General features: G+C 39.5%; 4 protein-coding genes and 1 long non-coding RNA gene across 5 annotated transcripts; 2 read left to right on the forward strand and 3 right to left on the reverse strand.

The window, feature by feature from the left end:
* Positions 1-9,592: 9,592 nt before the first annotated feature.
* b3glctb (beta 3-glucosyltransferase b) lies at positions 9,593-27,864 on the reverse strand. Its single transcript, XM_079566886.1, has 15 exons — positions 27,648-27,864; positions 25,331-25,368; positions 25,008-25,038; positions 24,424-24,533; positions 22,239-22,315; positions 22,032-22,140; positions 21,208-21,344; positions 20,424-20,487; positions 18,923-19,039; positions 16,187-16,256; positions 15,420-15,533; positions 13,806-13,905; positions 13,548-13,667; positions 12,630-12,774; positions 9,593-10,100 (listed from the first exon to the last, which is right to left on the reverse strand). The coding sequence occupies exons 1-15, from the start codon at positions 27,694-27,696 to the stop codon at positions 9,966-9,968; spliced, it is 1,416 nt and encodes a 471-aa protein (XP_079423012.1). The 5' UTR covers positions 27,697-27,864; the 3' UTR covers positions 9,593-9,965.
* Positions 27,865-28,259: 395 nt separating this feature from the next.
* On the forward strand, positions 28,260-29,458 carry LOC306970489. The gene is made up of 3 exons (XR_013793400.1): positions 28,260-28,314; positions 29,162-29,325; positions 29,421-29,458. It is a non-coding gene; the product is annotated as an uncharacterized lncRNA (long non-coding RNA).
* alox5ap (arachidonate 5-lipoxygenase-activating protein) lies at positions 29,057-32,711 on the reverse strand. Its single transcript, XM_079566472.1, has 5 exons — positions 32,552-32,711; positions 32,409-32,490; positions 31,317-31,387; positions 29,412-29,493; positions 29,057-29,338 (listed from the first exon to the last, which is right to left on the reverse strand). The coding sequence occupies exons 1-5, from the start codon at positions 32,622-32,624 to the stop codon at positions 29,176-29,178; spliced, it is 471 nt and encodes a 156-aa protein (XP_079422598.1). The 5' UTR covers positions 32,625-32,711; the 3' UTR covers positions 29,057-29,175.
* A 1,859-nt stretch (positions 32,712-34,570) lies between these two features.
* uspl1 (ubiquitin specific peptidase like 1) lies at positions 34,571-50,010 on the reverse strand. Its single transcript, XM_079566645.1, has 10 exons — positions 49,034-50,010; positions 45,258-45,541; positions 44,170-44,320; positions 43,644-43,766; positions 42,704-43,568; positions 40,879-40,989; positions 40,609-40,738; positions 40,324-40,449; positions 38,409-38,569; positions 34,571-36,800 (listed from the first exon to the last, which is right to left on the reverse strand). The coding sequence occupies exons 3-10, from the start codon at positions 44,293-44,295 to the stop codon at positions 35,152-35,154; spliced, it is 3,291 nt and encodes a 1,096-aa protein (XP_079422771.1). The 5' UTR covers positions 44,296-44,320; positions 45,258-45,541; positions 49,034-50,010; the 3' UTR covers positions 34,571-35,151.
* Positions 48,485-53,422, forward strand: hmgb1a (high mobility group box 1a). Its single transcript, XM_079566643.1, has 5 exons — positions 48,485-48,644; positions 50,776-50,939; positions 51,871-52,016; positions 52,130-52,304; positions 52,749-53,422. The coding sequence occupies exons 2-5, from the start codon at positions 50,790-50,792 to the stop codon at positions 52,890-52,892; spliced, it is 615 nt and encodes a 204-aa protein (XP_079422769.1). The 5' UTR covers positions 48,485-48,644; positions 50,776-50,789; the 3' UTR covers positions 52,893-53,422.
* Positions 53,423-60,948: the final 7,526 nt, after the last annotated feature.

Below are 60,948 nucleotides of genomic sequence, written 5' to 3' on the forward strand. Positions count from 1 at the left end.
GTTTGGGCATCTCTGCTGAGACTGCTGCCCCCGCGACCCGGTCCCGGATAAAACGGAAGAAAATGGATGGATGGATGTCTATTTACTTAATACAACAACTGTTTTTATTTATTTATTGGTTTAGCAAGGGCCGTAAGTTATTTTTCTCTTCCCAGTAACACTGCATCCCCGTTTCTAACAGAATTCTTTTAAAACATCAAGTTTTAACTCTCAATATCTTTCAATATCTGTGTCACACTCGGTCATGTTAACAGTTTGGGATCCCCAAATTTCCTAAGAGACTGACAACATGTGAATGCAAAATTAAGTATTTCATTATTAACCTCTTAACCCCTTAAAAAAGACGTGCATGAATGTAGCAAAGACATTACAGAAAAGCAACAAAAACATGACAAAAAAATGAGGAAAAGCGACAATGCATGGAAGCACAACTAGGAAAAATCTTTGATAATTTATTTAACGCTTTCAAATGCAGCCACAAGAAGCTTTTAGATTACCAGCTACTCAGTGTCCGAACTGTCCTCTCAGTGATTGTCCTTTTGCCTCAGGTGGTTGAAAATGACTGAGGGGTCGTCTGCTCTGCTCCATCATTATCATCCTTATCAGCTGCCAATACTATGAGCCAAACCTCACCAGCGCATGAAATCAAACCTCTCCATCTGTGTGGCCCTTTCAGAAACCACAATTAAAGTAAACAGTTTGTGCATAAAAAGGTTTAATCTGTCTGGCAGGAAAGATTAAAAATTCACAAACACGTGAATATAGATAAGAAAACCCTTTCAGCTTCCTGTCAGCAGCACTCACACACTGCATTAATCAGGAACATCACTACGTCGTGTCCCACATTTACCTCATTTATCGTATCACAGCCAATGCAGCGCTGAAAACGTCATTTTATATAAGAGGTTTTAATGTGGTGGCATTCAGAGGGCAGATTTTTGTGTGATATAGTGTGAAAACTTTGAGAACCATTATAAGCAATAAATATCCTTGAAGCTCGACTATGTATTTGATATTGACTTTGATATTGTGTGATATTGATAGTGAAGTGAGTCAATTTGCATGTACACAATGGCCCAGTCCTTGCAGCCATTGGCTACAGGGCGTCTCACTGAGCCTCCTCACTGAGTGCACTGAGTTGCCTTGTGTACGAAATGCGCGGTATAAATAAAGTTGCCTTGCCTTGCCTCATCTCTTCCTCCCTTGTCAGACTTTACATCACAAAACAGCCTCATGCACTTCATTCAGCATTTAGGCTGCATCCTTTGATTCACAACTACAAACTTTATTTGCCCCACTGTGAATTAAACACTGTCCTGAGAGAAAAGAGCACTGCACATTAGATTTAGTGCATTAACAGGGTGGCACAGTGGCGCAGCAGTTAGTGCAAATGCCTCAAAGCAAGAAGGTCCCTCTGTGTGTGAAGTTGGCATGTTCTCCCTGGGACAACATGGGTTTCCTTCGGGGGCTCCGGTTTCCTATAACACTGAAAATATGTACAATAAGATCCTCTCTGGGCCCAGGACTCCTCTGGAAATGAATTTTTTTTATCTCTTTCCTCGTTAAATAAATAGATAAATAAAATTACAATAGAGGAACTGTGCAATGAAAGGTCTTTGCCTCTGAATTAAAGTTCCTGTTCTGTCTGTCTTTGCCTTAAGTCTGTCCTGGTTCAATCAGTAACTACAGACTGCTGTTGTTATAGTCACTAATGTGTTTGCCCTTGCAGGTAAACACACCGGTGGATTCAGTCCAAATATTAGTTTAAAGACCTTAAAGGGTTATTTCAGGATTTTTGACATTTATCCAGAGTGTTGTTGATTTCTGGAGATATTTTTTTTTGTAATTCATGCAGTCCTTATATTTGAAGACTTCGTGGCGCTAGGCTATTGCAAGGCTAGCGCATTTCTACGGTATCAGCTAGCCTGTATTAAAAACAGTCTGATCCGCTCCACAGAGCACCTGAGGCAAATCACTTATGAGTGATTGACCAGGGAGCTTAAAAGGGGACCTTGAGCGATGAGCGGCTGGAGCGGGGATGAGCAGCAGTGGTGATTGGATGATTGGAGTGCGCTGCCGGTGATGAGGCGATGAATGAATGCAGCTGGTAGGTCTTCCAGTTTGAATTTGCGCAGAAGCTTCATGTGACAAAACCACTCAAGCGCACTAGTTTGTAAAATAAACACATACTTGTTTTGTACGGCCCCAAAACTAATCGTTGTTGGCAGCGGATACTTTAGAGTTTTCCTGATCCAACATGAAGGCGGAGGAAATGAACAGTTACAGCAGTACATCATCATCATCAACATCATTACATGTTCAGTGCGGCAATTTGCATCAAAATTACATTCATAAAAATGAATCACAGTATTTTTTTGAATATTGACTTCAGTAAGTTGACTTTATAGACTATAACTAAGGTGGTCACAACTACTGATTTTCCCATTTATGAAGCTGTAATGTAATAGTCATATTGTTTTTGTTCTTTATAAACGCTGCTCTTTGCTCGTCCTCTGATCATCTTAATAATTGTGAAATAAAATCTGACTATACCGAACGCGACATGGTTGTTTTCTCCCCCACACTGCAGCACAAGGTGAACATGAGAGGGCATCTGCTTCTCCAATTAACATTATTCTCTCTTGTCTTTAGATTCGTTAACTTTAATTTCCGCGTTCGTGTTTTGATTTAGAAACTATTTTGGGAGGGAAAACGACACATTCTGTGCTACATTTATAAAAACTTACTTGTCTTGGTTTGTAGTCCATGTCCTGCCAGTAATTATCTAAATGAATCGATGATTCGGTTAACGGAAAGCTAATTGAGGATTGACATTTGAGGCTTAATGTTCAAAGTCATTTTGTAAAATAATTTGCCAAGTGCTTAAATTAGTGGGGTCTGTGTATCTTATTAATCATATTTTCAAAATGAGCCAAATGACGTAGTGAGGTTTAGACTGACCCTTTAAGTTACATCAAGGTCACAGAGGCTACATCACCAGACTTCCCTCTTCCCAGACACTTCCCACAGCTCCTGCAGACTAGATACAATTATATCAACAACCTTGCAGTAGTCAAACTTTGAAATACAGTGCTATGAATTTTAACTATGTGGGTCCAGATTTCTTTTAATAAGATTTAATTATGTGAAGTTCGTGTCTAAAATTTAAAATGAGAATTTCTCTAATGGCCATAAAACGCCTGCAACGGCCTTAATGTTTTAAAGTTCACACAGTACATTTCACTTCTACTTAAATTATAATAAATTGAAGTATCAGTGATACTGATAAGTAAATGAGTTACTCTCTGTGAGTAAATCTGTTAGTGGCTTCATGTTGATGACGTCTGTACTTGGTCTTGAATGGTTATTAGATTATTATTAGAATGATTATTTATCTGGATATTTCCTTGAAATGTTTCTATTTCTGATATTCTATATTTTCGCTAAGTACTTACTTTGTTTTATATTCTTACTTTTTACTCTTATTCTTGATTAATGTGACAAAAATGGTAGTAAGTAATTACTTAATATTTTGTCTACTGACTCCACTCCCTCTGTCAAATTACATGATGAAGTCAGTTATCAAATCGCATTCAATAAATGTCTATAACCAAAAGCAAAAAAGTTAAACAATCGGATTTAAAAACACATCATTCATCTTTGCACTTCACATTTTATTTTCTCTGTTTGTGCCTCTAAACAAGGCTTTGGACGGTTTGTTCATCTTGGGAGTTACTGTGTTTGTCGGTCAGGAAGTACAAAGCTGTTTGTGACATTGTGCTTTCACAGGAGGAAAATGGCAGAGTTTTATTTGTGCCACAAATGGAGTTTGTTGTGTTGGACAAAATGAAACAGATCCAGGCACACCACAGGAGATGTTTTTCTCCTTTTTATTGCCCTTCGCCATGACAAACTAATGGAATGATAAAACGAGGACTGTCCAAATTTGACTTTCATCATTGGTATAATCCATTTGGAATCATCAAAATGCCCCAAACTGATCTCATATTTAGGAATCTGCTTCATCAAATCCCTTGTTGCTTGTTAACTTGCACCTGTGGAAAGCTAATAACATGGATTAAAAGCAGGTTTTTCATGGATTTAATAAATACTTTCAACCAAAATTGACAAGAAAATTAAATCGTTAAAGCAAATGTTTCAAATGTTTGGGAAAATCAGTTCAAAGGCCCTGGACTAAATGTTTTACTGACGGTATTACATTGGTTTATTCTTCTTCATGTTGTAAAAGGAAACAAACCACTGAGCATAACTACAAAGTTATTTTGATTGATTGTGAACGAGCAGGCTACACTTCCTGTTCAGTCTCCACTATTGCCTCTCAATTGAAACGGGCCAGTGAAATAAATATTTAATGATCCCTTTTCTCTTCCAAATCACACAAATTTGATTATTTATGAAGTAGCGACCGTTTGTTCAAGTAAAGGTGACTTTACTTCATAACAGACTTGTTTGACATTGTTTAACCTACAGAGTCAGTGGGTGATGTTTGTCCACACAGGGAGTTAAGAAAAGTCAAATGCAGATCTCTTTCTTCATCCATGCCGTGGTTTTCCAGGGACTGGATTTACAACTTGAAACTTTAACTTTATATTTGTACCATGGAAGTTGAATGCTTTGCTTCTTGACTGAGAAACAAACAGGTGTTCTCAATACAAACAGAACCAGCATCTGGCCTGTATCTAATAGTAAAACTCAGCTTTACTTTGACCTCCTACACACACACTGCCTTAGACAGAAGCCCTTTTAAATCACTATTATTGCTATTTGTGAAAACTGCTGTGTTTTATGGGCTCTCTTTATGGGCTCTACAGATTTATCTTTCACAGATACGCCACATTCCAAATTATGATGCAAATTATATTTATGTCATAAAAAAAAAATTGTATTTGGATTAAACTCATATGGTGTGATCAATCTCAGACGCCTGGGATGATTAGTTGACGTCAGTTGAGCCCAGTTAAGGGAAAAACTACTGAAAAAGGACGTTGCACATTATTAATCAGACCACCAATTTCAAGCAATAAGGGCAGGAAAAAGGATCTCTCTGCTGATGAAAAGCGTGAAATAGTTGAATACTAGGTATGAAAACCTTCGATATTTCATCAAAGATTGAGCGTAATCATCGTACTGTTAGGAGATTTGTGGCTGATTCAGAGCACACAGATGAAGAGAACAGCTGCTACAAAGCAGCAAACAGGTATTTGAAGCTGTTGGTGCCTCTGGAGTCTCCCGAACATCAAGGTGTAGGACCCTCCAGAGGCTGCAGTTGTGCATAAACCTTCTATCCGGGCCTCCCCTAAACTGTTCATTGAATGCTCATGAACAGAAACGGCTACATGAAGACTCCTTTTCAAACAGTCTTGTCCACTGATGAGTGCTGTGTAACCCTGGATGGTCAGATGGATGGAGTAGTGGATGGTTGGTGAATGGTCACCATGTCCCAACAGGGCTGTGACGTCAACAAAGAGGTGGTGGAGTCATGTTTGGCCTGGAAATATGGGGAGAGAGCTGGTCGGCCCCTTTAGGGTCCCTGAAGGTGTAAAAATGACCTCTAAAATATGTGGAGTTTCTGCCTGACCACTTTCTTCTATGGTCCAAAGAGAAGAGCCCCAGCAAAATCATCTTCATACAATGCACCATGTCCTGCTGTAAAATATACCTCTGCATCATTGGCTGCTATGGGCATAAAAGGAGAGAAACTCATGTGGACCCAATCCTCCCCTGACCTCAACCCTATTGAGAATCTTTGGAGCCTCAAGCAAAACATCTGTGGGTGGGAGGTAGTTTTCATCCAAACAGAAGCTCTGGGAGTCTATTCTATTGAATCTCTGCTGTGCATAATAATTTGATACAGTACGTCTTTAAATTTATTATTGAAAAAAAATACTGTTATCTTTGTTTTTTGTTTTTCATAATATGAATGTTTTATCAAATTCATATTATCCAGTAACATTACACTTAAAGACTTGAAAATGATGCTGACTGTCATTTGCGCTGACAAAAAAAAAAAAACATATAAAAAAAAAATATATATATAATTTGCATAGTAATTTGCAGTGCGGTGTAGAATCAGAATTCAGCCACTGTGGTTGAGCCCAGAGCCGAGTTTCTGTCCATAGACAAAAAGACAGCAGGTACAGTGTGATCCATTCACTCAGCTGCCTGTCCTTGTATTGCATGTAAACAACTTTATTTTCCTTTTAAGTTCCCCTCCTGCTCTGTTAAACCAAGTACTGTTCACTCAGCCTCTAATCGTCAAAGTCTGTCATCAAATGTCCTCACTCTGTTGGATAAAATCTCAAACTGGTCCTCACAATGTCGTAAGTACAAGAACACACACACACGCACATGCACACACACAATCTGATCACAGTCATTTACAAACTTCCATGCAACATCTTTTTCTCTATAAGAGATCAACGATAAATCAAGCTATGATTTCTCTGCTTTGGACTCAATGATCTGAAGATTCACAATCCACACAAGTCACAATACACACTAATCTATTTCTGTTGGATTGGAATCATTGTTGCCTAAAAGAATGATTCATACAATTTGAACTTTTAACTCCTATAAAGATGTTTCAAGCTAATTTTGAAAACTTTCTCTCTTTAACCCTGTAGAAAGTCTGTAGTAACGACTTTCATGAATATGTGAACATGAAAGAGATATATAAAGGCAGGAAAGCGCCCCATGAGGATAGCAGGCATTTAGATGCTAAATCAGGGAGAGGGACAAGCAGCAGACAAAAGCTGCTGTCTTCAATGATGTTCTGAATCAGCTTATCCAGTAATTGCCTGTCATTTCCCCAAAGCAGATTCAGGTACCCACAAAAATGTACCAGACGGATTGATTATTTTTCGCACCAATTTTCTATTATGTAGGCTATGGCTTAAATCTCCACCTCGCTTTTGTATCTGCTGCCCTTTTGTTTGCTATTTTATTTTTTTGATGAACACCCTTTAACCAGAAAAATACCACTGAGACTAAATAATGGCGGTCACGCTCTTAAATTAAAGTAATTCTCGTGTGTGTGGTTGTAAAATCTGTCTCAGACGAATGCCATTTTCATGATTTCTGTATTGTAGACTCCCATATTATCCGCCAGAATAATGCAACAGGACAAAAGGCAGAGAGAAATTACCACAAGGAAATGGTCCCAATGGAGATTGAAGTGTTTACGTTGCTGTGGAGACGAGCAGGTCGCCGTGACAGTGAGACCGAGTCACTTCCTGTGAGAAGGGGATGCACCAAGAGCCCAGAAACTTTATCAAACTAAACAATGTCACATTATTCATCGAGCCGTGGCGAGGCAGTAAATCAAAGAATAAACAAAGTCGTAAAACACATCTGATTAAAACTTAAAATTGTTATCAGAGGAATACAATTTTAATATATTTAATGAAATCTTCCCTCCATTGGCACTATAATGTATCTCTCTCACAGGGAATATTAGACAAAGTACCGTACAAGAAAGAATAGGCCTTGGTTTAAAGATTATAATCAACTGCTATATTATGACAGAAAATAGAAATAACTTTGTAGTGAGTTATTACACAATTAAAACATGTACCTACTTTACCAGCTAAAAAAAAGAAGAAGCACATTATAGACATGTTCCCAATAATTGCAAATACTTTTGTCAACCTGATTTTCAAGCTAAAAATGTTTGTATAGTTTTAGCGATTATAGTTGAATCTTCCGCAGCAGTAGAGATCCGACCGGCGGTGCAACGCCACCTCATTATAAAGGAACAGGCCACCGTCTTTACATACCGAGATATGTTCTTACCCGAGTTTAGACGAGTTGATGCGTACCTGTCTGGTCTTTGTGCGTGCCTGTGGAAGAGCGTGGTAGCTCTCAACTTCACCCCCGTTTGGAGCCATAGGAATATATTGGGAGAGGCCAAATGCTAGCAACATCTTTGGTTGTTTTGCGTGACTGAGGGCACGCACAATGACCAGACAGGTACACATCAACTCGTCTAAGCTCAGGAAAGAACATAACTCAGTATGGAAAAACGGTGGCCTGTTCCTTTAAGATTTGGTCACAGTGTACTTCGATTACGAGGATCTCTGTCAGTCATTTACTGGCATGAAAAAACACGACATCACAAACGTTTCCTTTTTTCCCCATTTATTACAAAATACTTTCCATTTCTTTAAATACCAAGTGGAGACTGCTTCAATATACCCATTTATGAAGGGAAAAACGTAAACTTTACAATAATTGCTTTGAAGGTCATAATGTAAACAGAAGAGAGCTGTAATTCTCACATAAACACTGTTTTAAAGTGCGAAGTCGGAGGAGGCGGCAACACAAACTGATGTTGGAAATAGATGTCATATAATTGTTTTGCATACATTTTTCACCGTTAAGTACAAGTTCTCTCACTTTATATATATCATTTTTCCTTTTCTGTTTTTTTTTATAATGTAAGTGTGTAAAATAAAGGGTAAGGCCCCAGGATTAACTGCACGATATACACATTTGTCACCCTAATAATTTGACTACATCATTATGTACATGTCATTTTATCACACATTTAATTCATCTCAAACTACTATGTTCTTTGATCAGAGCCATCTATTAATGCTCAAACAGAAAACTACAAAAGTAAGTGATTAGTGATTAGTTTCTGCAAAGCGATATTATTTTCACCTGGCATGACTTGCTTTTAGTCCAATCAACGGCTTTAAGGAGGATAACTAGAGCGGGCTACGGACACTAAAGTCTGTTATGATAAGGTTTTATACTTTTGCTAGGTATATACAAAAAATCTAGCACACCAATAGTCAAAAAGAAAGAATGAAAGGTCTCCCCTATTGTACCGTAACTCAATGAATAACCTTTTTTAAAGGAATAGGCCACCGTTTTTATATACTAAGATATGTTCTTACCTCACTTTAGTCGAGTTAATATATCCCCGTCTGGTCATTGTCCGCGCGCTCTGTCACGCAAACGGAGCACATACGCAGCCTCTCCCATATGTGACATAGCTCCGAAAAAGCTCACGATAGAAGCTACCAAGCTCTTCCACGTGTTCCCTATTTAAATAAAGTTACGTGAAGTGTTTTCATGCGAAGTATATTTACACAGAAATGTAACGTGTCGATTTTATAAGCAAATAAAAAGGGGGACTATATTGTGAGGCGTAATTATACGAGGAGCACAGCGTCCGCGTAGTAACTCCTAAAGACTTCCCCCGCTCACTTCCGTCAATAACCTTTAGGAGTTACTGCGCGGACGTTTTACTCCTCGTATCATTACGCCTCACAATATAGTCCCCCTTTTTATTTGCTTATAAAATCGACACGTTACATTTCTGTGTAAATATACTTCGCATGAAAACACTTCACGTAACTTTATTTAAATAGGGAACACGTGGAAGAGCTTGGTAGCTTCTATCGTGAGCTTTTTCGGAGCTATGTCACATATGGGAGAGGCTGCGTATGTGCTCCGTTTGCGTGACAGAGCGCGCGGACAATGACCAGACGGGGATATATTAACTCGACTAAAGTGAGGTAAGAACATATCTTAGTATATAAAAACGGTGGCCTATTCCTTTAAAGCCCTGTTGTGATAATAAGCTCTACAACAAATGAATCAAACTGAATTACATTTTGCAGTTGTTTTCACCCCCATGAGCAAAAGCTTCTCACTCCAGCCACAAGATGTAATGAAAGGCACAAAAGATAAGTTTAAGTAGGTTCTTTACAATTCAGGGATATAATGTGTTATTTTCTTTAATGTAATATGGCATTTACCCACTAAACTAAAAATAAAAAAACCCTAGTTCAAATACTGGTCTTGGTCTTGTTGTATGTGTATGGTAAGTGTGCTTATAAAATATGGTAAACTATAGCTTTTGGTCCGACACTTCTAAAACTATTTTCATGGCTTGTTTATAAATGTAACAATAAGGTGCACGTACAGTGGCGTCTCTACAGCTCGTCCCGCTGCTTGGCGTCCCGTAGCCAGTAGTTGTACACAGCTATGGGGTCGATGTTCCAGTGCTTGTGAAAAGAAATGGCCTCTTTAGAAGACAGTAGTGCCTCCGCGTAGTCGTCTGGCCGCGCCTGAAATGTCAAAGGACAAACAAATGGTACGATTATGCTGAGGACTTCTGTGGGGACCAAGCCTTAAAGGTGCATTATGGAACTTTTATAACTTTATGTGATGTGAAGTTCATATTTGTGCGTATTTGACGGCATGGCGCCACTACTTTCAAGCACAGCGGTCTCGACAACGCTCCAGGGTCAATTGTTTTGTAGGTTTTCTGGTAAGAGGGTCTGTGAGTAGTGAAAACCTTCCAAACAATTGATCCTGGAGCGTTCAAGAGACCACTGTGATCAAAAGGCGCCATTTTGACCACACATACAGCCGCTGGGTCACTACACAAATACGCACCAATATCAACTTTTTTTTTTTTCACATAAAAAGTTGCATAATGCACCTTTAAAAAGCACCTTTTTATGCAAGAATGTTACAGAAATGAAATTTGCTCATGAGAGTAACTGAACTCTCACTGCTCCTCATGATCAGCACCAACAATACTACTTTGCATTTGGGTAATAAAAATAAAGCACTTGGGAAGGACTTCATGAATTTAAACCAAGTTTGAGAAGAGACGAGCCCACATTTATTGGGTGATACGCAGTATTGCTTTAAGTATGTTTTAAGTTATTATCTATCCGCATGAAAAAGGGCTGGTTGATGTCCACAACCAAAGCAACTTCAAGGAATGCTTTGATGAACTTAAGGCTGAATATGCAAATGTTACATGGTTTTGCAGCAAACTTTGAAGCCTTACTCTATTGAAGAGCACAATCACAATTTTGCCAAACACCATCCAATCTGTTACAATAGACCTGATCATATTCTGTGCTAAACTGCGAAATAAGTGGGAGAGTTCTAATTTCTCTCATTTTAGACAATTGTATAAAGGAAGGAAAATCAATCAAGTTCCAAATTGTGGTCGCTCCTTCGATGTTATGTATTTCTGTGGTGAGCTGAAGCAAAGCTGAAATAGGGAAAATGAAATGTGAACTGAGCTGGGACACGTAAAATCAATATGAGACAACGTTATAAGAAAAGTGGCTTTAGGGGTTGAAGTTGGTATAAACTTTAATATCTCGTCTTTGAATATGTAAAACCCAATAAAATGCAGAGCTATAATGGATAATGGAACATTTAGTGTACTTTTTAGTGTTGTTATCTTGAATAATTTCTTGAATATTTTTACTGTTTTATTGTTTGATTCTCTAATAGTTTATCCGTTTGATCAATTAAACACTGTTCGTGAGGTCTCATGAGGCAGCTCCTGTTGTTCTGGGCTTCACAAACATAAAATGATTCGAATAATACTTTTTTTTAATGTCTTGCAATGCACCATCACAAATTCAATCTTGACAACGAGAGCAGCGATGACTAATGACATCACTGAAGGGGTCCAGGATATGGTTTGTCTCCAGGCCAACGCCGGGGCCCCCTCGAGCTCCAGTTGTCTTGTTTTAACTCCACAAGATTTATTCCACTTGGGCTATTGTTTTGCACGGAGGAGAGTTTTGGAGCACAGCTGTGTATTAGTATGATATTTCCAACGTTCAGCACAACACAGCCCGGCCCGTCTTATTGACCAAAAGATCCCGAGGGGCCCCCCAAGAATAAGGATTCACTGTTTTCAAAGAATATGCAATGTTTTTTGACATTCACTTCTCATATTAGAAAACAAATCACAAACAATTAACTATAGGCTAAAAAAGAAAATACACTCATTTCATTTCAGTCATTACTCATTACTCAGTACTTCGTGATCTGTTACTCTGTCCAATTAGAGCATTGTATTCTGAATACTTGAAATACTTTCATATTTATTATTATAGTTATCTATAAATCAGGCGTTTGATTAAAGGCAGCGCTTGTAGCACCGCCTGAGGAGAGACAGACCGTTTATTATAAAAAGTGAAGCACTGCAGCTTAAGCCAGTTCTTGCACTGAAAGATGTGTTTGTGAGAGTCGACAATCTGGTCCCTGTACCCTCACCAGCTCCCTTCAGCTCGCTACGAACAACAAGCTGTCAATTCTGAACAACAGAAAACACTGCAAACAGGTATGATAAGAATACAAAACGCATTTTCACCAATTTATTTTTCGCCTGTTCCTCTTGACACGCCAATAAGCTCGTCCATAGATATACAAGTTAAAGCTGTATAAGGTTGGGGGAAAACCACTGTACATCTGGTTTTATTATAGACCGAATCAGCGCAGCCTCGTGCAGCTGAATGTGTTATGTGCAGCTCCAACGTCTTTCTGTCACCGGCACCGCAGACCGCCTGCTCTCTCCCTTTCGCCTTCTCCCTCAGCTTGTGCCAATTTATCCAAAACTCCATCGCGCTGCAGCCTCGGAAACTTTTATTTGCATCTACCTTTCACGGCCAGAGAGCTGAATTCATCCCACTGTGAACCGAGCAGTCCTGAGAGAAGAGAGACTGAGCCGTGGTCCCGCTGTAGCGCTCTGCTATCAAAGGGCTGCGCTCCATGCTTTAAAAAAACGTGACACATACTCTGATACGCGCGTGTTCCTAAGCGCCCTGTGTGGTAGTTACCTGGTGGAAGAGCGGACTGTGAATGACGGGGATGTTGAGATTTTTGAGGCACATTCCCAGCTCCATGTCGTCAGGAGCGTCCAGAGAGTAGCATCTGCAGCCACTGGAGATGATCTCAGACACAGCCACACGACTCAGCACCATCCTGCAAAACAAAAACACACTCTGAAATACAGGGTCACCACAATACTGACCATGGAGGAGACATTTGAGGGGTTTATTAGTTTAGAATGGAGCGAGTTTTACTTGTCCTGGTTTGATCCTGGTGCAGTCGAGTATTAGACCTCATTCAGTCTTCATTTGAAGTTAAATAGAATAATTTAAAAGTTTGAGCTCTGGTTTGGTTGGACATGAATTTTAAACTCTGCAAATTAATTCCCAGTTTTTGTGGTGCAATTTTGACCCAGTTAAGCCCTGGTGTAGCTCAGTTTTACACTTCATTCAGTCTTGGCCTGGGTTTGGTTCTAATTTAGTCGTACCTTCCTCCTGGTTTAACCCTGGTCAGATCAGTCGTGGTGTAAAAGGTTTTAAAAATTCATGTCGCCCTTTTGTCTGAATGCACTAAAAGGATTTTTTTTTTTAGATCTTATTTATAATTATGTGGCTTAAAAAGGTCCACAAAAGCCCCAAGTTGTCATTTCATTGCACAAAACACTACGTCTTCACTGGAGTTTCGAAGGACATTTGCTCATTTAGTCCTGGAAAAAGTACAGTTAATTTGAGAACAGTTTTTCACTCCAGACAGATCTCTGCAACACTTGCTTGTTTTTAAACATAAACAGATGAGCTCAACAATATAAACTTCGGACAATTTATTACAGCAACTCTGACGTCTCATTTTTCATTTCTTGACAGGAACTACAGAGCAACATATGCTTAGTATTAATTGTATTTCTGTGATGTAATGTTAAGACGTACCCTGCTCCTCCAGTGGGGTAACTGTATCCACTTTGGACCAGGCCGTAGCCGTATCTCTCCCCGAGGCTCACTGCGTCTTTAGGGTCGTAGCAGCTCAGCAGACGACGCAGCCGGGGCAAACTACACCGGATCATATAGGAAAAATCATACATGAAAACAACATTACAAGTTCAATGGCATCTTAAATTAGCAAATTATTGACCATTGAGCAAGTTTAAAAGACTTTGACAAGCAACATCACGTGTTTCTTGTGATTACCTTATGAGAGTGTCGTCATCTACGATCAGTAACCAGTCCGTCTTTGGCACAGCATCACTCAAGAAATGCTTCATGATGGCAAATGTCTTTCCACAGTGTCCTATTGAACAGCACAATATTGGTAACATTGAACAAACTTGATCTACAACTATAGGAAATGAACCTACACCAACAGCTGTGGGTCTCAGGCAGGCAACACACTGTCCACACAAAATTAATGTCCTATAGAATTCGCTTTCAGACAAAAGTGACAGAATATAGTATTTTGTTGGCATTTGATGCCACACTTAAGTGAGAGGAGGTGGTGGGAGCTGACCAGTGCAGGACACCACGCTCTGAAACAGGGACAAACCCAGGAGTTGGTGCACCGTTTCAGATGAGCACTGAAGGCAACCAGCCGGGGTCCTCTGGTTTCCCCGACCTCCAAAAGCATGCTGGTCAGGTTGGCTCACAATGGTGGCCGGCAGAGTCGCAGCAGATCAGGACTAATCCAAAATAAAGCATTTACTTACTTATATAGGTTAAAAAACAAACTGAGCCATGTCTTTATAAGGGGTCATGAATAGTTGAAGAACAGAACTGTATCAAGCATAGTGTTTGTTTCAATACAAACAAATACATGTAATTATTTAAGGGGTGCCCGAAACCCATTCCAAAGACAGTGGATTTCACAAACATAATGTAAATTTAATTCAGACGAAGGATTTAGGATTTAGACGAACATTTCTGAAATCATGGTCAGGGCAGTGCGGTGTGTAATGTGACCATCAGCTTGAGTGAGTGAGTGGAGAGCACAGCCTTGTGCTGTGAGAAAGGATGTGAACAGATGACATCCCCGGGTGCAAAATTACAGAGAAATCTCCTGTTCTTTGTGACTCTGCCATTACCAGCAGCACTATTGTGTCTCCAGCACACACTTTCAGCCTGCCAGACGTGATGACATCAGTGCTTGCATTTAAAGCAACAGTATTTTTAATTAATTATTAATCATTCCGGTTTGTTTAATCAGGTTTTTCTAGTACCTCTTAAATTGTTTTGGTGAAAGATTGACATAACCACTAAAAGAAGTCTTTCAAACCCATTTTCCAAATATCAGTATCTGCTTCTCGTGATTCTCTCTAATGATTCGACTTTAAAAGTTGCTCTGGGGATGGCTTTATACTGAATTAAGTGCCTATAGATGTTTCCTCAAGTGCCTTAAGAGCCTTCAGATTAACTGTTACTGGCAAAAAGTCCTCAATTAGCTCTGGGATCAAACCATTAGGGAAGGACATTAAAAGACAGTGGCACCAGCCGTTACCACTTGATGGAAAACTCAATAAAAGTGCACTAATCTGCTATGGAGAAGAAGCCTTATAAGGTCTGCCAATGAGAGAAATTAATGTTTATCCCTTATCTTAACAAAGGCCAAGCTTTTCTTGTACTTTTATAATAAACAGGAGATTGCTTACTTTTCCCTTCTATACTGTGCATATACACTCTCTTGCGATGGGTCTAAATCACAGCAGTACATCAGTTTTCAAGACTTTTGTGCTATAACATCTCTGAAAATACCATGCAATTGATGTAGGAATGCCAGAGTGACATCAAGGGAACTTTTTCAAAGCCTCTGACCTCTGTCGGTGTTGGGCACTCCCAGACTGATGGCGGGGATGGACTCATCGCTGACATCACTGTAATACTCCAACAGCACCGCGTCTCTCTCCCATGTCTTCTTCACTACAGGCACTGCACAAACAAACCAAGAGGCAAGAAATAAGAGCCCTCAGAAAAGACCTACTCAGAGAGAGAACTCCACAAAGAAAGATACCATGGAGACAGAATACTTTATAGTTTGCACTGCCTGGATCTACCATAATGTCGTGATAGTATCATAAAATGGCTAAAACCTCAAAAATCCCATGTAGTTGTCCCCTTTAACTGGGTGCAACGCTCTTTAATCCTGTCAGGAGGCCTTGGCTGAATCGGACTTGTTCCTATTTAAAGAGAAATGCCAAACGTCTGCCGTTAGAACTTCAACTTTGAGACTTCATACTCCGATGCTCTTTAAAGTTCAGTCTGGTACACCATGCTAATATCTGCTTTTTCATTTAGGAGAATCGACCAATCATAAATGTGAAATGGCTTAACAATTTCCACAGTAATTAGCGATGCACACCAGTTGCTCATATCTTATTCAGGGCATTTGAGGTTATGCCAAAACAGTGTCTAGGTGACGGCCAGGCTAGGATTTGCCTGAAGACGGCCTCGTTGCTGACACGTTGCACCTGCAAATGAATCTTACGTTTTTTGCAAGATAGACAGTGTGCGGGTTATTTTTTTCTTTTTGTACTATATAAAAGCAGGCCAAACATTAAATTGTTTACAAACCAGTCACGCACCTCGCTGTGAATGAAATTTCTTGCACGTCTTCACCGCAACAAATAGGTCCGTCTTTGACACAGGAGGTCCCTAGAAAGCAGGAAACAAAATGGAGCCACAGAGAAATAAATTTGAGCTTCAGGTCATATCATATTTGCAACGTTGCACCTCCCACTTTTTGCAAGATAGATAGATATTTTCAGTAGATGCTTTACAGCTTTACTGAGGTTGGCCTTGTGTTCTCATTTTATACGTTCCTCTTCCGTCCTATTATAAAAATACAATACGTCTTATAAATCTTATAAATCTATGAAGCGCTTCTCTGTATTTCTCTACTGCTCAAGAAAGACAGACCGATGAACAAATTGTAGACTAGGTAGATTTAAATGTCCGTGAACAGACTTGCATTGAAGTAGGTATTATTATAGCTGTGTTGTCTGATGGCTGAGTGACACAATGTTGGTCCCTCTGCTTTTAACATCATCTAGCTCTGGACAAAAACCCGTCTGAAACGTTTCTTCTATTGACTTCCGTCTCTGCCAGGGAACGGCAGACAAAACTGCCAATGTATTTGATTAGTTTACGAAGCTCTTCTGATGATTGTGATCCCTTTCTCCCACTTTGACTGGAAGAAATATGCTAACAGCCCAGGCGGTTTTTATTACTTGTGGAAATGCTTCGACAGGCTTCTCAATTCCACGTTATTATCGCACATTTGTAAGTCCAGCTCTCAATCTCAGTGTCTGAGCAGCAGGGCAGTCACCAAAAGCAGCACAGGTGTGGAGTAGTAAATAGGCATGTTTGGATGTACAACAGACCAACGTTTAGCATTCATATTTCAGTACATTCATCTCATGGCACGTACATTATGCTTTAGGCTTTGCATATCACAGCGAAATGTATCTTTTATACATTAAAGAATCACAAGCAGCAGGTTAATTTCTGCCTTATTTTGCAATTTAAGTCTCTGGAGCAATTTTCTCTGGAGATGTTCTTGCTGAGTGTGATAGTTCTATTATTTCATGCATTATTCCGGATTTTTAGAATTAATCTTGACTGGACTTTTTCAACGTGGCCCTTTTTCATTAAATGTGATCTTATCTGTAATCATGTTTAAAAATAGGTTTGGGTGCTTAACATTGAAAAGCTATTCCATCATCATTTCCTAGTTCATTGTTCATTTGTTTTCTGATGTCAGACACTTTTGTATACTAAGACAATAATGTTCAATGGTAATAAACTACTCGACCTGGCAAAGCGAACACATTTAAATAAACTGACACTGTAAGAAACATCCCTTTCTAAAAATCAAAAATGTACCTCCATGTGACAGCAGAAGTCTGACAGGTGTGGAGGAGTATGCTGTCCCTGTCTCAACCCATTGCTGCTATAAAAACTTCACCACAACATCCAAAAAAATTAATCTCCTCCGTTTTGTCCTGCTTTTAACTTCTGCAGCTCTGAGCTCGTGCATATATCTCTTTTATGAGACTGAAATCTCCTCATCGCTGATTCCACGACTCCTAAATCTCCCCACAGGCAGCTCCTCGTTTGGTATAATTCACAAAGAAGACTAGAATTGTGGATGAAAAAGTAAGATCAGTGGACTCTGCATGACGACTGCTGAGTGACTCGGGGTTCCTCAAAGTGCAGGGTGCAGCTTTGTATACAAAAGACAGAACATTATGGCAGCTTTAATGTTGGCTTTTCTACAATATAACTTTTTAATTCCATTTGTCGAAAGGCTACCTGGTCCGCTCCCTGGTCTTTCAATGTATTAAATCTAAAATGTATTAATTATTACCTTTACCTCTTATCGTTCTACGTTTGTCAGATCCATGCCTTTATCTGTTAATCTTGATATTTGATGTTATCACAATAAGTAATTCAGTGGCGCTGCAGCCTCAAGGTATAATCCTAATCAGAGCATCAATATGGACTCCCTTCATTCCATATCAAACAAGCATGTCAATAACCTGTCCAAGTAATGATTTTTTCTTTATGTGCAGGCAATGTCAGTTATTGCCCTGTTTTGTTTTTTCTGCCTTAAGGTTTTGTTTTCATGCTCGTTATGCTAAACTCCAGCACTCCAGCGGTGTATTTTTGTCTGAAAAATGTTCTGTACCTCCACGGTTGGTGGTTTGCCTCCGGATCTTCTGTCACTCTGAGCAAATCCTTCATAATTGACATTTTTGCAAGTTTTTGGTTTATGCTGAATGTGGAAAACTTCAGCTGTCGACAGGACAATGTGCAAATCCTTTTATCACTTGCAGAACAACGGCAATTATATGACAATACGAGTCGAAAATCTGAAAACTATATCGATGCCATCGCATTATGCTTTTTGTCAAAGTTTGCTACCGTGTGTTACTTGTTTTAGTGACTCATCCCCGTCTATCTCACTGTCCCAAAGGAGGGCGTGGATTGCCAGGCAGCACAGTGCGCTAAGGCTGTGTCAAACTGCTTAATGCTTCTGCTCAACGTCCAATATAACAGGGCCTGACGGCTTTGAAATGCAGCTTGAAGTGATGCATTATGGGATTGGACAGGTTGATTGTATGCACTTTATTATGACACAATAAAACACAATCCATTAAACGAGTCAGTCAAGCTATTAGTGCTCAACGGAATGTGCTGAGCAAGTTTACAGTGGCTATATTTCTGGCTTGTTTTTATTATAAGCGTGTGTAATTGGCTGTAAAGTATCTATCTACATAATCTGAAGTGTTGTCTGTGCAAATCCGTCTTGTACTTACACAGCTGGGTAGATATGAGGTGAATGTTGTTACACAGTGGGCCGCGGGAGTTCTGCAAAACTCTGGCACTGGAGTCAGTTTTGGTCCATTTCCTTCGTTCCAGATAAACAAAGCGATCTGAAACAATTATGAGTCATTGAAAATAAACTTAACTGAGGGACAGGACAGCACATTTACTGAACCAAGGTTGTCACCGATTTGATAGATTTCTACGCCTGATGCCCTTCCTCATGTAACCAGTGACACACATTGTATTAGGAGGAAGGAAATGTGGATTAAGTGACTTGTCCAGGACCACAAGAACAGGATGCTCGGTGGAGGAACAATCTTCAGAGGAACAATTACATGCCTCTCAAGAAAAACATCATTCTTCATGAATGGACTTTCTTTACTACATGGTTTAGGGGTGAACAATATTGAAGTAACTCGTGATATGCAATACGGCTGTGCAATATTGCGATAGCGATATTTCACCAAACCATTTCAACACGATATGTTCCATTCTAATTAGACACAAATCGCAAGTAACTAGGTTTTCAGCAAATTAAAACAAGACTTATAAAAAGACATCAGGACCAAAACAAACTAAAACTGAACTAAAGTAAAGTAAATGTTTAACTAAAACTGAACTTTTACACATTTATCAGTTCAGTCAGATAAAGACTTAAGTGATGCTGCGATATATATTGTGGCCTTTTGTGATACAGATATTGCATCGCCTAATATCGCAATACGATATTTTTTTGCGATATATTGTGCAGCCCGAACATGGTTGTTACATTTGGCAGTTCTGCCCAGAAACCAAGCAGGTATAGCTTTTCAGTGCAGATGCTCTGTTGAGACTAATCTCCTGCACGTCAGATCAGGGGACAAACTTTATCTCAGAGAGTCAGCATTAACTAAAATACAATATTACTACAAAATCAAAAGGAAATCTGCAATTTACACTCACTCTTGCGTCATTCAGTGTAAACCAAACCAATGGGATTAACTGCTGAATGTGTTTTTACACCGGAAAATACAACAACCAATACAGACTGGCCCCGATGGTGCAATATATGTACAGGATTGAGCGTTTTTGCATCGCACACTCAAGTAACCGATGTCAAAAGGTATATTTAGTAAAAAATTTTAACGAAGAAATATATCGGACATCAACATCTGCACCTGGCATTTAATTTTTGGTGTGAGTTCCATCTCTTTCTAATCAAATACAAAACCCCTTTTTTTTTTAGGTTCTGTGTGGCCTGCCCTAGTTTTAAGTTTGGAAAATGGTCTATTAGTTGCAATGGGTGACAGGCTGGCACACAAACATGAAACACTTTAATCATTTAATCAGTAATTTCCTTGCAAAACATAAAACATACAGCATGTCTGTGCGACCGTAGACATGTCTGATTTTAGAGACACAAAATACACAGCTTTACTTGTTCATCTATTTCCTCAGAACTGGAGCACAACGAGCAGCAGTACACAGTATAATGTTGTACAAATGTGGTACCTCGTGCTTCAGATCGATGGTAAAATCTGATTTCAGGTGTTCATGGTGAATCCTTTCTACAAGTCTGAAAAACAAGAGAAAAGAGAGAAACGGACATAAGACGCAACATTTGCTGGGATTAAATTCAGTCTGGTATTTTTCAAAAGCTTTAAAAAGTGTGTGTGGCATTAAATTACAACATTAATACTCAGCATGGTATTAGTGTGTTTGTAAGTGTCACTTGGCTCTTAAATTATCTCTACTTTGCATTAGACCAGTGAAAATTAGTCCTTTGCATCTGGTCCATCCTTTAATTATTGCTGACTGAATTCCAAATAAGTTCATTTCAGCTGATTTTTTACTGAGAGTCCGTATACTAGCCATGAAAGAAACAGCTAGCTCATGAGCTAAGGACATTTAGACCTACAAATTTCTTCTTCTGAAACACTGAAGAGGCACCAAGAGCCCCCCGCACCTGCAGCACAGCGGAGGCGTCACAAGAGGCGCTACAGGAAACAAGGAAGGGACAAAGGAGGAGGTATCCGGGCTAGACTTGCAGCTAAGCCACACACGCTTTCTATCCCTACTATTGCGCTTAACTAACAAAGACACCTGAGAGTAACATCATGTGACAAACTCTGAAGAAAATGTATGCTTATATGACCTTTTTGTCTTATTTCCTCTAACACAATATTTAGCCAGCCCATTCAGCTTTTTGTGGATGACTGTTCCTAATTACACTCTGAATGATGTCTATTATGTGTAACTAAGTGCATGCCGTCCCCCACTTGTGCTCCGGCCTCACCTGTGGAGCAGAGCAGAGCTGAGGGCCCATCCTGCCGCGGGGTCGGGGTAACCGAAGGCACTAGGATCCTCAGCGAAGGCGTAGTGATGAATAATGGAGGCCTCGCTGTCATGGAGACGCTTCCCTAGAAACCACTCCTGAGAAAAGCAGAAAAACAACATAGAACGGCTTCAGTCACTTAAATTGTCCCTGTTATGGACGCCATTTTGAGGACTTGTCATTATTAAGTAAGAGAATATTCTGTTTTAAATATTTAATTGACAGTCCTTATTTTACATCACTGTGAAACCCATCTATAGGTTGTAGATGCCGCATGTTCCTACACTAAACATGCAGTGACTGGCATACTGAGTTAGCCAAATTCCTGGGATGAGCATAAATCTTCTTCTTACTCCTGATTGAATTTTATTCTTTGTGCCGCTTATTTGTACAGCTCCAATTTTCATCTTCTGCAAAATTGTTGAGGAAATTAAAATGAAAATGAAAATATGCTGAGCCACAAAAGGCATTTTAGAGCCTCCTGTAACACCCTCCTACACACTACTCTTTTTGTAAAACAAATTTCTATTCATTCACCAAACTAGGAAGTGAAGTCAAATACTAAAGCCTTTTAACGGGGATGATGACAGACAAGAGTGAGTGACATAACATAAAATCACATGCACTTTCTCTCACTTTAGGTAATTTAACATCATCATGAGTCACACAGGTATGACTTCAAATGGCAAGAGGAAGTCTGACACAGTGCGATGGTGAGGAGCGAGGACATGACATTTTCATAACTCTCCTCAATTTCAAAAAAAGGCATGAAATTTTCTTCGCACCTCTGAGGCTGGATATCTCTCGAGCACAGTGAGCAGTGCACTCAGGGACACTTGCGTCTCTTCCTCTATGAACAAAATCCAGGAATCCGTGGTGACCGAGGCGGAGAAGCTGCACATTGAACATTAAGTTGATTAGAGTCCTGCGCGTCCGGCACTGACCCACGGCATCATGAAAGCACTAAAGTGTGATTTTGATGTAACCCTTACAGAGGAAGAGCAGGCAGGATACTCCAGACGCCTTCGTAGTCGGGAAACTCATGGAGTAGGATGATGTGAGGAGGTGACTGCAATACAAATGAATAGAAATAGAAAATACGAAATGATTGGTTTGCATTTATCCACTAGCTAGTACAATAACAGCATTAGTTTTGTTTATTTGTTGCTAAATCTAAATCGAACAGTACAAACAACAACCTCATCAGTGGTCCTCTATATTTTAAGGCCTGTCCACTTAATCTTAAACTGTCCAATTATTTATTTACAAATTGGGTTGACTTTTTTCCACTCTCTCATTTATTTTTATTTCATATCTCGCCAATAGATTAACATAATAACAAACACAATAACACAATAACAAACACACACACAATTCAGAGTGCACATTTTAAACGTGGCCAGCAGATGACATTTGAGAGAAGACCGAAACATGAACTGCTAGACTAATTATTTTAGAAACATTCAAACAAAATTCAACATGTTTGTGTTCAAAGACGCTGCCACACAGACGGTTAGAGAATAGACCAACAACATGCCCAGTTTTTTGTCATCTCCAAAATCTTTGTCCAAATGTAAATGTCAATGAGGCCTTTTTGCATTTGGAGAAAGCACTACCCAGATCAGCCAACAGGAGCAGGAGCTGTTAAATGACAAGGCTGTGCAATGAGGCTGGTGTTGAGATGGGCCCAAATGACAAAAACTGGCAATGCCATCTCTGATAAAAGAGATCAGTGCCAACAGTTATTAAGACATGCGAGTAATGGCTCTTAATCCATGGATTCACATGTAAACAGCGCATTATCGTAAAAAAGGTACTATACATTTATTGCATTATGATATAAAAGATCAAAAATGGTTATTAGTCAGATTGATTTACAGTAATAAAAATGAGGATGAACTGCAACAAATGCTACTTGAGAATTAAACGTTTGAATAAACTATAATGGTAGCAACTGTGTACTTAACTATTTTAGTCATAGTGAGTGTTCCCATTGTAACAAATAGCTTGTAGTTGTTTGAATAGCTAACCAAGTCTGCAGTTGATCTTTAAATAGTTTGTTATTTGACTCCAAATCCCATATTATCAAATCAGGTAACAAAAGCTTAAATCTTGGGAGTGGGACCCCCAACTCAGTGACCCTCCAGAAGGTCCCAGCGCCCACTTTGAAACTCCTGGTCTTTATAGATCTAGTGTTTGTGTAACCTTTACTTTGCTCTTATCGTCTTAGGCCGGTCCTCATTGAGAACAACTGTAGTAGCAGGATATTCCATTTGGATATTGTGGTTCATGGAAAGTCAAATATTTTCCTCTGTGTTACTTGGTGTGAAAGGTTTGACAACCACTGGCATGGAGGTTTTGTCATTAAATTAAAATTCTATTCTACTTCATTTGCCAAGCCATTGCTCACCATTTCTCATAGCAGAGCAGTTATCTTTGGCTCCTAAATCTGAATATTGTTATTGTACCTTTCGGACTATTCAGTTTAAAATATGTTGAGTTCAAATGCACAGATTATTTTATATTAAAAATGTCTGCATGCACTTTTAATCCTATTCATCATGACAGTATTAAAAATCACACATCGCAAATCTAATCTAAGGCTGCATCTATAAAGTGGCAACATAGCTCCTTTCTCCTTTTCCTTAACCTCTGAGGGGACGTCATGAGATCAAGCTTGAGCTTCAGTGGCTCCTTCTGCCTGTTAGGACAATGTGCATATGCAAGTGAGCCGTTTGGCTTAGGTTTTGTTCTTGTAAAATGTAAACAAAAGTGCGCACCATAAGTTCAGAGATTTCCTAATAAAACTTTCAGATGCTGCTGTGGCTCTAACGCTGCATGACCTGCTTTATACTTTCATATATCAAGGACAAGGCTCATATCTTCATTAAATCAGTGAAGTGTAATGAAGCAAAACTGCCAGTCATTTGATAAGGAGGTCCCTAAGATTCTTTACACTTTCTAGATGCAGCCTATCTTCACTGCCTCTAAGTTGAGGGAGACACCTGTTGGTCACTGGACAAAACAGCAAAGAGCTCTCTCTTCCCTTGCAGTAAACCTGTAACTATTTAATTCATTTAATTTTATGATCAGAATGGTTTGCAAATTCACGCAATATTTCACCGAGACCAGAATTTATGTTACATGCATACATAAGAGATCAATGACTGCGGTTACCTGTCCCAGTTGAGCTGCCTGCTTCAATAGTTCCTTCTCCCTGACTTGTCCTCGTTGAATATGGAACGGGCTTGGCTGATTCTGGATCACAATAGCCAGATGCTCTAAACCTGGAAGCGTCAACGGACAAAAGAAAGAAGTTTTGTTTTGACTGTGAGGAGAGCAGTCTCTTCTTAGCTCACTGGGCAGTTGCTTGGCAGTATTAGGATGCAATTAATATACGTGGAAACAAACCAATTTTACCAGGGACACCATCTATGTATTTATGACAAACTCACTGCAGGTGTCGTTGCCAGAAAGTGCTTTTTTCTCTCTTCTCACAACATTCTCTCTGAATATTTACCAGGGTTGCCAATATTTCTTGAGGGCACAATAATTGAGGGCTACAAACCAAAGAAAAAATAGACATATTGTTCTGGTACCACTACTGTAAACAGTCAGAGTAAATTTAAAAATAAATAAATCATTGCCTTGAGTTGTTACAGTTTAGAGCAACAGTGCATCTCTCTGCCCAGGACACATTTCCTCTCTGGGGCAATAAGACTGATTTATGTTCAAGTCAAGTCCAACATGTTGTGACTTACCGAGAGCTGTGTGCTGCTGCGCCTCTGCTGCCTGAATACAAACAGATACACCGGCCTTTAGTATCTAATCATTCATTCAACAAAATAAAAAATATTGAATTTACGGTAAGTGTGCGATCTAGAATTACTATAATATGAATTGCACAATCAAGAATGAGAAGTAAGGGCTATGTAACTAATCGTTTTTTAATCATGTCTATGGACCGTTTTATCTATAATCTGGTTCAGTTAATCACTGTCTGTGAGCTTTATGTCTCTGTGCATTGTCCTCTAAATAAAGACTAAACAAAACAAATGTCAGCCATAACAAGGACATGTCTTACCTGAGTCTGGCCTCTGTCTTTGTCTGCAGCAGTGGAGCCTATAAAGTGAGATATGGTGGTTATATTATATTTTCTAGGCCCAGACAATGGAATACTAAACTAACGGTATGTTAACATTACATTAAAATAGATTGTGGACCACTGTTTTCTGGAAATAACATCAAGAGTGTACTATATCTCATATACAGAAGTGGGTAGAGAAACTAAAATACATACTCAAGTAAGACTTTACTTTTGAATAATTTTACTCATGAAGAAGTGACCAAAATAAGAACTCAAGTAAGAGTAAAAATGTACTTGGGGAAAATGCTCCTTGAGTACTCTGAGTACTGAGTAACGGTCTGATTTACAATTCAGTAGTGACATAAATTACAAGACACGAAACATGAAATGCTGCTGAAATCTTAGTATTCCCAAAGGAAATGTCAGAAAAATATATTTAAAAAAAATTCTGAAGAAGTACATGAAACACAAACTACACCTATTTTATGTGTCAACACAAAGCTTTTGCTTCTTAAAGATTTACTCACTGTGGGAAGAGTAACTTAGAGAACAGGCAACACTGTCTCGAGTAATATCGTAAAGTAATATTTCTTTGTCATATCTTAAAGGCACTATACCTATTGTTAACCCATGTAGTTAGAGTTAGGTTAAATAGGTATTGTAAATGTTGCGGCCGTGCTTCAGGGTCAAAATGTGACAAAATAAGTAAACTGCTTTTTGTCACATTATTTGGGTTGACCATACACACATACACATACACATACACATACACATACACATACACATACACATACACATACACATACACATACACATACACATATTTTTGATGAAAAACAACTTTGTTTGTAAAGTTAGGGTCTGTAGTGTTTTGTACATTGTAAATTTCATTAATATCGGTCTGTGTCTCATCCAATTAGAATCAGAATTAGCACTAAGAGCTTCTTACGAACATTTACTTTAAGTTTACTCAATCAAAAAAGCTCAAGCAGCATCACTTTAGCTTTTTGTGGTAAAAAAGTTTGAAAAATAACATTTTCATACACCTTTCATAGCCAAGCGATTAATCAATTAATCGAAAAAATAAATCGGTAGATTAATCGATTACCAAAATAATGGTTTGTTGCAGCCCTAGTACACATACACATACACATACACATACACATACACATACACATACAAATATACATACAAATACACATACACATACACATACACATACACATACAAATACACATACAAATACACATACACATACACATACACATACACATACACATACACATACACATACAAATACACATACAAATATACATACAAATACACATACACATACACATACACATACACATACAAATACACATACAAATACACATACACATACACATACACATACAAATACACATAATCAACAAATCATAATACAATGCAAACATGAGGCTTATGTTTTCACAAATGACAAATTACTCTACAAAAGGAAAAACTGATTGAATCATGAAGTGTTTCCTCTCACCCGTGTGCAGATTACATTAAAAACTGGATGTACACAAGAAGCATCTCCATGTCTAATCTCCACTGTGACAGAGCCACAGCAGAAAGTCTGTGATCTCAGCCAGACTCCTCAGCCATCTGGCTCAAGACATCAAGCCACTAACTGTTCAAGCATCTGAAGCAGGCAACTTCTGTCAGCTCAACAAGAAGCCCCGTGGATGACGAATTTACAGTTCATAAATTGTGTGTTTGCATGAACTACACAGATTTCCAAATGATGCCGAGTTAGAAACATTTACTACACTGTTATGTTGAATACGTCACCAGGTTTTCTTAATAAAGATACCCCAAATAAACACATTTTCTTATGCAAAGATTTGTGCATATATTATAATGTAAATTATGAAATACTGCATTCTAAATATGTACAAATGCCGAAGTGTGTGTTTTGTTAAGATGAGGAAAAAATACATTAAATATGAAATTCCTGTCAAAACAACGCACAAAAACATTAACTTCCTAGAGTTACATTACAAAATAGTTGTCAATAAGCAGTAAAAAATATTTTGCCCGCAAATGTTGAATTAAAAATAAATATCAAAAGAAGCTTAAACTATTAAGATAGCATTTACTTAATCAAATAAGTCAGGCGTTTGCCCCAAACTTGATATCTCTGGTTGATTTCTCCAGGCTCAGGGTTTTATTTTGAAAGTTTGCTGATATCCACTTCCGTTCTATCGGGAAGAAGTGATCGAGCTTGACGATAATGATTAGCCTTTAGCTGTTGATGTAGCGGTTAAATATTGCTTTAGATTAAACTTACCGAGTACAAGAAGGCCCTGCAGCAGGACTACGCATCCATAAAAATCCATTATAGGTTGTCATCTCTCCGCAAACAGCGGTGTTTGTCCATTTTTCATGGTGAACTGTCGAAAAATTTAGCAAACATTCCCGAACCACCGCTGTGTCTGGACTGAAGACAGGGCTGTAGCGACCTCCTGTGGAAGATACTTTGACTGATGTTTTTATAATGAGGGGTCTGACTTGGCTAATGATGAGACAAAACCTTTACCCGTCATTTTCTCTGCTCTGTGACGGTTTTCCTACGTTCACTGTGGGACATCGGCTGAGGGGACGGAGTCAGAACAAAGTGAGCAGAAGTTCCCTCACAACTGAATCAGTGTCAGAGGTTTTCAGATGAGAGTGGCAACTGTAATTCAATGGAAAGAGCAAAGAAAGAGTAGACAAGCCTTAAAAAAAGAAAGAAAAAAATCTATTGTTTTCATTTTCATCTCAGATGAAAAATAATAATATTATTTCTCCTTTAGACAATGATTTTTTACTAATCTGACAAATATTAAGTTCTTATGATTTATTATTTATTTAGCCAGTGATGCATGAACTGAGTAAAGGACGTTACTTTTTGTCCCACACAGACATGAGGACATGAGATGTCCCGTAAGCTGAGGACAGTTCAAGTTCAACAGAAGGTAAGGAAACTTATAATGTAGTACTTCTTTTCCTGATTTTCATTGGTGCACTGAAGATCTAAGAGCACAGAATACTAACATTTTGAAGTAATTGCCAGTCGGGCTGAAAGACCTAATCGATTAATCGACAACTAATCGATTATTGAAATAGTAGACAACCATTATAGTAATCGATTCATCGTTTTCTGCACAAACACAGAAAACGAGCAAAATTACTTAACAATTTTGTATTTTTGTTTTGAAACTTAAGTACTAAGTGTTTTGTACGTTGTAAATTTCTGTGGCTCGTCCAATCAGAAATCCGACTCACTTGAGGTTTACTACATCAAAGAGAGCTCAAGTGGCGTCACTTAAGCTTTTTCTGGTAAAACCTTTCATAGCCAAGCGATTAATCGATCAATCATAAAAATAATCGATAGAATAATCGATTAGCAAAATAATCGTTAGTTGCAGCCTTAATTGTCAGTTATATTTATTATCAGTCTTATACTGTATGGAGTTGGCACATAAGCACATACTGAAGTACAAGTCCTTACCTGTTCTTGGTGTGAGGCACATTGCCTTGCCCTCTTGCTGTTTCTGCACATCTTTTGAGGATATATAAAACTTCTCTTTTTAAGATCTTTTGCTCTTGCTTTCTGCCAGATGTTTGGCCTAATTTGAAATAGAGGGGATTCTGACTTCAAACTTGTTTATGATGCTCTCTGGACTTGGAAACTTGAGAAAAAAAACGTTCTTAATACAAAGGCTGTCAATCATCAGCTGATTTTAATACCAAATACTACAATAAATGGCACTGCACATAGTAATGTTTACAAACATCATGTGGTTTTGTGTAATTCTGTAGATGCATGCTGCGCCCTATGGGAAGAGGAGCAATGTGGAGGCAGCGCTGGTGAAGGTCTCCACTGACTCTTTGTAGTCGGTCCCAAGGAAGCGCGTGAGCAGGTAGTTAACAACACCGACCAGGCACATCAGCCCCAGAAAGAGCAGGATGCGCTTTCCAAACAGGTAGCCAGGGGTGCTGAGATACACAGGGGTTGGGCAGTTAAGTAAAGCAATGCAAAAGCAGTTTTAATCACAATTATTTCTGTTACCTTTGGGAGGTTTGTCCCATGTAGCCAATAAAGTACTTGTGCCGCACCACAAGATACAGCAGACCAGCAAAGGCAGCTGGAGCTTTGGACAAAGTAACGGAAATACAAAATTAGGGAAATCATGCTCTGTTGTACATCCCAAATCTTGTCCATAGTAAAAGTTTATAAAAACATGTAAAAACACTTCCTTTTTCATCTGAACTGACAGAATTATTGTTGATAATTAAGTAAAATGTGCTGTATTGACATTATTAATTGACATGCTCTGGAATCTGATCAACATACAGTGAACCAACACAACGACACGTACATTGAGTGATGACATTACTTTTAACAAGTCTATAACATGCATTAGAGCAGGGGTCCTCAAACTACGGAGATGATTTAACCCGGGTGACTTGTAGAGCACAAATCCCTGAGTATGTAAAAAAAAAAAAGTAAGTCTCTAGCCCATTCCTGCGCGGAGTTATAATTTTTTCTTAAAGGGGGGGTATTATGCAAAATCGACTTTTTCAAGCTTTACATCATGTTATTATGTCATTCCCTCAAAACATGCCTGAAGTGTTGCCTTGGCACATTCACGTATTTTTGAGTAATCTGTAAAAACTCTGATGGCAGCCATTTTAGGGATAGGTTTGCCTGAGTCCTCCTAGGAACGCCCCCACCTCCTGGAGACGCCTCCGAGCTTTCGTCACCAGCCGAGTAACCAACCACTGCTCCTCAGCAGAGCCCCCTCCCCACTGATGCCACAGACAGGTGTGGAGGGGGTGTGTCGGAAAGGGACAGAGGTTCTTAAAGAGACAGAGGCCTATTTCAAGACATTCGCTACAGCCATTTTGAGAGTGCAATTTTATACAAGGCAGTTATTCTAATTTGCTGCATTTAAAGACCAACAGAAGGTTGCGTCATCATTGTAGTGTGATATAGACTGGTGCCATGTGATTGAAAAAAGCATAATACCCCCTCTTTAAAGCAGTACTAAGTAACTCTTCCCCCTAGAGGCCATAAGCGCAACTGCAGGTGTATTAGCAAGTTACGATTTTTTAACTTATTAATTGTCTTGGAGAGTAAATACTACGCTGACAGGAAAGGCGAAGGGAGAGAGGGTTACTGTGCATCCAATTATACAATTGAAATATTTTTTTTCACGCAAACCTGGCTGTAAATACTGTTTAAAGTGACGTTAGCCCGCAGTTAGCTTTGCCCGTTAGCATGTTAGCTTCTTCTTCGTGATTCCATTATTGTGTATTGCTTTCTCCGCACCGGTGGCAGTCAAGTTGCAAACATGGTTTTCTGGCCAGAGACACCAGGGAGAGATGAAAGACCTCCAATCATCCCATAAACACTTATATTACCCGCACAGGGACTACGAAAAGGATTTATTAAGGTAAACACGTTACTTAGTACTGCTTTAAGTAAATAACCAGCATACTCATTCCAGCCACTAGGGGGCAACATAAATAACTGAAAAAGAATTCCACATATGTCCAGCAGGGCCACTGACATAAGAGATCAGGATATAAACAACACATTGTAGCCACGTGGTAAATGAAGCTTACCACCACAGAGTGTGGAGTGAATGAATAATGACTACAGTGGACTTTGAGAACTTGTGACACGGGCTCGTAAAGCACAATACAAGTGTAAGCAGTTATTACTTGGGTCACATTACGCAATGATGTTTTATTTGAAAATAGTAGTAGTGGGGATGACTGTGCCAGGATAGTAAACTCTACTTCACAATGAGGCCTGCTGAATTTTGCTCTGGGCCATACAATTGTATGTTATAGCCAACCCTGCCCGGCCCCCCATCACAGTCAGGACCGATAATGTGGCCCCCAGAGAGAGAAAGTTTGAGGACCCCTGCATTATAGTCTGTGCATTGGAAAGGTCTGAGTCCTTCACCTTGGCTGAGACAGACACCAGCGCACCACATCATGGCCATAAATGTGGGGTAGGCGTCCATGCAGTTTCGACTGAAGACAAAGTGTAAAAAGGAGCAAAAGTTTCAACATAACAGAAGGATGTTAGATACAACAAGAATATATGAAGCAATCACCTGCTTACAGTCACACAGCTCTTGTGTCTTTTGAAACAGCAGCAAAAGCAACCAAGACCAGTTGTGTTTCTCAACGGATTGGAAAGCTTGTACCTTGCTAATAGGAAGCATGTATTGTTTTGATTCATGTAGTTAATTTGATCAGTTGCTTCACTGTTTGTGCAAACAGGGGATGAGTCAAATTTGAGTCTGAATTGTTTGCAATTATTCACCATAAATATACATTATTTCAAGATAAAACAACACAACACATGATAATCCAATGCTGAGATGTTGAAAATAACCCCAGTTAGTAATATATCAAACTAAAATACATTTAACACTTCTGCATGTTTTCAGATGTTGTGCTGCTTGAAGTGAAATAGTCTTGCTAGTTGTTTTTTAGTTGCACTTTGAAACTTTGACCTTGAAATATTTTTTTGTGTTCAGCAATTTGTACCAGGAAACATTTTTGTTTAACTTCAGAATATCAACTTTCCACTTCATGTTTTCCATTAATCTTTTGCATGGATATGTGGTGGACTGTACAGTTACGGTAAATCCTGTAATCCCGGTATATATTCAAATGTGAACTTGTTTATTACTACGTGTGTGTAGTGTCCAGTCAGAAGAGGGATGTCATTTACGGTATCATATTATGCAAAACCAGTGGTATTTATAGACATACAGTACAGTATTCCAACAGACCTTTTATTGTTATAGTGCAGACCATTTTGAAGACAGGTTATTTTGGACAGATGGAAGAATCATAATTGAGTCTGGAATTGTACTGTATCTTCTGCAAAATAGTTTCTCTATGGCATTTGTTTTGGCCATGAGATAGTGAGCTGATACAATTTCATTATGCCAGTCAAAGCACATCACGGAAAGGCTATTTTATGAGTAGTGGGTTTAGTAGTTGTCCTCACCTACTCAAAAGTATAAAAGCAAACACTTACTTTGCACTTGAAACTCTCTCAATTGCCAAAGCATGAGTGTTGGGGCATGTGCACTCCTTTTCCACTTTAAGGGCAAAGAAGACTAAAAACACAAGTAAGAAATTAGTGTAGGCATGCCCACTTGTATCTTGCAAAAAACTTACTATTTTGAAGAACGCTTAGCGCTGTGATGATGACCAATAGGTAGATGTTTTCCACGGTGTTGTAGGAGTCCATGATGGTGAAGAGCAGGTGAATGGAGATGGAGAGTCTGGTGCCAGATATGTTTCTGTGTGAGATGAACCACACCTTCACCCGGTGGACGTGCTTTTACTCATGCAAATCACATGTGAGCTAGTACATTTGGCAGGCTTTTACCGACAGGCACTTCCTCTTAGCGTTTCCTTTTGGGGCCTATTTTGTAAACTGTTACATTGCAAATAACGACTATTTGCCAAAATAATAATTTGGTCTGACACAATGTAATGTATGGACTGAGTACAAAGAAAAACATTCTCAGCTTTAAATACTTAATATGTTTAAAAATGATTCTTTAAAAATCATCATTAAATCATCATTTAATGCAATATTTCTTAGGACAGACATAGAGTGAGTCATGAGACTGAGTGGCGTGGCGACCAAACAGCGCCCACAGGTGCTGCGACTGGGTAATGCATGTAGTTATTCTGTGGCTGGTGAGATAAAGGCTACTACAGCTACAGCTACGACTAACTAAAGCCTATGATCTAACTTCTAACGCACTGACTACTCGTATTTAGCACCAAGTGTTACATACATGTAGTGATCGATCAATTACTCGGAATAAACTAAAGTGACGTTGATGCTTTTCAGGCAACATAATACGCCATATGCACATCACTACATTATACTTGTTTTCAGCACGCGCCTGTCATGTTAGTTCCGTTCCATTTTATATTTATCAGAAAATATTCGCGCCTTGTGCTTCCTTGTATAAACTATTGTTGCTAAAGTGGGATTGTCAGCGTCCCATATGGTCTAGCGGTTAGGATTCCTGGTTTTCACCCAGGCGGCCCGGGTTCGACTCCCGGTATGGGAACACACTTTTTCCCTATAGAACCTATCGTATGTAAATTCTATTTACACACGTGCGTTAACGGTAGGCCAACAAATACACATTCTATCTATTCATTGTAATATTTCTTGCACACAGGACGTGCATTTGAACACTATGTCCTGCAAGACAAGTAGAATAACCACCCATCCCTTCTATGGTGGAACTGCTCAACCCGTCCCACTGTTAAGATGTGTCCCACTTTCTCTGTATTGAAGTGAAATGTGTTCAGCTTTCTTACATAAACGGCAATCCCTTGTTGCCTATAAAATAGAAACACTTTCATCTCCTGACACCTGACTGGTATGGAATATTAATTATGGACCATCATTATTACAAGTTTGAGGTCATAAATCCACCCTACATTTGAACTTTATTCTAACAAAGGTGCCTTGACAGGAAACTACTTTTGAAGTAGGAATGTCACTGTCACCGTCACCGTCACAACAGTATCCCTTATCCTCATAAATACGTTACCATTAATAATTGAATGAAAATTCAAGTCAAAATAGTAGATGATGATCTTTATTTAAATAGCAATTCTATTTTTTAATGAAAAAAACAAAAACAAGATTCTAGTCATTGCAGAAGTTGACCAATTTCAAATAACTTACAAAGTGGAATATTAATATTGTGTACAATTAGAGCCAAATAAAGATGGCTTTTCAAGCGACATCTACAGGAGCAAACCAACACTTGAGGCTGTAAACATAATACAAAATAACTACAATATACCATTTTCAAAGTGCAAAATATAACAACAAAAGACTGAATACAAACTACATTGTAAACTGCCGTAGAAATAAATTAAACTGGCTGCTGGTCTCAACCAATACTACAGACTTTTGTAATCCGTTAAATGTTTTAAACCAGGGAAATAGATGCAAGATTTTGCGACCACCTTATTCGACACCAAAAGCATTAGAAAGTTGCAATGAAACGTCCAAAGTAATTCATGCCATCATAAAACATGAGGTAGTTGTTTGAATAAGTTTGAATAAGCTGCTATTCAGAAAGTAAAGTAATATTGATGAAACCACCTCAATCTGTATGAAGAATGTTAGGGTTTGAAGGCTGCGTAATAGTCTGTAGGTTGTAATTTTGTATTACCAACTACTGGGAATTCATTTTATGATTATTGTTTTGTAGTACCAAGTGATGGCCAGAAGATTAATTTGGTACATAAACTCCAGTGGACAGATGCTCTGTCTTACCTTTTGAGCCACTATAAAATTGCACTTGTGCTTTAATTAGTAAATCTGTGAGGTGTAATCTATCTTCAAATGTAATAATTATTTTAATTGTTTTAGTAGGGCATGTAGGCAGGGCTGCAGGTTTATTTGCACATTGTTGGAAAATCGCAAAAGCTGTATTTGTAATATCCTCAGGAGAGAACTTGATCTTCTGTCTCCATGGGGTCTTGCATAGAAAACCTGCAATCCCTTTAGTTCTCTCCCCTACAAACATGCTCTGAAATACAAGTGATTCTCGTGTTAGGATAGCAAATCATTTCTCAGAATTTGACAGAAAAAAATAGGTATTTCCAAAATCCCTCATCTTCTGTGATTTAATCCAATTTTAGACTGTAATTGCAAAAACACATTTGCAGACAGGGCTCAAGTAATAAGTTAAAACGTTTGCCCACTTCTGTCGCACTGGATAGACCCCAGTTTAAAGGAACAAATCTAAAGCACTGAGCGCCTCCGCCTCCATCTCTGTCGGTCTTTCGGCTACGGCTTGAGACATGAATTCATCCAGCAAGTCAGCTGTCTCTGCCACTATAGACTGCTGTGCAAGTGTATTTGATGGCACGTCTTCAACAATAGCCATTTCTTGTCCGTTTGCCAACATCTCCAAGAAGTCCGTGCTGTCCGGTGATAAGGTACTTGTTATAGTTGTAGCCGGTGAGAGAAGATCAGAGAAAAACTCATCGTCCAAAGTGCTGGAGGTAACTGTATTTGGTGAATTCATGTTGGTGCTATCCGGTTTGAAGCTGGCGTCTCCCGGCTGTCCCAACATTTTGTTCAGTTTTGCTAGTTTTTTTTTCTTGGCTTTGAGTTTCTTCAGTAGTTTGTACCTGAGTGCTTCAGTTTCACTCAGTCCAGCAGGCATTTTTGACATTTTAGTTTTCGTTAATGATATGTCATACGCGTGTCCTACACTAGATGTATTGATTGAATTGTTCAGCACTGCTTTACTCAAAAGAGGTTTTTGAACAGGTGACTGCGTTTTCGAGTTCTTTGATCCAAAGGCTCCATACATCTCTGCTGCCTTCAAAGGTAGACCTGCTTTCTCCTCTTTCTTAAGCACGGGTTTAGGCACAGCTTTAGCCGGGACAGCAGGTCTTGGCGTGGAGTGGATAAGACCAGGAGGCTCTTGGGTGACTGGTTTTTGAATAAAATTCGATTTGGATGTTATGGTTTGTATGTGTCCCATTGAACGCTTGAACAGGTGGGACCAGCCTTTTTTCTGCTGTTCGACCACAGGAGGAGATTGTGGGACTTTCGGAGAGACATTTTGAGGGGTAGAGATAGTGGAGGAGACGGGAGAGGATGGCGTTGAGCTTGCAGTAGGAGTGGACTCACTTTCAACCGGATAACAGGAAGTATTTTCAGCAACTTCTCTTGTTGGATTGCCAAGTTTTGTCGTTTTGGCCCCTTTAGTTGCTGCTGCTTTTTCCTTCTTAAGCCCTTTTTTAGACAAAAAGTCCAAAGCTGGCTCATCTGACAAATTGTCTTCTGGGTCAGATGCCAGAGAAAGTTCCTTAGGCTTTTCTTTTGCCCCAGAGGTGGATGAACTGTCTGGGGCAGGCGTGTCTTCAATGGCTTTGTGTAATACATCCTTCAAATCTTGACTTTTTAAGTCATTTGATTGTTCGATTTGGCCATCATTTGGATTTTCAGTATCGTTGTTAATATCAGTTAATGTAAGAGTTACAATGTCATTGTGCGTTAACCCTTCGAAGGCCTCTAGTAGGGTAGTAGAGCCAATAGAGGTGTCAGGCCATGGTAGTACTGTAGTGGCCTGTTCAGAGAAGACATCCATAATATCGGAATCATTTTCGGGATTTAGTAGCGACCGGCCTGGAGAGCACTGAAGCAACTCTCCTAATGCATCAGAATCCGTTACACTGTGTGTGATGTGGTTTACAGATGGGGAAGATTCGGTGAAGGTGGTAGACGGAGAACAGGCCCTTGACTCTTGGCGCGGTTCCTCCTTCCCTTCCCAAAATACGATGTGGATTTCCTGACCTGGAACCGGGAGAGTCTTATAGGATTTACAGTGAGGATGTTTCAAATCATCCAATTCCACCCACGACCCTGCAACACAGGACAAAATTAAAATGAGGCATATAAATAAGCTTGTTGCGGACAGGTAACAGACACTGGACCTTTCACAACAATAAAACAGAGTTGGTGCAAAGAATTTTGATTTTTGAAGAAAATGTCCTGTAAAATATTTTGGTACTGGTATAAACTTTGAGTCTTAAAGGAATAGGCCACCGTTTTTACATACTAAGATATGTTATTACCTACCCTTAGTCGAGTTAATATATACCCGTCTGGTCTTTGTCCGTGCGCTCTGTCACGCAAACGGAGCAAATACGCAGCCTCTCCCACATGTCATATAGCTCCAAAAAAGCTCACGATAGAAGCTACCAAGCTCTTCCACGTGTTCCCTATTTAAATAAAGTTACGTGAAGTGTTTTCATGCAAAGTATATTTACACAGAAATGTAGCATGTCGATTTTATAAGCAGATAAAAAGGGGTACTATATTGTGTACTATATACTATAGTGTAATGATACAGGAGCACAATGTCCGTGCAGTAACTCCTAAAGACTTCCCCCGCTCACTTCCGTCAATAGAAGCTGCGTGACTTGTAGAGAGCCTTTTACAACAAGCAGAAAATATATTTTCGGAAAGTGCTCGCGCATTCCTACCTCATGGTAGAGGTCCTGAGTCCTGTGTCATCGTCCGGGGTGAGTTGGAAATTACTACACTATATACTTTCTGCTTGTTATCACAGCCCGGCACGATGCACGTAAAAGGCATTGTTCACAAGTCATCCACGCTTCCTCAACTGTTCTCTGCTAGCTCTCTACAAGTCACGCAGCTTCTATTGATGGAAGTGAGCGGGGGGGAAGTCTTTAGGAGTTACCGCGCGGACGTTGTGCTCCTGTATCATTACGCCTCACAATATAGAACCCCTTTTTATCTGCTTATAAAATCGACATGCTACATTTTTGTGTAAATATACTTCGCATGAAAACACTTCACGTAACTTTATTTAAATAGGGAACACGTGGAAGAGCTTGGTAGCTTCTATCGTGAGCTATATGACACGTGAGAGAGGCTGCGTATGTGCTCCGTTTGCGTGACAGAGCGCACGGACAAAGACCAGACTGGTATATATTAACTCGACTAAGGTTAGGTAAGAACATATCTTAGTATGTAAAAACGGTGGCCTATTCCTTTAAGCCAGGTGTGCACCGCGTGATTTTGGACGTCTGACGTTGTGGAGAAAATCTTAGATCGCAGTGATGCATGGAACCATCGTATGACCAAAGACAAGCTGAGACAGACATCAGGCATAGTATGATATTTTGGAACGCTAGTTGCAGAGTGAGCCTCCTCTCGCTGCAACTAGGATCTCTGTCAAGTGTCTCAGTCGAGTCCAAGTAATTTGCCAAATTTACCACAATGATTGACATAAAAATGCCACAACTTCATAATAAATGAAAGTTCCTGCACCCTTTGCATTGTAAAATATAAGACTTTTCAAGACCTGGAATAACAAAGGGCAACACGGGCACCTCAAAATGACTCGCATGTCATGAAAATTTAAGTATTAGGGAGCGATGGAGGCATTTTCTTTGCCAATTGTGCATGGCTAATTGTTGACTAGTGAAAATAACATACACTTACCATCAGATCTGTGAGCCCAGGTGACGAAGTGTTTGCTTTGACTGTTGTACTGAATGATGGCTGTGACTGAGTAGTGCTTATTATTGAAGCTGAAGCTGTAGATGTGGATGTTGTTGTCAGGAAGTCCCTCAACAAAGTGCAGGGCAAACACAGGAGGAACTCTGGTGGGTGAAAAATTAAAAACATACTTAAAAATGGTGAAAGTCAACAAATTAGCATTTTTAAAACGCACAGATTAAAAAATATATATACATATATATATCTATATATATCTATATACACTGCTCACAAAAACTTAGGGCACACTCAAAAAACAATGTAACTCCAAGTCAATCAAATTTCTGGGATATCAGACTGTCCAGTTAGGAAGCCACGCTTATTGTGAATCAATTTCACTCAGTGTTGTGGAAATTAAACAGACAACAGGTGGAAATGAGCGGCAATTAGCAAGATCACTCCAAAAAAGGAATGGTTTTGCAGGTGGTGACCACAGACCATTTTCCTGTCTTCAACCTTTGTACCGTATTTTTGGAACACTTTTGCATTTGTCCAGTGTTCTCACCACTAGAGGTATCATGAGGAGCATCTACAACCCACAGAAGCTGCTCAGGGAGTGATGCTCATCCAAAATGGCACGTCCATTCGTGCTGTGGCAAGAAGGTTTACGGTCTCCCAGCGCAGTGTCCAGAGCATGGAGGAGATACCAGGAGACAGGACAGTACACCAGGAGACCTGGGGGGGGCCAACCGAGGTCAACAACCCAGCAGCAGGACCGCTATCTGCTCATTTGTGCACAGAGAAACCGGAGAAGCACTGCCCGAGCCCTACAAAATGACCTCCAGAGGGCCACAAATGTGCATGTTGGTCCTCAAACGGTCAGAAACCGACTCCATGAGGGTGGTATGAGGGCCCGACGTCCACAAGTTGGGCCGGTGCTTACTGCCCAACACCGTGCAGCCCGATTGGCATTTGCCCGAGAACACAGCGATTGGCAGATTGGCCAAAGGTGCCCTGTGCTCTTCACGGATGAGAGCAGGTTCACCCTGAGCACATGTGACAGACGTGACAGAGTCTGGAGACGCCCTGGAGAACGTTCTGCTGATGCAACATCATCCAGCATGACCGGTTTGGTGGTGGGTCAGTGATGGTCTGGGGAGGCATTTCATTGGAGGGCCGCACAGCCCTCCATGTGCTAGCCAGAGGTTCCCTGACTGGCATTGGGGACCGGGATGAGATCCTCAGACATATTGTAAGACCATATGCTGGTGCTGTGGGCCCTGGGTTCCTTCTGATGCCTGATAATGCCAGGCCACATGTGGCAAGAGTGTGTCAGCAGTTCCTGCATGATGAAGGTATTGATGTTATGAACTGGCCTGCCCGTTCCCCAGACTTAAATCCAATAGAGCACATCTGGGACATCATCTCTCGGTCCATCCATCAATCAATGCCACGTCGCACCACAGACTGTCCAGGAGCTGACTGATGCTCTAATCCAGGTCTGGGAGGAGATCCCTCAGGAGGACATCCGTGGTCTCATCAGGAGCATGCCCAGGCGTTGTAGGGAGTGCATTCAGGCACGTGGAGGCCACACACACTACTGAGGATGATACAGACTCGTTTTGAGGAGTTTCTACAGAATTTGGATCAACCAGTGACCTGATTTGTCACTTTGATTTTGACTATGATTTTGGATCCAGACCTCCAGGGGCTGAGAATTTGATTTCCATTTATCATTCTTATGTTATTTTGTTCTCAACACATTGCCCTACACTATGAATAAAGATTTTCATCCAAAAAATCGAATTGATTGACATCTAGGATGTGTTTTTTGAGTGTGCCCTAAGTTTTTGTGAGCAGTGTATATATATCTATATATCTATATATCTATATCTATATATATATAGTCCAAACTCACCCCTGAAGCACCATTTTCCGCCTCTGGTTTTTCCTGTGGCAGTTGTTGCAGGGGGCCAAGTGAACTGCTCTGAGTGGATGCCAATCAGGTACAATGTTCGTGAAGGTGGGAAGTGTCTTCACAACACTGTAGTAACAAGGAATAGATTATAAAAATGCATAATTTATTCAATCAATCAAACCAGCAATTTATAATATAAGTAGTTGTAACTTTGAATTATATGAAATATGATTTAAACTTGTTCCAAAATGGTTTTGTTGAAATCACATTAGAAATCATACTCACTTCTGTTTTGTGCTACTTTTACATTTAGTGCATGTGAAATCCCAGTCAAATGTGGACTGAAAAAGTGGCTCCAACCAGGAATCCATCTTCACCAAAAGTGGCAGAGCAAAAACTGGACTTTCATTTTGACCTGAAAGTTTAAACATATTTAAAATATTTCAGCATCGTTGACAAAGCAGTTTAAAATTGGACAGCAAATTCAAATGATCTGTTTCTGCAACTTTCCTTTAACTTTGTTTACAAATTATCACCTGAAGAACTTAATCTTACCGAGTTTACAGTGAAGCTTTGGCTGTAGAAGATTGAAGACTGACATCCGGTGAGCTTCAAAGTCTTCGTTGATTTTGCGCAGTACAGGATATGGGACCTTCAAGCATCCATCTAGACAAATGAAATGTAACAATTATATGTTGCGTGGCCAATCGCAGCTCCTAAAATAATATCCTAAGAAAACACTATATAAAAGAGTGCAAGTCAAACAAGTTACATTATGTTTACTGAAAGATTTCCCACGTCATAGTTCAATTAAAGGTTACACAATGCCATATTTGATAACCGGCCTGAATATTGCACTAAAAAAAATATTATTGCAATCTTTAATGAACTTTTTTTCAAAACAGTATGTTCCAGTGTATTTAAACATATATATAAACATTTTATTTCTTCATCAAACGTCAAAACAAAACTTTACAAATATACTTAAAGGTACACTGCGTAACATTTTGGACTATACTGTTGTGGCAAAACAAAACAAGCTCCTAATGACACAGATAATGCTGTTACTGCAGTGTGTAATAAAAGAATGGACTTGGATGAGAAACTAACCTGTTTAAATCTCAAATTCTACTGACTTTCGTCACATCTCCATGGAGACGAGCTGGAGACGTACCCACTCAGTTTGCAGTTATATCTTAGAAGGGGTGAGCCTCATAAATGTTTGTTTGTACATTTCTGAGGTATTTTTCAATTATGAAAATATCCGTCATAAAATAAATGATTGAATTTCAATTTTATTTATTGGGCAAAATTATACACGTTGTGGCTTTAAAGGGGCTAGATGCACGTTGTTCATTTTTATACTCACTACTGCCACCTCAGGTCTTACGCGTAACTGCAGGTTCTATATCAAACTCGTGCATGACGGCACTTCGGACCCGAATTAACACCTTTTTGAGTGACAGTGCAGGACTTTAGAGGCAGTTGTGGTGAACAGGTCTGAGCTCATCCTACACATTAGGACATGGCTGGAACATGTAGGGGGAGGAAAATGCTTAGTTTTAACATTTTTAAACTCTGTATTCACCTATGGATTTGTTTCATGCTGTGTCAGGGGAAAAAAATTGTCAGATGGAAAATCTTAGGGATTTTGTGATGCTTTGTAGCTTGTTGTGATAATACCCAATACTGCCATAACAATTTAGATGATATTGGGTCAGTCCATCTCAGTTCACCCGATGAGTTAAACCCCACCCTCTTCAATTTTTGTGAAATTTGTTATATATGTAATCCATGGCCAGAAAAGCCAACACTTCAAATTTTAAACTAATCGGACCAACGGCTTTCGAGATATTGCATTCTAAATTGTTCACTTTTTCGCGAAAAAGGGCATGGCCGCCTACTTTCAAATTGCTGTAACCCAGCAACCACTGGTCCGAAAATCGGACCAGTGGTTGCTGAGTTACAGGGTGAATTTCAAGGTCAAAATATAAGTACAAAGGTAATCCACCTAAAAAATACCAAAATAAACGAACACATGTCACATTTAGATTCCTCGTGGTCTCCCCTTTACAGACATACCTGTTTCTTGAAAATCGGACCAGTGGTTGCTGAGTTACAACAATTTGAAAGTAGGCGGCCATGCCCTTTTTCGTGAAAAAGTGAACAATTTAGAATGTAATATCTCGAAAACCGTTGGTCTGATTAGTTTAAAATTTGAAATTCTGGCTTTTCTGGCCATGGATTACATATATGCCAAATTTCACAAAAATTGGAGAGGGTGGGGTTTAAAAATGCTATTTTTTGGGGTGATCTGAGATGGACTGACCCTATTGTGAAGGTGCATGTCATTGTTTTACTTGTATAAATAGCTTCTTACCTTTGTCAGTCCGTTGTTGACTCTGAATAGCAGCACAGGCCTCATCATATCTCGTCAGTAGTGTCCATATTGGAGATTGTTCTGAATCTTCTTTAGGCTTTTGAAGTCTCAGGCTTTTGAAGTTTACTAAAGCCACAAGCAGCGAGTCCAGCCAGCAGAGTTTATCCACATTTCTCCAGAAAAGCTCAGTGGGGGCTGGCACATGCTCCTCAATGTTTGTTTCTGTAGATGACATGTGCTCAGCCTCTGACTGGAAAGCTTCATCCAAAAACAAAGCATCCTCACTTGGTAGGATGGGCTTGGTTCTTCCCCTGTCTTCAGTCCGTTCTGGTAGTGAAGTATTTTTATTTGGTAGTACACCCCCATCTGGTAAACTGCAGTCTTTATCCAGTTTTACAGAGCTTGTGTAACAATGGTCTTCATGTAGTCGCTCATCTTTTGAACAAAGCTCTTGCTTGTTGTCAGTAGTTGAAGATTTTGGACAGTCTTGTACGCCAGTCTCCAGTGTGATGGGAACATTTTGAGCGTCTGCAGAAGCAGAGGCATCTAGGTCCTTACCAAGAATATTGTCTTCCTCTTTGGACTGATTTGTGTCTGGTCCACCTATACCATTTACATTCTCTCTGTGAACTTCTGCAGATTGTCCATTACAATGATTTACAATATTGTGTACATCACTGGGAACATTGATTGGTGACCTAGGGCCGTCCTGTTTGTTTAATCGCAGGCGTTTTGGTGAGGGGGTACTTGGTTGATGGGCCTCAATTGTAAGGGGACTTTTCCTTTTGTTCTCATTAGCTGGTTCCACAGGCACCAAACGGGTCAAAACATCCTCCAGGGGCCGGCTAACCAATGGGAACAGGCACTGTAATTAAACAGATGTTGATTAGATGCAACCAAAAAGTAGAAAATTACAAATCTACAGTAAAATGGGACCTGCCTGTGGGTTTGTGCAGAGCGTGATCGACTCTTCCAAGTTCATGTGATAGGAGCGCAGTGGACAGGTCAGTCCATTTGAACTGCACCAGGGGCAGTAGTCGAGAGAGGCAGCTCTATCCTGGATCTTAAAGAAACAGAGAAGAATAAGTAAACTGGAAGTGAATAGAAAAAGTCAGCGTGGATCACAGCCAAAACAAAACGATCGCCACAGACTTAACTAAAACCATTATGTGAATCACTGTCTTCACACTATAGGAAAAAAAACTTACTAAAAGTCTAGCTTACCCTGAATTGTCTAATGAATTTTCTCAACTCTGTATAGACAAAAATACTTTAACACAAACATCAGCATCAGCACACAAACACACACGGGCCATGAAGCCCAAACCTTTCGCCTTTTACCAAAGATTTCCGTTTTGTCCAAGTTGTAAATAATTTAATTTGGGACTGCTCTTTTACAGTGCTTTTCAAATATAATTCAGCTTTGCGCAAGTGACAACAGGAGAGGATGCTAGAATTGTACTGACTTTTCCCAAATACCCCGCCATGGGTGAGGCCACAGCCTCCAAACCAGTGTCTTCGCCAGTCATTGGCAAACCACAGGCGCTTCTTGGGATCACGAGAGATAGACACCAATCTGTGAATATTACCATGTCACCCGGCTCACCACCAACAGAGCTGCAAGGAAATGCAAATCACAAATGTTACTGAAGGAAGTTTTTCAGGACATATTACAAAATCAATAACACCTCCTCAAATAAACAACTCAACTGAGGACGCAGTGATGGGATTGTTGTAGGGAGGGCTGCACAATATAGCGCAACATCACTAAAGCCTTCATTTGACTGAAAGCGACACATTTTCCACAAACTCGGAAACAATGAACACAACTTAAAAATGTGTAAAAGTTCAGTTTTAATTTTCAAATGTAGGTAAATTTATGTAAAAGTATGGAATGAAAGAATAATGCAATGTAAAGCGTCGTTGAGTGTCTAGAAAAGCGCTATATAAAACAGATGCATTATTATTATTATAAATGTGTTTTGATGCTGCTAGCTGAAAGGCTTGTGATTCATGCGTGTTTAACTAGAATGCAACATATTGTGTTGAACTGGTTAGGTAAAATATTATAATATCGTTATCGCAATATTGCACCGCTGTATCGCATATCGCAAACTACTTCTATGTCGTGGAGCCCTAGTTGCAGGTACACACGTGGGAGCAACTGACACTAGATTTATGTAAATGACTATTTTTGACAGACCATCAAAGAGACGTTGAAGAATAGCAAAGAAGAAATAAAGTTAGCACTGTGACGAAACAGAATGACAAACATACAATTTAAAACTTAAAACTAAACATGTCTCTCACATATAACTTACTCTTCCAAACTAATCCATTATATATTATAATGAGGTAGAGCGCTTATGAGTGCCTAACGTAAGTGGACCATTTACCTTTAACGTGGAACTACAATAAGTTAAATGGATGAAGCAGCCGACTGTATTAGAACAACTATGAGCTCGAGCAGCTTTAGCTTCGATGAAGAGACGCTTCCGCGTGGGGATTCGCTTGTTATGTTAGGGAGGCTTTTAATGAATAAATCGATACTTACCAAAACCGAAGATTCACATAATCCTTGCAACTGCTCTGTATTACGTACAATACAAGGGTAAATTATCTCCGCTTGCCCCAAACTCAGGTTAGATCCATGTGCGCCGTTCATTCAGTTCGTGTGAAAATCGTCTCTTTTCCGCCGGTAATGGTGCCACTTGTTTGGTCTTCCCCAGAAACACTCCTCTCACACTCAAAGGTTCCGCCACCGATGCTGCCTCCTCTCGATCTTGGAGTGAAGTGCAAGAACGCTGCTATTGTTCATGTAGGTGGCACCAGCCATGACTGTGTAAAAAGGATGAAATGGCTTTACACAGAGATACTGGCTAATGGTACGGACATATTTAGTGTGTTTTACAGGTGAGGTCTTACTCTTACTCTTCTAAACTATCAGATCATTGAACTAAGCCATTAGAAATGCTCCCCTTTGTAACACTATCTGATTAATGCAAAGGCAATAATTAATTAAATTAATTAATTAATTATTTAATTAATTTACTTTGCATTTACATCTTTATTTTTAACTCTCAATCTACTGAAGAGTAATATTTTCTAAAAACAAATTACAAATGATTAACAATAAAAATAAAGATCTTTATTAATACTTTATCAAGAAAAAAAGTAATAAAGTCTATAGTGTAGTTTAAGCTGCATTACTCTCACAACCACAAGACATTCGGTGTCCAGCGATGATCAAATATACAACTATAGTTGGACATTATTTTCCTTTCATTTGGCAGACTTAATTCATTTAAGCCTTTCCAGTTATTTTTTTGAAGCCCCAGTTTAAGGGTGGAGCTGTTGGAGGGGGAGGGATGGGGGTTACATATGTCACTCACATTGGTACTACACACAGCTTTCACACCTCCTGTCTTTGTACACCCCCACCCAGTCGCGCTCATATTCACAGACGTACGTGCACATGTCTCCTTTTCTCTTCCACTCGATCCCGCCTCCTGCGTGTGCCCTCCTCCCAGAAGCCCCTCCTTATCTGCTCCTCTCCTGTCCTCTATTTTCCTCCTGATGACAAAATGAATTTGCATATTTTTCCCAGGGAGCTCTCATTAGAATGCATAAACTGGCCGTCTGCGAGCCTCTCGAGGAGCAGCTATGGTTTCTGCTGTGGCATCTCCTGATGCAAAAGAGACAACAGCATCAGACGTGTGGCCAGCGTCTGGGCTGTGATTGGCATTTGGATAACTTCACCCGGCCCATTTTTAATCAGGGATAAGAAAATATTCTGTCAGCCATTTCCCTTTGTTTCTACTTTAGCATACTACAGTCCCTTTTATTATATATGTGTATTTAATTGGATGCACTTGATATCATGGGGCTTGCCCACAGCACGTAGGACATACAACTGTAAGAATGCATTAGATTACATTTTGCAAATGAGCCTCGTAGTACTCTGCTTGCCTCCACATCAAGCAGTCAAGCAAGACTTTTAAATTAGAAAAAGTGGTGCTGCCTTCAATTGGCTTTTAAATAAGTGAGAGCTCTGTACAGTAAAGACAATTTTCATAAAGCCTCTCTCTTGGCTACCGCCTATTCTTAAAAAAAGAAAGAAAAAAAAAAGACTTCACTGCAATAGCCAAATCAACCTAGTGGTGGCGCTATATGGGGCCAGCTTACATTGTGAAGGCTTGGGTTGAAAAAGGCTGTATAAAATATTTATAGTATTGCCACAGACACCTAAAACCTATAACATATAGTCAATACTTAGTTTAGAAATACTATTATCTAATGAAGCTGTGACAGTGTCATAAACATTTAATTGACTCACATAATTTGCCATCATAACGCACATGTTTGATGTTACGTGATGAAAAATAGACATGAAACTCTTAACACATGGTGTGTCCTTTACAGGTCCCGTCTACTCACATAATGCATAGCAGCAGCAGATGTAGGACAATGACAGCAATGAAGTGATGCAAACATCCTTCAGCCTCATCTGCAACAATCCTTGTACCACAAGCAAGCTCCATTTAAATATTAATAAGAAATATGCAGGATTTATGAAATACAAAATATTCCTCAAATACTGAACTTATGCACATATGTACTCATACTGAAGTTTCTGTAGTAATGGTGCCTCTCTAATTTTAACAAACCCTTATGAATACATTAACACATTTATTAATATCATCTGAGTCCACGGTTGTTATGGTGTGACACGGACTGCCTTAAATTGACATTACATTGTTAATAAAAAGGTAGCCTACACTTCTGTGTGGGTAGGCGTCTTGCAAAGGCTTAGTTTTAGCTGTTACAGGCTGCTTTGATTAGAACCTGAATAAAAAAAGTAAGTAAACATTGTTTTGTTTTCAAATAGTGTAAAATAAAATAATATTACAGCTTCTAAATGATTTGCTCTTTTGGCCCTGATATTAGAGATGTTATATTCTACTAGTGTAGTAATATGAATCATTTATTCGTACATTGTAATAAATATAAAGGTTTAATTGTTTGTTTTTTATGTTTAAATCGTTTTTGTTAAATGTGATGTTTATTCCCTTTGTATACAAAGATTAGAGACATCATACATGTATGCTGCCTGTCATCAGGTTACTGTAGTGTGAGTGTATTTGAATATTTGGCTGTAGTTCAAATCAGTGCATGTGCTAATTTTGGTTCAAATAAGGCTAAAACATGATATATTCAAACAAATATTATACAGTCTTTCTTAATTAATTAACCGTCAATTAATAAAAAAATATGTCTATATTGAAATTGAAGACAAGGCTGTGTATGCATTGCTATTGTGTTTTAATCCCACATCTATGATAAATTGTTATTATGTGATATCCGGTGAGCATTTGTTTGCTATGGAAGAGCTATGTGCGCGTCAGGTCTTTAAAACGTCAAAAACCGCGCGTGCAGTTTCGTGGTAATTTTGCAAATAGGCTTACGTGTATTGAAGGTAATGCACAATAGTGATTGTTGAGGAAGAGGGTTTGAGCCCGCCTGACACCCCTGCGCCAGGTCTCACAGCTGCCTGGGTCTGTGGCCACACGCGCTCCTCGTCCGCTCATTCATTTAACTCGCCTACTACTGTACACTGTGCTCAACGTAGTGAATTCAATACTATGGCAAGCACACTACACTACTCTGAGCTCCAGCATGCTCCCACTGAAACATTTTTGTATACGCCCGCCGCGGAAAACTTCAGTGACGTTTCACAAAGCCCAGCGAACCAGCCGTCGTCTTCTATTAGGACAATGAAAAGCTCCGGTCCAATGGCCGGAGCTGCACACCGGGCTGCGGCCAATGGCGTGCGCTCTCCGCTGAGAGTAATGTTAGTGAGCTGAAGACTGAAGACACTGCGTATCGCCCGTGTTCCTCACACAGCCATTGCAGAGCATTGAGATCCAGCCACAGTCTCTAGGTAAGTATAATTTAGAAGTGTCTGAAATTGCGAGAACGACGGTAACATTCAAAGATACGCTACAAACGAGTTTATCCAGGTCATCTGCAATATTTTCCATTGTTTGTCGAAAATTTTACCGAGTGGAACCGTGAAAAACAACAAAAACAGCCGGTCTGGTTATTACTCAGCCAATGAGTAAGGACTAGACGCTCTTTAGAATTGACGAAATAAAAATTAATTCTTTGTATTTTTAGAGGATGTCGACAATTTTGCTGAATATGAAAAATTTGTTATAATACAGCCGTGTTGTTTTCACAAAATGGAGTCAAACCTTTCGTTCGTTATGGCGTAAAAATTCGGTAGTGTCTGGCGGACTGCACCGTTAGCGACAATGGTAAAAGACCCACCGTTAGCCATTGCCATTGCAGTGCATTGCGAAGCTGATGCCTGTCATGTGAAGACTGGAGGCGTGCAGCTCAGAAAGAAAGCCTCAAACATCACCAAAACGCCAGAAAAACAAAGGCCGTGTTCAAATATGAGTAGTTCTGGGTTTGTTCTATAAATTCTATCTCACAAGTCGGCGAAAAAAAATGTTCTTCATTCTGCGCTTTACTGTAATGGCTGACTGTATTCGCATAGGAAACAAGGCAGCGAGGCAAATGGGAGCCCAGCGACAGAGGCGCAGTTCACATCAACTTTTTCTAACCTGGTTTTCTCGCGAAATAAACCTTCAACAATGTAATGTAACGACGGCAAATGAAAATTCAAGCTCTCGTCTTTGCAACGAGACCATTTTGAGATTTTTCCGATTTTGTTTAGTGGTTTAAACAGGCAGTTGAAATGAAGTGGTCGCCGCGGTCGCTCTGCCCTCTATTGCATGCAGTGCAATGGCTGTGCGCTGACACAAAGAGAAGGAGCCATATTCTCCATGTTAGTGGATGAAGACGAGCGGCCATTAGGAGCTCATAGAAACCCAGTCAGTAGCACAGCCCGCTCATAGACATAGTACAGACCCAATGTATTACTATACAAGGCGGCTAGTGCAATAGGATTCTATCGGGGAAATGTTTGGTCAGGGTCCGGGGCGTTTTGGAGAGATTTGTCGTGTTGCAAAGCGAACTTAGAGGCGGGAGGAGACATTTGAGGGGGACTTTCTTTCATGAAGAAGGCATTCTCACAAAATGGAAGAAGAAATATTGCCGTCGTTGTTGACCTCCTTTCCCTCAACGAGAGCCTATGCGCCATTACTACTCGGGTTGACGAAGACTTGCCCGGACTCACCGTAGCATTTAACAGCAATATGTAAAGGCAAAAACACGAGTTTTTACACAATGCACAAATCTTTTCGGACAGTTTTCAAATCAAAGTATGAGGTTTATTAGAAGCATACGAGGCTCATATGACCCTGAATACTCGTCACAAGTGTCGCATTTTTAATAAAAACGCGTTTTTACAGAATCTATGTCTTTTTGTGTCAAAGTTGTTTTGATGAAGAAAACATTGTCACGAACGAATAAAAACATTTGTAAGTGGTCTTTTCTTGCCAAATATGAGGTTTTTGCGGACATTTTGCGAACATTAGACAAAGCATTTTATTTGAGTTTAGGCAACAGTCCTCGAGTGAAGTTATATTGTGGGTAATGGGAGCGGACCAAAAAGCGCGCAGTAAAGAGACACGCAATTATTATCTTTATTACTTAGGCTGAATTTGCGTGGACTCCTTGATTTGTTATTTATTTATTTAAAGATTTATGGGAGGGGACTATGGACCATCAGGCATTTTAAACAAGTATTTTTAGTGTGGGCCGTGTGTTTATTTTAGAGGGATGCAGGGCTCAAGTTTGACAACAGAGAGGACGGGACACTTCCACAATGCCTTCACTAATGGTCAGTGGAGACGCGTAAAAGGAGGTGCCCATGATGGAGGGAGGAGAGCTGCAGGTAGTGAGTGGGGCGCAATTAACATCTTTAATCTTAATATTCAAATATGCCCAGATAGTGCTTTTTAATTGAAATAAATATACTTTAGGGTAACTTTAAATACATATTCAGTAAAAGGGGGGTTGTGTTGGAAAGCATTTTATCAAAATTGTAATTTCACTGTAGGTATGGAATTAATATTAAATGGACATAAATATGTTTTTTATAGATCTAGTTGCCAAGATGCCGGGGAAAGACCCGACCAAGCCGAGGGGGAAGATGTCCTCCTATGCCTACTTTGTCCAAACTTGTCGGGAGGAGCATAAGAAGAAGCACCCAGATGCTTCGGTCAACTTTGCCGAGTTCTCCAAGAAATGCTCCGAGCGATGGAAGGTGAGAAGTTAATACGGGATTATTATTATTTTGAACAAGCAGTTAAATCTGGACAAGTAATTCTCAAAACTGTAACTCGGTATAATATTATCATCATTACTACAGAAATGGGTCAAAAACTGAAGAAGACAGGAATTTGCCTTAACCAATGTGTAAAGCAGAAGGGTCAAAACCTAGAACAGAACTCCCCCAGGAGTGATTACAAATAGATAGCGATGAACAGGCACAAACACATCTGATACTGCCACCGCACTTTCCTCTTCCTCATTACAGGTATCACGGCTGCAAAAACATATCCAATGAATGGTGGTTAATTAATATATTGAATTTACAACAACTCTTTTAACAATCATTCTTTAGCACTTACTGTGTGCTGAGAGAAGACGCTTTATTTCACAAAAAGCAGAAATTAAGTCAATATAGTGCAAGAAGAATGCATGTTTGATGCTTTTGATTAAAAACCTTGTCTTCTCTATCAAGAAGTCCTGCAGAGGTGGGTATAGTGTCACCTTGATGAGGTTCAAATGTTGTAAAGTCCATATTCACACTGTTTATGCTACGGTAAATGGTAAATAAGCTGTACTTTAAATTATGACTTTAGAAAATGAACACTGATACTATAATGCAGTGGTTCCCAAGTGGGGTCCAGGGCCCTCAGGGGGCCTCAAAGGCACTGTAGGGGGACCCCCTGGGCTTGTCTATAAAACAAGTATATTCAAATAAATAGAAGAAATGTCAAAATTTGGTTTGAAATGTACGTTAAATGGCTATTGTTATAGCCATTGCTTTATTCTAATTTTTAGCAGTAAAACGTTACAAATTATTTTGAACAGAGTAAAATTATGAGAGCCCCCATGGGCTCTTTAAATTGACAACGGGGCCACACTCCAGAGTGTGGAAATGGTTGCAGTAATGCTATCTCTGCTTCTAGACAATGTCCTCCAAGGAGAAGGGCAAGTTTGAGGACATGGCCAGAACTGACAAGGCCCGTTATGAGCGCGAAATGATGAACTACGTCCCACCAAAAGGCAGCAAGAAGAAGAAGTTCAAGGACCCCAATGCCCCCAAGAGACCCCCGTAAGTGCTACAGATCTCACTTAAGTGCTCTTAAAGTCACTTGTGGAGGATTACTGAACACTATATTGTGCCCCTATGTGACATGAATAATAATTGTTTTCATATTTTTGCAGATCCGCTTTCTTCATCTTTTGCTCAGAGTTTCGTCCTAAAGTGAAGGGCGAGGCTCCAGGGCTGACTATTGGGGATGTGGCAAAAAAGCTGGGAGAGATGTGGAACGGCACTGCCTCCGAAGACAAGCAGCCCTACGAGAAGAAGGCCCTTAAGCTGAAGGAGAAGTATGAGAAGGTAAAGAGATGGTACACTCAATCCATTTTCTGCATTTGTTAAGAGTTTCCCCATTAGTATCCAGCAAGGATACTAGTCTTCCTGGGGTCTAGATCAATTTGTGTTAAGCAGCATTTAACTAGTTTGCAGCCGTCTTTTAGGTATGGATGTGTGATTAGTTGCTCTATCAAAATATCAAAAACTACTCTGACACACCCGGACCAGCCAACAGGGCAACAACTTAGATGGGTGGTCCTTCACATTGCTTCACAGTGATGTTTGGCCACGCATTTTAGTGTGCCCAGGTGTACAGTATATCATAGGTAAACATTCTCTCTCTAAAGCCACAAAGGAAAAAAAATGTAATCAGTCATCTTCATATCAGGGCTTTGAATGTTGTCCAGATAGTCTTATGGTATCAATTGTCTGTCATTTCCTCACATTGTCCTTGTAATTCTTTCCCAGGACATCGCCGCTTACCGCGCTAAGGGCAAGACTGGCGGTGCCCCTCCGGCCAAAGCTCCCAAAATGGAGAAGAAGGAAGACGACGACGACGATGAAGATGATGACGACGAGGACGAGGATGACGAAGATGAAGATGACGAGTAGAGCGCCATCCAATGGTTATTTGTTTATAAAGCATTTAACCCCCTTGTACACGTCACTTAATGAAATACATTAGTAACTTTGGAGGGGGTAATGAAAGAAAAAAAGAAAATTACAAAAAAAAAAGGCTGTGTATATCGGTTGTTTTTATGCTGTACAGTTTTTTTCTCCTTTTTTGTATAGTTAACACTACACAGGTATTGTGTCTGTCTTATTTTCTCAGTGGTAGATATTAGACCACTATCCCGCCTAGTACCGTGTAAAGTGAGGCGGGCTTACAGTACTATATACCCTATAGCTCTAGAAGTGCACTGCACATAAAAAAAAATACTTAGATAATCTGAGTGGTTCCTTTATTTCTCCTTTTCGTGTTTGTTATTTTAAATGACATGTTATCAGAAATTGACGTATCACCGTTGTTTTACTGATCTTTATGTACCACTGTAATAGCAGAAGTAAGAAAAAAAAAGCCTTGTTTATTGTTAAATTTAAATTGCTTCTGATGTCAATAAACATTTTTTTTATAAGTGAGACTTTACTTGAAATTTGAGTATTACAATAATTATCTAAGAATCAAGTAAAAAAAATATGAGCTTGAATGGAATAAAGTTAAAATTATGGAATACTGACCAGCTAGTTACGAGTGTGAGTATCAAAAAAACTACCGTAATCTGTAGTGAGTACTAAAATTGAAGGTACACAGCTGCAGCATCTTCAGTCTATTCCCTTTAGGGGTGATCGAGGCTTCTGCCAGCTGCTATGGGCTTTAGGCAGAATACACCACAGTAGTAGTGGTCAACTTCATTCTTCCCACAATCAGCTAAACATAAGTTAAAAGTGACACTGCACTAGCGTGGCTTTTTATAGCAGCTGAATTTAGTTGACGTTTCACAGCCTATTGCTTTGGGACACTTAACCATCATACGCCGTACATAGGAAGCATGAATCATCTGTCTTATTTATACCCTGCCCCTGTCGCAGCCCTCTGTTGGCTACATCCACAAACCCTCTGGTGCAGGGACAATGGAGTAACATCTCTGTCATCTGGCCCCAAACATGCATCACTGACTGACGTTTTTTTGTGTGTTTTATTTATATACAGCTGCTGCTCACTCACGTACCACTCTCGAGGTCCCATCCCACTGAAAAAAAAAAGTTCATTTATATAAGAAGGATTATGTGCTTGGAAAAAACATGGTGACATAAGAATGTTGCTGGTGCGGACAAACTGACATGGGACAAAGCTAGAGGTGCATTATTATATTGAACACTGTGAGTGGACTGTCCTGTATAGAGCAGCATTTAAAAGCATCTATGTGCTCTTTAAGGTCTAGGCTGTGGACTCGGTATGGTCTAAAGCACTGACTTGTTCTTTTGATTATCTAATGCTGTTTTACACACCATGAGACTAACATTTGGCAAGCATAGCAATGGAACTAACCTTTGCTTTAGGACATCCTTTATCATGTGTGTGCTGAAGAAACAGCTGCAAGGTACTGCCTCACCTCAGGATTACCAATGCCAATCTCATTATTTGTGCCAACCTTCAACCTTGGGACAGTTGCCTATGCATCATGGATGTGCTTACATTTGTGTCTGCATTGAAGTCTGCATCACATAAACATGATCAAACCAACTAGAAGCTACTGTCCCAACTCGGGATAACGATGAATCTTTGTGCCAACATTCAGTTCTAGGACAATATGTTCTGCACAAATACTCATCTTACTCTAGGACCTACAGTTATCAAACGTGATATGGCAGGCTACTATCATTTTTGGCTTGTAAGCTTTATAGACAGGACAGCTCAAGCTGAAAGAGGGCGAAGAGTGGGATAATCAGCAAATTGCTGGAGCCAGAACTCAAATGAACACACAATTGAGGTTGGAACAGTGTTTCATGTAAATGGTAGCAGCCTTAACCACTCGACATCAGGATCCTTAGTGTCCAGATGTCCCAGCATTTAACCCTGGGACACCATGAATGTGCTAAGTACAAGTCACGCATCACGCCGTGGAGGAAAATTGCTACCTTAAAGCTAGAGAGTGACTATCATATCAAAGCAACACTGAATTATTTTTGCAATAATGTGATGTGACTTTTGTGTCAATCTTATCTTCTTCAGCCCAGGGAACAGTTAGGCCTATGTTTCCTGAATGTGCAGATGAATATATAAGCTTTGCAAATGGGGAAGTCAAAAAGATTCAAGCAACAACTGAAAACATGAGCAAGCTTCTGTTCCATCAAAGTGTATAGCACAATGTTAGTATTTGTGCTAAATGTCCTCTGGCCTGCTAACAGGGCAACACACATGTAAGGCAAGATGAGGGCAGCATTTGTGTTAAACTGTCCCATGTCAAAGATAGGAGCGGGGGGGGGGGGGGAAACTATGTCCAACAGTTGCAGAGGCCCAGCGCGCGCTCAGCTGTTCTCAGTGTGGCTCTATACGAGTCTGAACAGCTCAGACAGTATATAGCACCAGCAGCTTTAGCTACAGCGAGGCTCCGCTTAATCCCAGCCACCTGGCGTCCACTGTGAGTGCGCGCGCCTCCAACTGCGGTCTCACGGCGACACCTACCGGCCTGTCCGCGTCACAGCAGGAGGATGGGGAGCTACTGTTGAAATAATGCAGAACTTCAGTGGAGACAAGCGTGAAAATCAAAGTGTATGTCATTGTTAATTTCTAAAATATTTAGTCTCAATTTTAGTCAAAGTGATATTTTTGACGACTAAAATTGGACTAAAACTAAATTAAAAGTTTTTCTTGAGACTAAAACTATGACTAAAATGTTCAGATATTTCAGTCGACTAAAATAAGACTAAATAAAAATGAAAAGGAGAGACTAAAATCATCCAAACTTCTATTGACCGTCAGAAAAAGCCTCATGTCATGTAAATTCACTGCCAAAGGAACAGCTCTGAGCTTTGTTCATGTGGGAACAAAGCTCCATGAAGCAGAGGAACAAGACTAAATATGATTATAATTAATGTTATAAAGGAAAAGTCGACAAAAATTCATTTTCATTTAGTCGACTAAATTTACTTGCAATTTTAGTCGACTAAAACTAGACTAAAATTGAAGATATTTTTTTGACTGAATCTTGACTAAAATTGAATTACATTTTCGTCAAAAGACTAAGACTAAAACTAAATTAAAATGTGTTGTCAAAATTAACACTGGTTTATGTCATTGTAATGGTTGGTGGACTTGGCAGGAACCAACTGTATATCTGCGACTATAGGCCTGAAGTGAGACACATTCTAGACAGAAAGATGCTGGTTTGAGTCAGATATAGTTTTTTTTTTCACATATTCTGAAGTCATTTGGGTCATTATTTTTTTTACTACATTTGATCTTCTTTCACCACAATGATTTGCTGACGTGTTAATGATCATTCGATAGCACATGCGTCCCCATATTACAGTTTTGAATTATGCAGGGAGCGTACATTTGACTATATCAGAAACACATACTCTATCAGCCTGTTCAGTGAAGCGGGGATATCAGGGAACAGAATGACAGAGGCGGCGTTTGATTAATTGCTTTTGCTCAGATAAGGACCAGCCTCACATAGACCGATGCAGCTATTTTGTTTTTCCATTTCTATTTGTCTCTACTTTGTTGACGTGTCTTTAAGATTTACAATAATATCACACTGTTCCAAACGGTTTAACTCATTCAGATAGACAGGAGGAGGCAGAGTTTGAGGGAGCAGATCTGAGGCTTGGATGAGTTTGCCAGAGACAGGAGGCAAAGAGGAATAACAAAGAGGAGATGTGCGGGTGTATAGTCATATAAAGCCGGTTTGTTTGAGGTGAGGATTATGCTGGATGCGGTAAATTGACTGCTGAACAGCCAAGATAAAAGATAGGTTAAAAGAGACTTAAAAACAGCATCCGCAAAGAATTTATATAAACATTGTAGTATTTAATATGTAGCACCTCGAAGTAGGCCCTCAAAGATTTTTTCTTGCCGCAAAAGACTTGAAGACACTACTCATGCTTTTAGAAGGCAAACATTTTGGTATGTAATGTAGAAGAAATGTATTCTTTTCTCTCCACTATTCAGGGTTTTCTCTATACTCTGTCTTGCCAAAAAAGTTCAATTTCATAGTTCATGTCATAGTAGTATGTATGCTGTTATTTCAGCTCAAGGGGGAAACCGTTGGAGACCCCCAGAATAACAGAATATCGAGGATTAGTTCAAAAGAAACCATTTCTCACAAAGGAAAATTGTAGCCACATATAATTGTAATGTGGCTCAATTCGCAGCAGGCAAGTTTGTGCTGCATGCAAAATGAAACATCACCTTGCAGTTTCATTGCATTATTTAAGTCCCTTGGATATGACCCTCACTCCGCCAAGGGTATCCCACAGCAAAGGCAGGCTGTGTCTTTACGTAACATGCATCTGCAGTCACCGTGTGTGTGATATATTCTGATGCAAGCAGACCTGCCTCTCCAATCGGCGACCTGCGGGGTGCAACGGGGAAGCTCAATGAATGTACGCGCGTATTACTTATTTATGAAGTACGTTTATGTTCTAGTCATAGAGAAAACCAATGAGACTTTAAACCACTGATCATATGTGGCCAATCAGGGAGCACATCTGTGGCCCAGCCCACGTGTCCACCAATCACAGCGCACCTGCAGTCCCCTTGCCTCATAAAAATGAAGAAAAGTGCGAGGGTATAAATCAACCTTACATACTCATTTTACGGACCATTCGACAGAAAGTAAATGTTAACTACCAATCAATACGTTACGTGGATAATTGTCCTCCAGTTACTCATTAGGGAATCTTCCCACTAGATGGCGCTCTTCTTCAGCTGTAGCTCCTGACAACTGTATGGCATAGAACACAGAGAGCACATATCAATATTGTAAGCTCCTCCGTGGTAATTGTGCGGCTGCCTACATCTTATTATTATTTTTTCTGTGCGTTGGCATGTGGTGGGTGCATTTTATAAGACAAAGTGCTGCTTGAGTGGGCGTCTACACAAATGTTGCTTCTGAATCATCCTTGTCACTTGCAAATCACCGTTGGCACATGGCTTCACCAGATTTTTAATTATTCCATGAAAAAAATCCATTACATATAGCATTTCAGTGAAATTTTATATGTGTATGGAGCGTTTTTATTGTACATGAAATCATTCGAGCTTCTTTGTTTTGTTCACAGCGCAGGTTTATTTTGTAAATTCAGATCTTTTTTAATCAATCAATCAATCAATCAACCTTTATTTGTATAGCGCTTTACAACAGCACCCGCTGAACCAAAGTGCTTTCCATAAGTGCAATATAATAAAAACAATTTTAGCACAACATATTTAAGAAAAAACATATACATTACACATGTGCAATTAGCAGTCAAAAGCGGCTTTAAACAAGTATGTTTTCAGCCTCGCTTTAAACAGTGTCAGGTCAGTGACGGCTCGTAACTCAACAGGCAGAGAGTTCCAGAGCCTCGGACCAGCCACTGAGAAGGAACGATCACCCACTGCTTACTTTTGGTCCTGGACCTCCAGCAGGTGTTGTCCTGCAGACCGCAGCGCTCTACTAGGCTGATGTGCAACAAGCAGGTCACATAAATAGGAAGGTGCAAGTCCATACAGTGATTTAAAAACAAACATTAACAATGTGTACTGTATATTCTGTTCTATTTTGTGTTATTTAGTTTAGTTAAAACCTGTTGAAGTCGAGGACCACCTATGAAACGTGCCCATAAGGCAACACACCAGACCTAAACTAGAACTAAACCAGGTCAACAATAGTGCTAAACCTTGAATAAAGTAGCTCTAAACAGGGAATTCAAGAATATGATCAGCAGAGGAACCTGAGCACCACAGTCTGAGAAACACAAACATGTTCAGAAAGCTGTATGATTCTTATTAGGTTGTATTACAGTGTTCGCTCAACTGTTGATGCTCTTGGCCATGTGTAAAATTGTGAACTGAATCTTGATTTTAACGGAAAGCTTGTCACTATCACAATAACAAATTCTTTCAAAATTGCCCTAAATTATTTTGTTGTTGTTGTTGTTGTTTTTGTTAATCTTTTATGTCTGCACCACTACTATTTAATAATCTATAGTGAAAACGCTATATAATGACATAATTGGGGCATTGTGCCTATGCATCAAAACAATGTGATAATATATACAGTACACACATCCGTACTACATAGATCACATCATTAATAATAATGTAGCTATGTAGGTCAATGGATGAGAAGATTGAGAGTTCAATCACTTGTACGAAAAGTGAGCTGGGTATAGATTCAGCTTGAAATGCAGGCTTTCAATAAAACGGAATAAAATAAAATAGTCATCATAGTCTTGAACTGCCCCAGATGTCAAGTTTAAAACAAAAGTATTTTCTAGAAGCAGAGGTTCCTCAATGGATCGAAGTTTTGGGCCCAGGAAATAAATGGATCATTGATTCAGAGTCAATTTTTTAACTCCTGATACGGCACAGTTCCTTCAACAGCCGCGAGACGACGTGCTGCAGAATACAAGCACAGCATTTAGCACAATCCCCTGACTGAAAATAAAAACATAAATAACATTTAGCCATAAAAATATCCATAACTTCAATAATGTTGCTATGTAATGCCACTTCTGCTGTGGTGACGAGCAGCTTTTTACTATTTTATCACCCTTTTCATCAAACTACTATCAAAACTATATAAATGCACAAATGGAAGATATGAGAAATGGGACACACCGGCCACTCAAGATCAAATTAAATTGCCAAATAAGTTAAATACAAATATTTGGGGAAAACCACAGTGAGATTTTGATTCGATGTCGTGCCAGAGACATGAAGGCACAAGGGCAGCATCACAGACTATAATAAAACCACGTGAGGCACTAACAGAGGTATGTGCTGCTGTGGTGGAGCATGTCTGGGCAGGGCAGTGCACGAGCGAGCGAGCGGTTTTCATTTACATAGATTACAGATTATGCTTTAAATGTACAGAGCCAGAGAAATATCAGTCACTGCGGGATCATAAATGAGGCTCGTGCCAACACTGTAACAGTGATTAGAAAAGTGCTCTGCTGTACATGTGTCGGACTGAACAAACACACACCACATGGACAAATGTCACATAGTGGAGCGATAATCTGACGACGTCTTTGTTTTGTTACATTCTGCAACATGTCCGTGATCAGCTCTTTACATCTGACCTGATGCTTGTGTCAGTGTCACTTTTCTCAATAACAGCAGCTACTTAGTTTCTCAATTTCTCAAGCGACGCTGTTTTTCAAGTAAATAAAAAACAAAGGTTTGCTTATTTTGTGGTCATTTTTATAGGATGATGTTAACCCCTTAACGACCGCTTTAACCGAACACACTTTCTCCGTTTCGGCTTTATCCGAATCTCAAATCTTCTTGAGAAAAGCGACGAAAATGAGATGGAAGCAAGGATGGAAACGCAACGCAAACGCAACAAAAAAGTGACAAAAACACAACAAAAAAGTGACAAAAAATTAAACAAAAAAGTAACAAAAAATTCAACAAAAATGCAACAATAAAGTAACAAAAAAGTAACAAAACACAACAAAAAAGTAACAAAAAGCAACAAAAAAGTGACAAAAAGGTGACAAAAAATTCAACAAACAAGTAACAAAAAAGTGAAAAAAATTCAACAACAAAGTAACAAAAACACAAGAAAAAGTGACAAAAACACAACAAAAAAGTGACAAAAAAGTGACAAAAATGCAACAATAAAGTAACAAAAAAGTAACAAAACACAACAAAAAAGTAACAAAAAGCAACAAAAAAGTGACAAAAAGGTGACAAAAAATTCAACAAACAAGTAACAAAAAAGTGAAAAAAATTCAACAACAAAGTAACAAAAACACAAGAAAAAGTGACAAAAACACAACAAAAAAGTGACAAAAAAGTGACAAAAATGCAACAATAAAGTAACAAAAAATTCAACAAAAATGCAACAATAAAGTAACAAAAAAGTAACAAAACACAACAAAAAAGTAACAAAAAGCAACAAAAAAGGACAAAAAGGTGACAAAAAATTCAACAAACAAGTAACAAAAA

This window comes from Gobius niger (genome assembly GCF_951799975.1).
Source record: "Gobius niger genome assembly, chromosome: 11".
Taxonomy (NCBI): domain Eukaryota; kingdom Metazoa; phylum Chordata; class Actinopteri; order Gobiiformes; family Gobiidae; genus Gobius; species Gobius niger.

Bases quoted from the DNA above. Each gene is read 5' to 3' on its own strand.
- b3glctb (XM_079566886.1), bottom strand. From the start codon at position 27,696: ATGGATTTTTATGGATGCGTAGTCCTGCTGCAGGGCCTTCTTGTACTC. The intron at 24,534-25,007 runs GTAAGTCACAAC...TGACGCTTCCAG, and splicing joins GCAGCAGCACACAGCTCTCG to GTTTAGAGCATCTGGCTATT. The intron at 13,906-15,419 runs GTCAGAGGCTTT...GCTGTTCAATAG, and splicing joins AGTGCCCAACACCGACAGAG to GACACTGTGGAAAGACATTT.
- alox5ap (XM_079566472.1), bottom strand. From the start codon at position 32,624: ATGGACTCCTACAACACCGTGGAAAACATCTACCTATTGGTCATCATC. The intron at 32,491-32,551 runs GTAAGTTTTTTG...TTGTGTTTTTAG, and splicing joins GCTAAGCGTTCTTCAAAATA to TCTTCTTTGCCCTTAAAGTG. The intron at 29,339-29,411 runs GTAACAGAAATA...TGTGTATCTCAG, and splicing joins ATGGGACAAACCTCCCAAAG to CACCCCTGGCTACCTGTTTG.
- uspl1 (XM_079566645.1), bottom strand. From the start codon at position 44,295: ATGGTAATATTCACAGATTGGTGTCTATCTCTCGTGATCCCAAGAAGC. The intron at 40,450-40,608 runs GTGAGTATGATT...TTGTTACTACAG, and splicing joins AAAAGTAGCACAAAACAGAA to TGTTGTGAAGACACTTCCCA. The intron at 38,570-40,323 runs GTGAGTTTGGAC...TTCACCCACCAG, and splicing joins CGGAAAATGGTGCTTCAGGG to AGTTCCTCCTGTGTTTGCCC.
- hmgb1a (XM_079566643.1), top strand. From the start codon at position 50,790: ATGCCGGGGAAAGACCCGACCAAGCCGAGGGGGAAGATGTCCTCCTAT. The intron at 52,017-52,129 runs GTAAGTGCTACA...ATATTTTTGCAG, and splicing joins AATGCCCCCAAGAGACCCCC to ATCCGCTTTCTTCATCTTTT. The intron at 52,305-52,748 runs GTAAAGAGATGG...ATTCTTTCCCAG, and splicing joins TGAAGGAGAAGTATGAGAAG to GACATCGCCGCTTACCGCGC.